Below are 71,577 nucleotides of genomic sequence, written 5' to 3' on the forward strand. Positions count from 1 at the left end.
TGATGGTCGTAATAGTGAGATAACGATAAAAAAAAATTGATTATAACTGACTTTTTAACTGTGCCAAACAAGCTCTTAGTTTCATCATAGCCATACAATTTGTTTTGGTTTCATTGTGGCCGATGAACTTTATATTTATTGTCTCAATTTGATTTTATTTCATCAAAACGTTATATGAAATTAGGTAGACATAGTGACACTAAGTATAAAATTAGTAGTCATCGTGAAATAAAATCAAATTAGGTGATCATGATAACGTTAAGTATATTGCTGAGTGGCCCGTGTGAATTTAACCCCATATATAAAATCTCAGCATTGCAAACTTCACAACAATTAGTTAGTCCAGCTTACCAAACCTTGAAGCCATTGTTTGGTTTTCATTAGTTTCTTTCTCTTTTATTTTTAACTATTCATTCTTCATTAAATGCAAGCTCAAATTTTTTTTTTTTTAAATCCTTTAAATACACATTATCATTGAAACACTATTTCAAAATGAATTCCGGGGAAAAAATGTGGTTTAAATAGGTCCTTGTGGGAGATTTTTTTAGCAGAGAATCCTCAGTAAATATCTGAAATTCCTCCTCTTTGCTTTCTGAGATCAAGAATGTACTCATAGAGTTCATGTTTCTTCTTGTCTATGCCTTCCAACTGTTTTCGGAAGAAAGAAATATCCTTTTTGGCTTCCTCGGACTCTTTCCTAAGATTTTCCTCGTAGAAAACAACTGGCTTTTGTTTCTTCTTCAACTCTTGGAATACACTGAGTACGAGCTGCATTAAATTAGGCAGCTAAAAGAAAAGAATATTACATCAATTGACCGAAGTTTAAAAATTCTACAAGGATGATGTTAGGCAAATACTTGCATTAATTTGATCTTTAACTTCTTCTTCTTCTTCTGAGTCGGGAATGTTTAAGCACCGGCAATAGTCCTTTCTTGGTTTTATATCTACATCGGAAAAAGCCTTTTCTTGTTCTTTAGCATGCTTAATTTTTTTCAGTATTCTCCTCTCCTCTGCTAAATTGTTATTGCCACGTTGCACACGATGACACAATTGTTGAATCTGTTTCCAGCTTTATGATTCAGAAACCAACGAGGGGAAAGGAACAAAATATAATACTGAAAAGGTATATGATTTGATCATACCCTTCTATTATTCTCTTTTGCAAGTAATGGAGTCGGTGTTTTTCCCCGTGCACTAGATGGGTGACTCTATCCCAGTTATATTTGCTACCTGGTAACATCATTGATGATTCAGGAACAAGAAATTTCATAAAAAAATCATTCTAGCAGAATAAAAACGAGAAAAGACAATGAAATTGATTCTTGATTCTCACCTTTCTCTTCCTTAACTCTAAATTAATTTGATATTTCATTTGGTTAAGTTTCTGAATCAGTTCTTCAGCATCTTCGAATTTGTTTGTACTCAAGACTAGCTCACATTTCTACAAAATAACACAACCAGCTAGAAATTTCACAAATTCTTCATGAATTTTGAAACATATTATCGGTTTTAAAGTATTACATTTTCTTATGTAAAATGAATAATAATAAAAATGATCCCAACTAACCGTTCAAGGAGAATCCACTGGCCAAAAGAAGGAAGAGAGCCAGAGAGGCAAGCCTGATTGATGGAGAGGACCTAATTTGCATTTAGTTATATATTCTTGTTCGTGTTATTACAAAATCCAACCAGGTTTGTTGACCTTAGAATATCACTTGCACCCCACACCAAGTTAATCTTGTATATCTTATTCTATTCCCTTACCAAGTTTCAACTAATTATTGTCTATTTAACGTAGTTTCTGTTTGGTAGATATTAAAATTAAATTTTTAGTAGATTTTGATAAAAGTTGATGAAACGTAGATTGAGCAGTTGTGATCCCATAAAATGTATGGTAAAATTTAACTATTAACTTTAACTTAAATTATTAAAATTTTAATTTTAATTTCTGCCAAATTGACCCTTTTTTAATTACTCATTCAAAGTGATAACTGGAAATTTTTGAGCAAGTCTTGGAATTTTTTTATTTTCGAATCCATTTTCGAATCTGCGAAGTGGCCAAGTTTTACAGAGTCTTAAGGTATGTATGTGAGATTTGAATTTTTTTATTTTTTGGCCATCTATGTATGAGGTTTCAATTTTGTTGGAGGTGGTATTGTGACTCAAAACTTTAAGGGAAGTGCTATATGTACATAATTGTCTACATAATGGTGTTCATAATTATACGTGGTATCAGATCCAATCTTTAATTCAAATTTCACACTTGTACATCAACAATTAAATGATTGCTACATCACATTATGGACATCATTATGTGCAATAATTATGTACGAGTAGAATTTTCTGAACTTCAATTAGTTTTCGGGGTTGATTACTTGGCGGGTAAAATATTTGTCTTAGATAGGGGTATAAAAATGGACAAATCGTGCCATAAAAATCTGCCAAAGATCGAGCCAGTGGAGAAATTATGTTGATGCAATCAATTTTTTAAGGACCTGTTTGGTAGTGAGTATGAGAATTGATTTTTTAACCGTTAGAGAGAAAAGTGGGTTCCATCTATAAGTGAAGGAGTAAAAATGAATGTTAGAAATAGTGAAATAGAGATTAAAAAAAAAAATCAATTTTTTTGGGGTGAAAAATTGTTATCAAATGAGGGCTAAAATTCAAATGCAAATTTAATTATTATTATTATTTGTGGAAATTACATCCTCACCTACTTTTCAAGATCAATATTCTAAAATCATAGCGAAGGTTTTTCATTGTTCAAAAATAAGATATTTTAATTATTAAATAATATAATACAAATTTTATCCAACCCTAATTTATTTTCATTTTCCTCTCCCTCTCTATATGCCTGCTCATCCTTTTTTCTTCCTCTCTCCTTTCATCAATTCAAACTTCGACAGCTGGCCATGGACTTGCGTCGACCGTCCCTACAAGCGCTCGTCGTTGTCGAACAAGCGGTCAGTGGCTCAATTAGTGTGCAGCGACGAGCACTGCTAGAGAGACGACGATAAGCGTTGCAAGAGATCTACCGGTTTAGTTGAGGCCCACTGCCACTGCGCACAGAGGTGAGGCAACAACGTTACTATTGGACTGCTTTCTGTCGTGAATTTGAGGAGGTCGTGGTGATTATTGTTTATAACGCAGTGGTAGTGATGAAGTGGCGGCGGCGACAGCATCAGATTTAGACATTTTTTATTAAATGTGGTGATTGTAGTGTGATTGAGATAGGAGTTGTGATTTTTAGTACAGGAGGTAGTGTTGCTGCCCGTGACGTTGATGGTGGTGGTGTTGGCTTCAGTGGTGATGGTGGTCACTGTAGTGGCAAACCGACGATAGTTTTGTATTGTTTTGCAGTGGTGGTGGCAATAATGGTGATAGTGATGGTGGTTGTAGCGTTGGTTGTCGGTGGGAAGAAATTGCGTTGGATGCTCGTGACTAATTATTTGGTTAATTGTGATTAATAATTGATCAATTTGTAATATATGGCCTAAAAATTGTGACCGTGACTCACAATTGATTAAGTTGTGATCGAAAAATTAACCATGATCGATTGATATAATAATTTACAATGAATAAATGAGTTGTGATCAATAAAAGTTTTGATTCTGTGACCAATGAATAATCTATGATCTATAAAAAAAGTTATTCGTGACCCAAAAATAATATGTAACCTATAAGTTTTTTTATTTGTGACCGAAACATAAGTTGTGACTAAAAATTAATCCGTGACTAATTAATTTTTTGATATGTGACCGATAAACAAATTGTGACTTACAAAATTTTTGATTTGTGATAAAAAATAATAAATGACTAATTAAATCGTTAATTTATGACCAAATTGTACAAATCTGTGACCTAAATATAATTAATTAATTAAATCATAAATAAATTTTAGTAAAAATTTGATTTTTGATGTTTGAAACTTGTTTTCTTAATTTTGAAAGGCCCGATGACATTTAAATTCTGTTGATGACCAACCTCCGATTTCACATCTATTGCTCGTAGGGCCCATCTCATATATGTTAGAACTCGGTCACAAAGCTCAGCTCGACATATTATAGTCGTAACACCGAAGGACATAATGGTTGTAGATTCCTTATATTCTATCACATCATTCCTCCAATCACATATTCTTGCAGAAGATGACGTTAGCACCGCCTATACCACTTTGCTCCCCTATCATTTGTAGTCCATCATTACCTGAAGGAAAATAGTGATGTGATGGCTACTGGCCTCATTAACTTTTTAAGGGAGAGGTTGGCGGCATGTGGTTTGAGTTCGGCACAAGTGGCTGATTTGATTAAAATGACACAATTTCGGTCAAGCCCCTCAAAAAAGGTAGAAATGATCCCCTTCAAGGGAGTACCAAAAAAAAAAAAAAAAAGCATAGGGTGTACAAATTGATCTTTTTGGAATGGATATGAATGGTCATTCTTCTTGAAGTTGGCTTAAAAATTAGTCTTCACAATTTTTGACGGCAATAGTTTGGTGCGAGAAGAAGGGCCCCTATTGTGAAAAATAGCCCCATTTTTTTCCACAAAATAACAATCTAGACAAGGGCATGAGTCATAGCTCTACTTCTGAAAATCAGTCTCATACTCGCCCTATGAGGCTGATACCCAGCACAGTTTCCCTAGACGTTACGATCAAAACAGGATTAGCGATCCGCAAATGACCGTTATGAAGGATGCCCTAGAAAAGTTGACAAATGCAATTGGTCAATTGAAACGAAATCAAGCTCATTTGTCCCCACCAGACACTAAGGGAGAATCCCAAGCAAGAACAAGAGCTAGACGGCCTCCCATCAAGAGGACCTTCCACTTTTTCGGAGGAGAATCCTCCAGAAGCTAAACTGAGAAAGTCAGAAGCCAGGCTCTCTATAACAAAGCTAGCTGCCAGCAGAGCTGGGCAGTGTATTTGACAGGCTGGGTCCTCAGTACTTGCTAGCTTGATGAATGCAATTTGTGCACCTCTTTAGACCACATTATTAAACTTTTAAGTCGTTGAATTATTAATTTCTATTTAACTTATGTTAATTTTCTTTGTGTTTTTAGTGACGAACCCGTTTGAAGTGATTGGAAAGGAAGAAGGGCAAAATCGAGTAAAATCCATGATTTGGGATTAAATTCCACAAGTTTGAATTTGAGGAGGGCATTGGTTGCACAAATAAATTTGTATCAAGGACTAACTTGCATTCTTTGAAAGTTAGGACTTGGAGAAAAGTAATTTATTGATGGGCCTCAAATTAGGAGTTTGGAATTGGAATGAAACCCAATTAATTATTTGCCCATTATATACGCTACAGTCGGCTGAAAAGAAGAGGTGGGAGCAATTGAAATATCACAAAAATTAGAGTAAAAAACGGCAGCTGTGGGAGAGAAGAAAAAAGGCCTATTTACTACATAGATACAATTCACGTCAACAGGAATTGGAGGGTTGTTGCTGCCGAATTATATCCTATATAAAAACATAAATTGAAGCAGCTTTGGGAAGAGTTTATTGGGCTGAATTGGTAGGAGGAAAAAGAGATTTGGGGGCCGCAATATTATTTTCTTACACGTACATTGGAGCAGCCAAAAAGGAGGAGAGTTGCTGGGAATTAATATACAAAAAAGTGCTGTTGTGGTGGGATTAATATATATATATAAAACCAGAAACTGAAGTAGCAGGGAGTGGTCAAGCATTACAGCTGAAGGAATATACATACATATAAGCAGAAAAGCTGACTAAATAGAAGGAGAAAGAGCAGTAACGGCGAGACATTGCAAGGAAAAAAAGGGCAGATTCGTGTTAAAAAATTTAATCATGTTCCGTCAATTTTAGGTGATGTTTTTCCACTTTTATTTGTTTAATTCCCACTTTATGCTCAGCTAATTTTTCATATTTTAGGATGTGATGAATCCTTGTTATGAAGTTGTTAGTTCGAATAATTAAATTGACGTTAATTTGTTTAATTGTTTAGATGTTTATTATGGTTTAATTTGCTTTTCAATTAATTGGCCATTAATTGAATTGTTTGTGAATTTTCTTATCATTAAGATAGGTAATAAGATTGTTAGCACATATTAATAAATATTGACCTTCCACTTTTTCGGAGGAGAATCCTCCAGAAGCTAAACTGAGAAAGTCAGAAGCCAGGCTCTCTATAACAAAGCTAGCTGCTAGCAGAGCTGGGCAGTGTATTTGACAGGCTGGGTCCTCAGTACTTGCTAGCTTGATGAATGCAATTTGTGCACCTCTTTAGACCACATTATTAAACTTTTAAGTCGTTGAATTATTAATTTCTATTTAACTTAGTTTGAAGTGATTGGAAAGGAAGAAGGGCAAAATCGAGTAAAATCCATGATTTGGGATTAAATTCCACAAGTTTGAATTTGAGAAGGGCATTGGTTGCACAAATAAATTTGTATCAAGGACTAACTTGCATTCTTTGAAAGTTAGGACTTGGAGAAAAGTAATTTATTGATGGGCCTCAAATTAGGAGTTTGGAATTGGAATGAAACCCAATTAATTATTTGCCCATTATATACGCTACAGTCGGCTGAAAAGAAGAGGTGGGAGCAATTGAAATATCACAAAAATTAGAGTAAAAAACGGCAGCTGTGGGAGAGAAGAAAAAAGGCCTATTTACTACATAGATACAATTCACGTCAACAGGAATTGGAGGGTTGTTGCTGCCGAATTATATCCTATATAAAAACATAAATTGAAGCAGCTTTGGGAAGAGTTTATTGGGCTGAATTGGTAGGAGGAAAAAGAGATTTGGGGGCCGCAATATTATTTTCTTACACGTACATTGGAGCAGCCAAAAAGGAGGAGAGTTGCTGGGAATTAATATACAAAAAAGTGCTGTTGTGGTGGGATTAATATATATATAAAACCAGAAACTGAAGTAGCAGGGAGTGGTCAAGCATTACAGCTGAAGGAATATACATACATATAAGCAGAAAAGCTGACTAAATAGAAGGAGAAAGAGCAGTAACGGAGGCGAGACATTGCAAGGAAAAAAAGGGCAGATTCGTGTTAAAAAATTTAATCATGTTCCGTCAATTTTCGGTGATGTTTTTCCACTTTTATTTGTTTAATTCCCACTTTATGCTCCGCTAATTTTTCATATTTTAGGATGTGATGAATCCTTGTAATGAAGTTGTTAGTTCGAATAATTAAATTGACGTTAATTTGTTTAATTGTTTAGATGTTTATTATGGTTTAATTTGCTTTTCAATTAATTGGCCATTAATTGAATTGTTTGTGATTTTTCTTATCATCAAGATAGGTAATAAGATTGTTAGCACATATTAATAAATATTATGAGGCTCGATAGAGGATAGAAATATACATTTATACTTCACATGGTTGTTAAAGATGTTCTAGCTCGTTTAATACATTTATCACGTTCCCATCTTCCATCAAGAGATAGGAAGGTCACATGATGGGAATAGATTTGATAACTATTTAGAGAGGTTTTCAATTAAAATAGGAACATTAACCAACAAGCATGATTTCAAGTTTTCAATTTAAATTTTGAACTAAAAATTGAAGAGCAATTGAAATATCACAAAAATTAGAGTAAAAAACGGCAGCTGTGGGAGAGAAGAAAAAAGGCCTATTTACTACATAGATACAATTCACGTCAACAGGAATTGGAGGGTTGTTGCTGCCGAATTATATCCTATATAAAAACATAAATTGAAGCAGCTTTGGGAAGAGTTTATTGGGCTGAATTGGTAGGAGGAAAAAGAGATTTGGGGGCCGCAATATTATTTTCTTACACGTACATTGGAGCAGCCAAAAAGGAGGAGAGTTGCTGGGAATTAATATACAAAAAAGTGCTGTTGTGGTGGGATTAATATATATATAAAACCAGAAACTGAAGTAGCAGGGAGTGGTCAAGCATTACAGCTGAAGGAATATACATACATATAAGCAGAAAAGCTGACTAAATAGAAGGAGAAAGAGCAGTAACGGAGGCGAGACATTGCAAGGAAAAAAAGGGCAGATTCGTGTTAAAAAATTTAATCATGTTCCGTCAATTTTCGGTGATGTTTTTCCACTTTTATTTGTTTAATTCCCACTTTATGCTCCGCTAATTTTTCATATTTTAGGATGTGATGAATCCTTGTAATGAAGTTGTTAGTTCGAATAATTAAATTGACGTTAATTTGTTTAATTGTTTAGATGTTTATTATGGTTTAATTTGCTTTTCAATTAATTGGCCATTAATTGAATTGTTTGTGATTTTTCTTATCATCAAGATAGGTAATAAGATTGTTAGCACATATTAATAAATATTATGAGGCTCGATAGAGGATAGAAATATACATTTATACTTCACATGGTTGTTAAAGATGTTCTAGCTCGTTTAATACATTTATCACGTTCCCATCTTCCATCAAGAGATAGGAAGGTCACATGATGGGAATAGATTTGATAACTATTTAGAGAGGTTTTCAATTAAAATAGGAACATTAACCAACAAGCATGATTTCAAGTTTTCAATTTAAATTTTGAACTAAAAATTTAGTAAGGGGGATTCCACATCTTAGCAATACTTCTCATGAATTTGATAAATTTTTACTTAGCTTTCAATTTAGTTGCTAGATTTAATATTGTTTAGTCACAACTTGATTTTGCTATTCGATTAAGGATATTGTTAATTTTAACTGGATCAAACACATAGTTCTTGTGAGTTCGACACTCTACACATTATTATATTACTTGTTCACGATCCCGTCCACTTGCGGGTAATCAATCGATCATAACCCCTACGCGAGGGCACACTGAGCCCGACTTAAAGTGTCCCTTGGAGCAGGCAGAACCTGAGATAAGCGCTCTGAAAAGGCGTATCACCGACCTAGAGGGCAAAAACAAAGGTGGAACTGAAGACTACTCCACCAAGCGACATTTTCCCTTTACTGAAGAAGTTCTTCCTGAACCACTGAAGAAGATTCCCCAGATGACTACATATGAAGGAGAAGGAGATCTCCTTAGCTGCCTAGGCAAGTACACTTTGTGGATGGAGCTACAAGGGGCAAGTGATGCCATCATATGCCGTGCTTACCCCCTGACCTTGGGAGATAAAGCTCAAAGATGGTTCAGAAGACTACATCAAAGGTCGGTAAGGAACTGGAATGACCTAACCACCACGTTCCTGACCCAGTTCATGGGCTCCAAAGCTAGGACCATGCCCAAAGAGCGATTGGTGAGCATTAAACATAGGAAAAGTGAATTCCTCAAGAGCTATCTAAGTAGATTCAAAAAACAGTCTATGGAACTTGAAAAAATATTTGACGATGTCGCACTTTTGGCTGTACTCGCCGAACTTAGGCCCAAAACGAGATTTTGGTGGTCGGTACACAAGGATGGACTAAGAACTTACCATGAGTTCTTGAACCGAGCTAAAAAATACATAAGTGTAGAGGAGGCAACTTCTGATCAAGAGGAAGCCAGGCGTGATCCCAATCCTAACAGTACAGCGAAAGAGAAAAAGTCAGACAAAAATCCTCAACCCGAAAGAAGGAAGGATGGGAGAGATAGAGATCGCCCTAAGACTCATCCATATAGATTCCAGGAGTATCACCTATTGAAAGCCATCCTAAAAGAAGTATTCATGCATGCTAGTGATAAAGAAGCATTCCGTAGGCCGACAGCCCAGAGGAGCGAACAAGTGGGAAACCACCAAGGACGATACTGTCGGTATCACAAAACGACAGGACATGACATCGACCATTGTCGAGAGCTAAGGGAAAAAGTTGAGTCCCTGATCCGTAGGGGACGTTTGCAAGAGTTTGTTGCCAAACCAAAGGAGGCGGACCGACCTCGATGGCAATAGCCTCCACAACAAGGATCCGTTCCACAAGCTCAATAGACCATTCTTGATCGTAATCTTCCCCCATGAGCGGAGATCAAGATGATGGTTGGAGAAAATCAATATATTGAAGGGTCCAGGAGGGCAAGGCGTAGACAGGTTCGAGATACTCTAATCATGCCAAACTATGGAGGACAAACTCCGCAAATTGGTGCGGACTCTGAATGGTTCTGGTTCACGGAAGGGGATTCTCAAGGGATCCTTCAGGACCCGAGTGATACCCTGGTGATCACCATGCTAGTAGCCGGGGTGAGGGTGCATAGGACATTGGTGAACAACGGGAGCTTGATCAATAGACTGTACTATCGGAGCTTGAGGCAATTAGAGATATTTGAACGTTATCTCCAATCATACTCTAGAGGACTGCAAGGATCCTCTGGAGACCCTATCGAGGCCCGAGGTCAGATTGTCCTCGTTATAGAGCTGGGCGAAGCCCCTCGCCAAAGAATGATTTTGGCTGACTTCGTGATAGTCGACCTGCCTTCCAATTACAATGTCATATTGGGATGACCCATATTACACGAGCTTGAGGCCGCCATGTCAATCTATCACTACTGCATGAAGTTCTCCACCCTTATGGAATTGGAATCGTGAGAGGAGATCAGGTTGAAGTTAGGGCATGCAATATTGACTTACCCAAGCCCCAAGTCAACATGCTGAACAATAGACAAGATGTATGAGCCAGGGAAGCTAGGCTGAAGAGGCCTATTGTCGCCGATCTCTCTAAGATCGACATCACAAAGAAACACCTTAAGAAACCCACAGATGATCAGTTGTTCTTTGACGAAAAGGAGGTCGACCCATACCCTTATCTCGGGGTCCTAATAATCTCGGTGCCTGTGGCTAGGGTGATCACCCCAAAAGTCTTAGTTGACATCGGAAGTGCCATCAACATCCTCTTCACCAACACCCTCAAGTGGATAGGTATACTTGCTAACTTTTAATGACCATATTCTAACATGGTCCTCGGACTAAGTGGAGGCCTAAGGGTCAATCAAGCTCACCGTTGAGGTCGGCACAACACTTCTTGACAACCAAATTGAACACCGAATTCATGATATTCGACACTCCATCGCGGTACGACACCGTTATGGGACAATTGTTGATATTCAGTTTGAGAGCCGTAGTATCCCTATACCACTATTCAATCAAATTTCCCACACCTCACTGTGTAGGCGAAATAAAGGAAAATAGGGAACTTGCTGAATGATGTCAACTGAAAGCCTATCCCAGTCGTCAACGTACTCTCCTAAGAGTATATGTGGCCTGCAAATTAGAACCCAAACTCGACTTGCTAGATCAACGCACAAAGATCGAATGAGGAGAATTTGTGGAAAAGTTGGAAAAGATACAAGTTTGTAATGGCAACTTATTAAAGGAGTTCAAGATAGGGAGTGAGCTGCAGCCCTCAATCCGAGGTGAAATAATAAGATTCTTCCTGTAGAATCTCGACATTTTCACTTGGAACCACAAAGACATAAAGGGATTGATCCTAAAATTGCTTGTTATAAGCTGAATGTCGATCCTGTAGTTCGGCCAAGACAACAAAAATGTCACCCTCTGAACCAGATAGATATGAAACAGTTGACATGAAGGTACAAAAGCTACTACGTAATGGATTCATACGAGAGGCAAAATATCCTCGGTGAATTGCAAATCCAGTCCTAGTAAAGAAGAACAATGGAGACTGGAGGGTGTACATAGATTTCACCGACCTCAACAAAGCATGCCCAAAAGATAGCTTCTCACTCCCAAGGATGGACCAAATGGTAGATGCTACCATTGGACACGAGTTACTGAGCTTTATGGACATATACTTCGGGTACAGTCAGATACCGATGTATGGACCAAACCAGGAACACACTTCGTTTTTCACTGACCGAGGTCTTTACTGCTACAATTAATGCCATTTGGTTTAATAAATGCTGGAGTCACTTATCAATGCCTAGTAAACTCTATGTTATCCCAACAGATCGGGAAAACCATGAAGGTTTATGTCGACGATATGTTAGTCAAAAGCACGCTCCAAGGACCATTTCCAGCATCTATCAGAAATGTTTGACATTTTAAAGAAGTATGGGATGAAGCTAAATTTGAAAAAATGTGCCTTTAGTATTAGCTCAGGGAAATTCCTAAGCTATATGGTGAATAATCGGGGAATCGAGGCGAATCTAGAAAATATACGAGCCATTATCGGCATGAAAGCCCCATCTAGACCAAGGGAAGTGCAAAGTTTGATGGGGAGGATTGCTGCCCTCAGTTGATTCGTATTGAAGTCTACAGATTGGTGCAAACCTTTCTTCGATACATTACGGGGAGAAAAGAAGTTTAAGTGGACTTCGGAATGCCAAGATGCCTTCGATGAGTTAAAGAAACAACTAGCTCAACCCCCCATTTTGAAGCTATACTTAGTCGTTACCAAACACGCCATTAGTGCCGTCCTAATTCGAGAGGAGGACGAAATACAGTACCCTGTCTACTACACAAGCAAGGTACTCCATGATGCCGATCTCCGTTATTCCCCACTAGAAAAGCTAGCTTATGCGTTAATTATGGCAACCTGGAAACTAAGGCCATACTACTTGGAACACTCCGTCGAATTCCTTACCAATTCGCCATTGAGGCAGACCTTGTAGAAGTGAGATATATTTGGAAGAATGTTCAGATGGACAATAGAACTTCGGATAATTCGACATAAGATATATGCCCCATCCTTCCATTAAAGGTCAAGTTCTCGCTGACTTCATTGTGGAATTCAGCAATGAACCCAGAGAGGAACTACCACAAAAGGCCCCTTGGGAACTTTTTGTAGACAGTTGGTCAACCGAAGACGGATCAGGGGCAGGAATTGTCATAGATAGCCCGGACGGACGCCTATTTTGTGAAGTCTTACCTTTTGACTTCAAGGCTTTGAATAATGTAGCCGAATACGAAGCCCTTATTGCCAGAGTAAGAATAGAAATAGGGTTGGGGATCCCCAGCCTGATCCTACATAGTAATTCCCAACTGGTGGTCAGCTAGATCAACGAAACGAATCAGGCCAATGAAGAAAAGATGAGCGGTTACATCCAAGTTGCCAGGAGAGAACTCAAAATTTTCAAAACTGTTCAAATCAAACAGATACCCCGATCCCAAAACAGCCACGCTGATGCTTTAACTCGTCTGGCCACCAGCGACAGAATCGAAGAGTTTGATAGCATCCCGATGAGAGGAATATCACGACCTGCCACTGAACTAGCCGAGGTGACCCTCATGATTGTAGATTCCAAACTGACTTAGCTAGTTGAAATCATCTCACACCTTAAAACAAGATAATGCCCTGAAGATCCGATCGAAACAAGAAGGCTTCGGACTAGGTCGGCTAGGTACACCTTGATTGATGAAGTCTTCTACAAAGGGGCGTATTCTACCCCTCTACTGAGATGCTTGAATGAAGAAGAAGCACAGTATACCTTGCTAGATATACATGAGGGTATGTACGAAAACCACTTCGGTGGAAATCTTTGGCCCACAAAATCGTACGCCAAGGATACTTTTGGCCACAATAAAGTGAAATGCCCTCGAATTTATAAGAAAATGTGATAGATGCCAGCGTCTTGCTCCTATCATTACAATACTTCCGTGAGAGCTAAACCCAATAGTCACCCCCTGGCTCTTTGCAAAATGGAGAGTCAATCTGATTGGACCTATGCCCCTCGGCAAAGGAGGGATGAAGTTCGCAATTGTAGCAGTGGATTACTTCACTAAAGTGGGCTGAGGCAAAACCACTTGTCAAAATCACAGAACAAAGGACAACCGATTTCATATAGAAGTCCATCATATGTCGATTCGACATCCCTCACTTGATCATCACTGACAATGGGAAACAGTTTGACAATGCCATACTTTTAAATTTTTGTGAGGAGTTTGGTATCAAGAAACACTTTTCCACACCAAACCATCCACAAGCTAACGACCAAGTTGAGGCCATTAACTAGACCATCAAACATACATTGAAAGCAAAACTTGACGTGCTCAAAGGAGGATGGGCTGAAGAACTCCCCAGTGTGCTATGATCATACAGCACCACCACAAGTGCCAGCACTGGTGAAACCCCATTCTCGCTGGCTTTCAGTAGAGATGCTGTAATTTCCCAAGAGATCGACATCCCCTCATTCCGCATAACTGCCTACGGTGAGGAGGAGAATCAAATAGCCCTTTGGGAAGAACAAGACCTATTAGAAGAAAAAATAAATGATGCTGAACTCAGGAACGCAGTCTACAAACAACGAAATGCTAGGTATACAATAAATAGTACGAAAACGGGAGTTCGAAGTAGGATCCCCAGTCCTACAAAGAATATTCCTCACCACGAGGAAGGTTGAATATGGATCATTAGGTCCCAACCGGAAAGGACCTTACATGGTAACGAGAATACTACCGAAGGGAGCATATAAGTTGGAAGACTTGGGTGGAAGGCTCTTCCCCACCCCTAGAATACCTAACACCTAAGGCAATACTACCATTGAGTAGGAGAAGTCCTTTGTAACGTGTAAACCCTTCCATGGTATCGACTAATAAAAAGAGGCTAATTATTTTAAATATCCAGCACAAAACTAAATTGACGATATTTGTCTCGCGCTCAGGTCGCATGTGCTGCGACACTTGGACAAAATTCCTCTTAAGGAATCTATCGAAGCCTTGCTCTGTAGGTAGACCGAGCTAAGGTCATATGTGCTGCAATACTTGGACAAAATTCCTTTTAAGGAATCTATCGAAGCCCTGCTTCATATGCAGGCCGAGCTAAGGTCACATGTGCTGCGACACTTAGACAAAATTCCTCTTAAGGAATCTATTGAAGCCCTGCTCCATATGCAGGTCGAGTGAAAGTCTCATGTGCTGCGACTCTTGGACAAAATTCCTCTTAAGGAATCTATCGAAGCCTACTCCATACGCAGGACGAATTAAGGTCGCATGTGCTACGACGCTTAGAACAAAATCCCTCCTAGGGAACTTTTCAAAACAAGCAGAAACAAGGTCGTATAAGATGATATATATAAAAAATAATAATAATAATTATGCAGAGGTCAGAACAAACAGCTATCACAAGATTATCAAATGTAGGTCATACATATCAAAAGTTTCCAAGTTCACTACATGAGGCTCGTTAATGATCACCTAGAAAAGAAAACCTAGAGGACGGGAGGTCCTATGAGGTAGGAGCGCCGCCCTCTATATCTTGGACAGCAGGGGAGATCTGAACTCCCACCTCCTTAGACAGCCTCCACAACTCCTCTCTCTGTTCTTCTTGCGACATATCAAGAAAGGCTACGACAAACTAGGGTCTTTCCTTTCGAATGTGCTTAATGATCTCTTCAAGGACCACAACATATGCATCTTGGGCCAAGGCATCAAACTCAAGAGATTCTCTCCAAATCTCCACCGCTTTTATAGCCTTGGCCTCTACCTCTTTAGCACTCCTAATGGCCTCCTTCGCCCTTCCATTGGCTTCCTCAACCCTCTTAAGGGCTTCCTCTACATGAGATCGCTTCTCGTCTGCCCTAGCTCGCTTTGCATCTGCCTGAGCTCTCTCTTCTTTAGCTTTCCTTTTCTCGACCTCAGCCTTCTAGCTGGCCTTTTTTCCCCAATCTTCAAGGTTGTAGTTTATCAAGGAGCTTGAGTTCGGAGGTCAGCTTCGCATCCAGTTCCTCGACCATTTTATTGAGCCTATCTTCGTAGTTCCTCTCCTTGGCTACGAACTGAGCACACTCTATCTCCATCCTCTCATATAAGCCCAAAACTTGATCCTTGGCTTCCAAAAGCTTATCCAGTTCAGCCTTCATCTGGCATAGTGTCAAGATAAGCAAGTTATGACAAAGTACGATAACCGACAAATTTCTTGAGTATGTTGGTTCAATGGGATTACCTTGTCTGCTACTGCCATCATGTACAGGATGAATTTATGGCTATGCAGCCAAATGGTAATTACAGCCTCTCCAATAGGCATTTCAGCAAGAAAGCTCTGTTCTTTGTCCCCCCAGCTCCTTGTCAAAAGGTTGGCCGATTCACGCAACGGGGGAGGTAACGCAGCCATGGTCCCCCTTGACGGCGATGGAGCACGGAAAAAGTCCAAGAAGATATCAGGTCAATTGCCCAATAGGCCCCCTAGGCTCGATCTCTATAGATCCGGGCATCTGTCTAGCGACCTCGCCAAACTCGTAGAAGCCACAATCGACGTTGTAGGAGGTAAAGATTCTACCACAGTAGCAAGGATTGATGAGCTTGGCATAATGGGTGTGGCAATGGGGGATGAAAATCATTAGCACATCCATGGAAGGTGAGATCGGAGGCACAGACGTAGGAGTCATACTTATTAGGGCTGCACAAAAAAGCGCGAAACCGCAAATCGAAACAAAACCATTGATTTGAAATCGTTGGTTCAGGTACACATGGACCCATGGTTTCTTTTTCCTCAAATCGAACCAAATCGTTTCAAAATGATTTGGTTTAGATTTAGATTTTCAAAAATCGCATAAAATCGAACCGAACCGTTTTTAGATTTTTTAATTAAAAATAATTTTATTAACTTAAAAATTTTACAGTTTTCACCTTTCAAAAAATACCAATTTAACAATACAAATTATAACAGGACATTGAAATAATCATAGAAAGTAAATTAGGTTCATCATTATTGGCCTATGATTTAATAAGTTCACAACACATGTCAACATCCGATATCTAAACTAAACTAAAATTATTCCAAAATCATATGAAATGCAAAAAATATATATATATATATTTTCAACAATCCAAATCATAATTCAATAAAACTACGTCAACAAATCATGTCCAAAGTTTCAGAAAACCTAACATAAACTCTCATTTCCTTAACATTTGACACTTGTCTGCCACTGATGAACGAATCGCTAGTCGCTTTTGCCTGTTAGTCTACTAATCTCTACTTGAACCCCATCTTTCTTTCGATAAGTCTTAGATTTTTATTTAAGTGATTTTTTCATTATTCTTTCTTTTATCTTTATTTATTTAGAATTTATTATACACTTGTGAGTTGTGGTTTTGATATAAAATGATTGTTTGTGTCCCTAGATAATTAATGAAACTGTTTGTGATTTGGAAAGAACGATAGATACAACGTGTTGATTATGTGAAAAATGTTAAAGTTCCCTAACTATTACTACTATCTTCTACTTTCATAAAGTAGTTAGAGGATGAAATTCGTCAATTTCCAATAAGATGAAACTTTATCAATTTTTGTATATCTAAACATATTCTGTTTAATCCTTATTTAATATCTCACTAGCAAAACAAAAGGAGTTTTAACCAAACTATAGTAACAAAATATAACTTTACCTTTATCAACCGTTATATGACAATATGAATGTCAAACAAGAAAAGGTAAATAAAAATGAAAAAAGATGTATTTATTCTATTAACATCTTTTAGCAACAAACTTTGAAAATAATTTATTTATGAATTTCATGGTAAATATGAATGTAATTTAACATTTAACATTATTAGTTTTCGTTTAAATTTATATTTAACTTATGTTAAATATATTACTATAATGTCGAAAGATAAACCGTGGATTAAAATTGAACCAAACACCAAATTATGGTTTGGTTTTGTTTGGTTCGAAAAATAAAATGGTTTGGTTTGGTTTGAAAAAATTTCAAACCACGTAAAATAGTTTGAGTTGAAAATATTGTCCAAACCGAACCGCGTTCACCCCTAATAGTTATCAGCGGCAGAGTTGTAGCTAGCGTCACGGAATGATTCGTCTTAAGGAGCGAAACCTCTTCCTCAATTTCTTCAGAACGATTCTGCGATCGAACTGGTGCTTCCTTTTTCTTAGCTGTAGCTGCTGCTTTAGTTGCTTTGTACTCCAGCATTTCTGGATGTTGAGCTAAAGAAACGCAAACACAACCCTCAGTATTTCTTTAATAGCAAACCAAGTTCACTCATTAAATTAACTTAACCTCTACCTGAGCTTGCAAGGGTCGAAGTGTATGTTGCAACCATGGACAATCCTGAAACCCTCGCTTGGATGAGACCGGCCTAAAAGACGTTAGAATTTGAGATCAAGTACTTGCAGGATCTCTATTTTTTTGGCAAAGCCCTGATCTCCTTAGCTCGCCTCTGAGTTTTTTTTTTAAGGCCGTCTTCTTGTAATCTGTAAAACAAGACATAAGCAATCAAGACCACTCCAACATTTGCCACAACTAAACAACCAAGCGATAGCCACTTACACAGAGAGTGGTAGAGTGTGGGGACGACATCATCCCTATCCACTTTGGTAGGATGGAACTGCCACTCCCACGGCACGTAAAAGAACTCATCTTCCATTTTTTAATTGAGGAAGGGGTATCCAACACTAAGGAACCACCTGTCCTCAGCCTAATATTAATATACCACCAACCGGAATTTTTCCCGTCCTCTTTAAATGTAAATAGGAAATTAAATTGCTCTATAGTAAATTCAGAATTCCCTAATTTATCCCAGAAAATGAGCGTAGCAATTAGGGTTCACCATCCATTGGGGCATGACTGGTGAGAGCTATGCCCCCGAAAGAGAGGAATTTATAGATCACTCTAGAAATTGGCAATCTAAGCCCAGCATGCAAAATAGCTGAATTCAAGGCGATACATCCCATTGGAGGAGCATCAGCCCGATTAGAAGGTTCGGGGATTATTATTATTACTTAGTTTGGAATATCGTACTTAGCCCTCCAGCTTGCCAATAAATCCCTGTTACTACTGACCTATAGGAACTCACCGCCACTCACCTGAGTCATTCCCCTCATTTCCCTCACGAGACCCGACTTTTTTTCCTCCAGAACCCTCTGGATCCGACCCATATTCACAGGTAGCACTAAATCTACAGGGTTAATGGCTAAAATAGGGATGGGAGTGAAGATTTCTCAATAACTAGATGACAAGCTAGAGGTGAGAGAGACCAATTATTTCTACTAGTTACCCCAGGAATGTACCATTGACTCGTTGAAGCTCATGAAAACAACGAATAGAAAGAATGAATAGAATAGAGAGAAGAGGAAAGGAAGAGGAATACCTGGGAACTGAGAAATAGATGACCTCACTGGGATTATGGAAAGCGCACACGAAAGAAAAAAGGGGTGAGAATTGTCACTGCCTTGTACAGAGTAAATTGCACAAAGAAAGTGGCAAAATGAAGGGTCAAATGGAATTTAAAAAGAAGGAAAACCAAGGGACTTAAGCTGGGCCGTTCACTCAATAAAATGGAGGGAAAACCTGTGGCCCAAATTTTGCAGGCCCAAAACAACGTAGCTTCCCCATAAAGCTGCTATTAATAATGCTATACAGCTCACACCAATGGAAAAGTGACACATGGCACTACAATAATTACATTTTTAGAGGAAAGGAATTAGCAAGTTTAGAGGTCAGTCCCCCTTTTAAAGCAGTACTGCCCTCTGGTCTCACATCTATTGCTCGCAGGGCCCACCTCATATATGTTTGAGCTCGGTCACAAAGCTCAGCTCGGCATATTATTGTCGTAGCCCCAAAAGACATAATGATTGCAGATTCCTTATATCCCGTCACATCACCCCTTCAATATGCCCTTGCAGAAGATGACGTTAGCTTCACCTATACCTGCCAATCAACCACTTTGGGTCCCCCATCCTTTGCAGTCCATCATTATGTGATGAATATCGGCCTCATTAACCAATCAAGGGAAAGGTCGACGACATGTGGTTTGAGCTCGGTACAAGTGACTAATTTGATTGAAATGACACAATTTCAATTGAGCCCCTTATAAAAAGGGAGAAATGACCCCCTTCAAGGGATTACAAAAAAAGCATAGGGTGTACAAACTGATCTTTCGGAATGGATATGAGTGGTCATTTTTCTTAAAGTTGGCTTAAAAATTAATTTTCACAATTTCTGACGTCAACAAATTGGATTGGTCCCTTTTTTCCAGCTATGGGCCTAAGGATGGCCCAGTTGAGTTATGGGCTAAATCACGGGCCAATCATGGATGCGTCACGTTAGGCCTCCCCTGACACCACTCAATTCAAGTCCCCATTTGGTATGGATTTTAAAATTCAAATTTTAATCAAAATTAAAATCAACAATTAATTTTAATTATATATTTCATAAGTTTTACAACCTTTTAATCACACATTTTGTCAATTTTTATCAAAACTTACTAAAAAATTGATATTAAGACCCATCAAACAGAGGCTAAAACTCCAAAACTATCACCACTGCCCTCATGAAACGCCATGAACCTACGGTCATTGCACTAGATATAACTAGAGTTTCAAAATCTTTTGTCATCAGAATTCGTTAACAAGGTCAACATTTCGAAACAAGGTAGCAACAAGGTCATAATTTGTCATCTATGCTGCCTTGCTTTGAGCTCACCCTATTGCCATCTCTACTTCTTATAAATCATTAATGAGATGGATGAATTATTTAAAAATTCTTATAAAAAAATACAAGAGATTCCCTGTCTCACTATTAAGAGCATTTCAAAAGACTCTCTATTTATAAAGAGTATATTATGTATAATAGAGAACGTCTTTAAATTTAAAAAGTAATTTTTTTATACATTCCAACAAGCTCTCTATTTTGATTCTTTACTTTATTTTTTCCAATGAATATTTAATAATTTTGCCACATATTTTATTTAAATATAATTTTTTTTATATATTAATGACCAATCACTTCAAATGTAATTTGAAAAATTTAAATTGTAGAGTATTGAAATTTGTAATGTATTAAATGCAATCATTGTACATAAGAATAGAAAGTGAGTTTGACTCTTTAAATTTGGAAGTCAAATACACTCTTTACTTTAAAAAGTTAAAATAGAGTCTCTTGGAATTCATATTTAAACATTGACTTACTAAAATATAGAGTATTTTGTATTTAAATAGTTTATTGGAGTTGCTCTAACTGATTCTCTAAACAAAATGAGAGCAAACTAGTAAAACATGTGCTAACCTCCACATAACACACATATTTAATGATGTGAAATAAAATGAATAATTAATCATCACACTTGCAACAACATCTATATGTTACATATGCAAAATTAATAATGCAAATTGCAATAGCATAAAATTAATAAAATGAAAAGCATCAAATAAATATATAATGAAAATTTTATGGAAAATAAAACTCTTTTCACAAAGTCGTGCAATCTAAATCGATTCAATCTTCAAGCGTGGTCACAAATCCGAATGTTTGTCCTATATTAAATACGGGTCAACCAACCATTAAAATTTAATTAACAAGTAACACGTACGATGGAATCATTAAATTTAGCCCTTGTTTAACTGACAATTACTATTTTAAAACTCTTTACTCTACATATTCATTTTCAATCCCACAATTCAAAACTATTTATTTATTTTTTTTTTCTTTCCAAATAATGGCTATTAAGTAGAGGCTAACAAATGGACGAAGTGACTAACGTGCAATAGAAAACAAAGTTGACTGACTAGTTTGGGATAGAAAAAAAGTTTGGTGACCAAAACAAGATTTCTGTAGAAGTTTAATGACCACGAGTAATTTTCACGAGCACCAAATTGGGGGAGAGTTCCCCTGTATCCCAGTGTCGCTCGGATAAAATCTCTCAACTATTTTTGTTGGTTGCAGTTTTGTAACTTTATTTAAACCTTTCGCTATTTGGATTTCGACGTTTTAATTCCTCGGTTTCCTATGGAGATATAAAAATATGGTCGATGAAAATCTTACTTATTTTCCTTGCACACTGCAGCTGCAAAGCAACAAAAAGGGAAGGAGGCGTTTAGTTGAATTGGTGGGGGCAACAAAGATTACAGTATTCAGTGGGTATGATTTGTTTAAATTTTGGATTCTGTATGCTAAATTAGTTAATAAGTGCAAAAGTTGGCTCTTTTGTTATTCATACCTATAAACTGTTTCGCATTATACTTCTGGAAAAGAGTACTCTCGGGAATCTTTTCATTTTGAAAGTTCTAATTATTGGCATGAGAGGTGGAAAAAATTGAATCTTGTTTTGCAGTCTACATGAAATGTTTGAAAATTTTTGAACTGAGTCCCATGAGGCCTGAACTTGGATATTTGCAATTGCCTTTTCTGGGCATTGAGTAAATTCATTGTGGAAAGAAATGTGCAGACTGGTTTGGAGATATAATGTAGTTTCTGGGTATTTTCTATGGCAGGGATTTCCCCTGGATGTATTTTTTCTCTGTTAAGGTCTATTCCGAAAGGCAAATTATTATTCTATCAATGAGGAAGCCTTGTGTCTTGAGTGCCTTTCGATTTAATTGGTGAACCAAAACCACAATAGCTAGTATTTCTATCTTGTTCCCCAGTCAGCATTTTTATAAACTCCCACTCCTGGATAGAATTGTGGAAAGGCTGTGATTATACCTCTCCTAGTCGTCTTCAGGATTCCAATCAGTAGGGATTCAAATGGCTAGTCTCATGAAATTACGGACATCAAAATTTAAATCAATGGCCAGTTCATTTGCTAGATCCTGGTCTTTTATGTTGACAGGGAAAATGGATAACTACAACTTCCTGTGTCTTTCTGATTTAAATAGAACCATTTATCAAGTTCCAGATATACTAATATCATAAAACATGAGAGGAAATCATTTATAAATTTTGAAATTTCTACCATGAATTTGTTTTTAAACTCATTGCCCCGGTTATTCTGTTTCTAATAAACTGGAGAAAAGCTTTGCGTTGGTGTTTCCCTTTATTTATTTTGCTGGAATCTATGCTCTACGCAAGAACGCCCTTAGGGAAGTGAGAAATTGTATAATCCCATTTTGTTTTATCCTGTCTTGATGAAAATAATTTCAAGAAATTCTATGTATATCTCAGATTTAAATAGTTTAGACCATATGTAAGGCTTATTTATTAGACCCTTTTCTTAAAACAGAGAGATGGGAATACACAATTTTTTTTGGCGTAGTTCGCAGTCAGTATATTGTAATTAGGTAATAGTTCTGAGTAAGTGTCGCTGTTTTTTGAAGCCCGAGCCCCCAAATTCATTTACCTTGATTTGTATATCTTTTTGCAGCCTCATGGACAAAGGGTATTGCCACCTCCATGACACTCAGTTTTAATGTTATGTTTTATTTTCCTTTTAACTTCCAAGTTTAATGACCATGATACTTTATGTACTCTCCATAAATATAATCATGCACAATTGGTTATGTCTGGGAAGTTAATAAGTAGTTCTTTATCTTTCAAGTTTGAATAACTTGTCTGGAATGAAGTTAACGATAAAAAAAGAAGCTCTATATTTTGGAATGTGGATGACAACAAATGAATTGATGTATCATAATTAAGAAGTGTCATTTTTATATGTCATTTTCTGGTGTTGGAAATAACTTCAAATTATGTATTTGTTATTTAGCAGGGTGATAGTTCAGTTTTAATAATTTGAAGGCTAGACAACAAATATTTGATTACACTTTTGTTTATATATAATAGAAAGTAGCACCATGCCTCGGAAAGTGAATTATGGGATTGATTATGATGATGACTATGATGTCTATGAGGATGATGATTATCTCAATGGAGATGAGTACGAATATAAAAATGAAGAAAGAGGTGACTCTCTCTCTCTCTCTCTCTCTCTCTCTCTGTGTACATGTATGAGTTGATGAAACATTTGTTGTGATTCTTGTTTCGAGGGGTTTTCAATGGAAATTCTTTCATGACTTATAGTTTCATGCATAACTTTGGTGGATTCTAGTGTCAATATTGGATTGTTTTTAATATAATTTTGGACTTGAAAGAGGCTTTTTCATTAAGATGTATATTTAAGATTGAATTCCTGTTTTTATTTAAGGAATTAAACCTGTCTTACAAAAAATAAAACTTCACCAATGCAATAGTTGCACAGGAGAACTTCTCGCTTTTACTCAATTTTTACTATAGTTGCTGGGAGTTGGTTTCCTATCTTGAGAATAATGATCTTCTATATAAGTAATATGACTATCTTTGAATATCCAATTCTTATAGTGGCAATATTATGAACTAACTCTGAATATCTAATTCTGATAGTGGGAAGGACCATGGGTCCCTTCATGGGGCTATTATTCTGTGCCTGTTTGGGAGGTGTTTAAATTATTATCACTTTTGATCGAACATACTTTTATCCAAACATTTTGTAGGGCTCACAACTACTATCTACTTTTTATCCACGCATAATGTGGGACCTGCTCCCTAAATTATGATTTAAACACTCCCAACCAATCACTTTAACTGTTTAACAAATATTTGAAACTAAACTATGAATCACGTGAGGTAGGTCGTAAGTAATGGTATACTTAAGCTGCAATTGCTGGTTATCAATGCATTCTTTTTTTAGTTTCAAAGAAAGTTTTCTGCTGAAGATGATGGTGTGCGATGTAATTTTGTAATTATCCCTTTAGTGGTCGTTGGCAATAAAACTGAAGTTCTAACCTGTTCAGAATGAAGGTGATACAGATATGAGGATGGTTTAACTCTCTCTGACATTTTTCTTGAGATGCAGCTGGGTTGGTGAGGGATTTGATTATACAGAAGGCCATTTGAGAAGTAATTAGTGTATTCTTCTGAAAACTGTGTTTTTGTGCTGTGATGTCTAAAGGGCGAATAATGAAAGGAATTGGTTCTAAAAGCAAGCGATATTCCTTCTGCAGTTTTACTTAATGTAATATTTGCAGCAAGCGTTTACTGAACGGAAAATTTGATTTCCGTTTTGATGTAAGAGACCGACCTAATATTAGCAGCTTTGTGGTTGTTCATTTCATTGCCTCAGGTTTAATGTGTATTTTTAGCAAGTAAAGTTAGTAGAGTAGGATGATAGGAGATTTCATTTTAACTTATCAAACTAAACATATAATGGACAACCAGTAGTGTGATTAACAAATTTTCTGAACCCAAGTGTTACGAGTTTTCTAAACATGTTGTTCAATGTTGAGTACCATGTTGCTTGATCAAGACTTTGTTGCAACAGTTATTGCACCAAAACAAGAAGTCATCAAGGCTGGGGTATGGCGTTGCCCTATTTGTACATATGATAATGAAGATAGTATGTCTGAATGTGACATATGTGGGGTTTTACGCAATCCTTTGGTCAAATTTAGTGGCAACAGTAACAGGACTGCAGGTAACGAAGTCTTTCCATATCTGTTGCTTCATGTTTTTGGATGATTTTCTCACCGTTTTAAGTTACATGTCATAGATAGAAATGCTTTTCTTTATGGAGTTTTCCCCTCTTTTTTTATGAATATTTACATTTTCCATGCCTATTTTCTTCATTTAATTAGTCTTCTTTTTTGAATCTTACGAAATATCACCTTCGTGGTAGGTCAAATACCATTCTCTTCAATAGCATCCATGTCTGTTTCCATTTCTTATATCATAGAGTAGGTACCATGTAGTAGGTTGCAGCTGCAAAAACTTTGGAGCATCAGTGATGGCCAAGTCTCTTTTTGCATCATTTCCACATGGGACCCGCAAAGTCTGTACCCTTTGAAGCACAAAATGATGTTATCCTGAAAGAAGATGGTTTTAACTTCCATAAACTAGGAAATATCCATGGGAATTTTCAAGAATTCTATAGGACCTTTAGCTTTCAAAATCATCAGAACATAAAAGTTGGTTGGCATATGATCTAATACGGGTTGTCAATCTGTAGAAGAACGTATAAAAGTTCTAAACCAGTCAATAGATTAATATATTTTTCTCATACTTCAAAAAAATTCTTAGTCCAATTTTATTTGAGGAAGTCTTTACAACTTTTACTGGGGATGTAACATCTTCTTTTTTCTGACATTATACATATGGTTGATGGTAACCCGTTTCGAGTTTGATTCCCCATCTCTTGATGATTTTGTATCCAGTAGACTGCATTCCTCAAAGTTGGATTCCAAAAGTATCTTTTTATGTTTCGAGTTTGTTTTCAGGATTTTTTGCACTTAATTTAGGTATAAGAAGAGCATGAACTCTATGATTATTGTCTGAAGGATGATTTTGGGCACTCAAAAACCTAATATATTGTCCTTTGTTGCAACATGATTCCCTACAATATTTCACTCTGCTTAGTAAAAAGATGATTATAGGCACTAGTTGATGGATATGTTGTTGACATTTTTTTAGTTATTGAAACTAGGATGGGATAAATCGTAAGTTAGAATTTTGCAAGAGCACCTTGGAATCTGAAAGTATTAGATTGAGTAGAAGTAAAATGGAATACATGGATTGTCCTTTTAGTCATAATAGAAATAAAGATGATAGTAAAATTACTATAGAGAATTGTCGTCCTAAAGAGTGATTGTTTTAGGTACTTTGGGTTCAATTATTGGATCGTGAATTGGATGCAGTGCATAGGATTATCTTATGTTCAATGAAATGGAATGGTAGTATAGGGATTATATATAACCATAAGATTCCTAAAGTTAAATGCAGAAGTTCTAATGGTAAGGGACCCAGTGTATGCTATGTTACTGACTTTTGGTTGTTAAAAGACAATATCCGTAAAATTAAACACAGTATAAATTATGATTACAAGATGTATGTGACTAAACTAGAGTATATAAATAATAAGTGAAAATAATCACCAATAAGTTAAGTAGCGGGCTATTGCGTTTGAAGATAAATTAAGGGAATTGCAAATTTATTGTTAGGTGTCCCTAACGAATCTCCCATCTGTAAGAGCAATGCAATATTCAGACTGTGTTAGAAAACGTAAAGTTAGAGGTAGACTAAAATGATTGCACATAACTGGTTTCATTGAATTTTTTAGTAGTCCTGGCAATGGGCCAAATGAAGTGGAAAAAAATTCAAGAAGCCAACCCTAAATTCAAGTTTGTAATTGTTGTTGTTAGTTCTTCAAGTCCACATTGAGCAAAATTCTCTTTTGCACAGCGCTTAATAAACTACTATGGTCAGCTTGTGATTTAAATTTTTGATACAGATGTATGATATCTTTTTCTTTTTTAGACAGTATTTGACACCTTTCTGATGGCCACTACTTTCTGCTTGTAGCCAATTTCAAAAGATTATCGTCATTAGATATGCCTTCAAGTGAAAGAGAGAAGAATATTCTTATTGAATCGGAATTGGGTGCCGAAGGGCCCAATTCTTCATCAGCATCCTTGGGGAGAGATGGGCGTAGTGTTGTGAAGGGGAGAGAGACTGCTTCTGACAGTGGGAGCAAACCAGAAATACTTAACAGTAGCATGAGTAGTGTTTCTTTGTCTTCAAAATCTAGAACTGAAAATGCTAATGAGGATAAGGACAAGTCAAATTTACAATATAAACCCGAGTCGTGGATGATGCCAGATCAAGCAGAAGGCAGATTGAGTCAACTAAATCTTGCGATTGTAAGTTACCTTTTCTGTCAGAATGTCCTTGATAATCTGTCCAAATATGACTGGTTTTTTCTAATGATTATGTTCTTTTAAATACTTAGGTTGGTCATGTTGATTCTGGAAAATCAACACTTTCAGGAAGGTTGCTTCATCTTTTGGGACGGATATCCCAAAAAGAGATGCACAAGTATGAAAAGGAAGCTAAACAACAGGTAATGTAGCATCCTTATTTTGTGTTTTTCATGCATCTAGGTTTAATGTCCTTAATGTGTGCTTTATTCTTTGACCAGGGGAAGGGATCCTTCGCTTATGCCTGGGCATTGGATGAAAGTGCTGAAGAAAGGGAAAGGGGTATAACCATGACTGTGGCTGTTGCTTTTTTCAATTCTAAGAAATATCATGTTGTTCTGCTGGACTCCCCTGGCCATAGAGATTTTGTTCCAAACATGATATCTGGAGCAACACAAGCAGATGCTGCCATTCTGGTGGTAGATGCTTCAGTTGGTTCATTTGAAGCAGGGCTGGATGCAATCGGAGGGCAAACAAGAGAACATGCACAGCTCATAAGAAGCTTTGGAGTGGATCAAATTATAGTTGTAGTTAACAAAATGGATGTAGTAGAATACTCCCAAGAACGGTTTGATATGATTAAGCAGAAACTTGGAACATTTCTTCGCTCTTGTGGTTTTAAAGACTCTTCTGTATTATGGATTCCAGTGAGTGCGATGGAAAACCAAAATTTGGTGGCAACTCCTTCTGATACACGATTGTTCACCTGGTTAGATTCCTCTATCTGCCTTTTATTTTTATTTATTTTTTTGCATTACAATCTTTTTGGTTTTGCTCATTTGATGTTTTCTTTTATGTCATAATGTATATGCATTTTAGATATGTACCAATTCTACCAGATTTTTGCTGTGTTTTTTTATCATGGGTTGCTCTTGATGGCCATGTGTATTGTTAAGGGAAGTAAGTCGGCTGTTTGTATCTCTGATAGCATTTTGGGCATAGCTCGTGTTGCCATGCAAATGGTACAACAAATTTTAATTTCTACATATGCTTTATGGTAACCATATGCAAGGAAAAAAAAGAATATGATTTTCTTTTCTGCATCCTTACAAATTGGTGATATTATTGATCTACCAATCTAATGCATGAATTGAAAACCAATATTTGTCAATCCTTGATGACTAAAGATTTCCATCATCTCTGCCTGCTGGTGAAAGAAAAAGGATGCTTGTATCTCTCGGCAATTGTTTTTAAATGCTTGATTCTACATTATATTGTCCTGAAAATGTACACCAAATACACAAACGCACAACTTCCTCAAAATGTTTCTTGAATCTTGATTTCTATACCTACATGTGATGCTATCTTGAGAACTTCTGAAATTATTGAATTGCAGGTTTCATGGACCTTGTTTATTGGATGCAATAGATTCTCTTCAACTTCCTGCAAGAGATTATTCAAAGCCTTTACTAATGCCAATATGTGACATTATCAAATCACAATCACAAGGTCAGGTGTCTGCATGTGGGAAATTGGAGACTGGAGCTATTCGAACTGGTTCTAAGGTACAGATTATGTTGCCCTTTAGTTTTTAAGAATCTTCCTGTCTAGTTTCAAAGTCATCACTCCCTCCATTCCAAAATAAATGCTGCCTTTTTATTTGGGGTTGTTTGGAATTGATATCCATTTTCTTCCAATATAAGCTTTTGAATTATAAAATAGTTTAACACTCAATTCCCACCGCCAACTCCCCCGATATGCTTCAGTACACTTAATCAAAAAATTATTTATGTGGGCACTTTACAGTCCATTTCTTAAAAAAACATTCTTTTTTGATTTGTGCCTTGATAATTCTGAAGTTCCTTACAGAGGTATTCATTATGAGCTAGATGGAGTACAATTAGATGAGTCAGCTGTGAAGATCTTGAACTGTGTGTACCAATATGATAATCCTTGAAGAAAATTTTGCTGTTTTGGTGGATTGTTTAGGGAAGGGATTTGTAGCACTAGTCCTATATAGAATTTCCGTTCGTGCATCACTTTTGTTCTCTTGTTAGGTTATACGTTGGTTCTTTTTGTTTCCAATTTCTGCATTCTACACAATTGGAAAGATGGAGACAGTTGCAAACTTTAAACCTTTTTTTCAGTCTTCTTGACTTCAAGCGCTAAATGAGAGTATTCCTGTAAAAGATCCAATCTTACATACAAGTTCAGTCCGTCTCAAATTCATAAGTTCTCAAGCCTGCCCTTTACAGGCTAATTTCGTTCAAAATTCTCCTTTTGGTTGTATAGACACAGTGTTGGAGAGCTACTAAATAACATGGCTGAGATGAGACTTTTGAAGTCGCCATCTGTAGAGGTTGAGGTCATTATAAATTCTATATTGATGCTGTAAAATGCAACTTGCGAGATTGTAATTGTTTATCAACTGATATTTTTCGTGGCAAAAGCATTTTATGTATGTAATATTTGCTGTTTTCTCTTCAAGGAGATGGCTAAACTGAATTTCGCTTACTTGTGCATGTGCATTTCATGTATAGATTTTACTAAACTTTCAGGCTTGAAAATAATTTTCTTACCTATTGGAGAATTTTTTTCCTAGTCACTTCGAATGTGTTCTTTGTTGTGGAAATGTTGAAAGTTTCCTAGGGTTTAACCTACATAGGTATTATGGAATCTTCAGAGCTGGTTTGACTTCATGGAGAGTGTAATAACTGCCACTTGTAACACTTGTTTGTAAATGTTGGTTACAGGTTCTGGTTATGCCTTCGAGAGTAGTAGCAACAGTGCGTTCTATGGAACGGGATTCTCAAGTTTGTAGCATTGCAAGAGCTGGTGACAATGTCACAGTCAATTTACAGGGTATAGAGGGCAATCGCGTGACAGCTGGTGGTGTCTTATGTCACCCTGATTTCCTGGTTCACGTGGCAAACCAGTTGGAACTGAAGATCCTGGTGCTGGATGTTACAGTTCCAATTCTAATTGGTTCTCAGGTTTCGCTCTTCATAAAAAAAATTTTCATTTATTCTGTGGTTATTGTGTTATGTAAGAGCTTGCTTGCAATAATCTCCATGAACATTTGCAGTTGGAATTACACGTACACCATGCAAAGGAGGCTGCAAGAGTTGTGAAGATATTGTCGCTGCTTGATCCAAAGACTGGGAAGGTTACGAAAAAGTCCCCAAGGTGTATATTAGCAAAGCAGAACGCAGTAGTTGAGGTTCGTGGTACATGACTTTTGTGGTTTTTCTCTGTTTTCTGTGTTTTCCTTCCTGATAGATCTGCACTATTGTTCTCTAGTAGCCGACTTAACTGTGCATTTTTCTAACCTTAGGTGGTTCTGCAAGGATCGGTTTGTGTCGAGGAGTATGCTAAATCTAGAGCCCTGGGACGGGTGTCACTTAGATCATCAGGAAGAACTGTTGCTGTTGGTCTTGTATCCCAAATAATGAAGACGCAAGATTGATTTTGATAGGAGATAATTGGCATTGTTGCGACCAACAATCCGTGAAAGATCTGTAATCTGATATCATCTACCATTTTGATATAGCAGCAGGCAGTATTATAGTTTTTTTCTTAATTGTATAATGTACAAGTGATTCACTCTGGTTTATATGATGAATTAAATTCCATGAATTAGTTTATTCAAAGATTTTCCGTTTATTTATAATTGATTTCTTGGTTTCTACCCTCACTTCTTTAATTCCTATGTTTGCATTGATCCAATCTTTTGTTCCCTCCAGCTGACTGCATTTTCCTCTGCGAAACCTTTTGTTGCAGAATAAATTTCTTGAAAATCGATGCGATGAGGACAGTATTCCAATCCCCATTCTCCATTTCTTTTCCCTTCCCATTTTTGCTTCTCCTTACCAAGAACGCAAAAATTGCGACTGCACATAGAATGACGAAAATACTGCCCACAGTTTCCAATCCGGTCATCATACTCATTGTCTATCATTTGAAATCCAGTATCAAGCCTCGTGCATTTCTCCAGAAGTGAGAGAATTCACATCGATGCCAACATGACTCATTAAGATTATTGAACTCTTGGTTCTTGAACACATCAAACCTGACTACAAAGACATGGTTTTTTGAGTAACCATCCTTCGTGAAAGTGAGCAGGCCAAGGTGCGGAGCAGAATTCGTGCCATTGATGCCAGTTGAGGGCACGAAAAGGAAGACAAAATCATGCCCATGGAGACACACAAACAGAGAGAGAGAGAGAGAGAGAGAGAGAGAGAGAGAGAGAGAGAGAGAGAACGGAAGGGGGAGGGAGGATGAGTCGGGGTCTAGTGGGGATTGATTAAGGATAAAGTGATGGAGAAGTTTGTATCTGTTGAAAGAGTACGAATGTTTCAGTGGTGGCATTGCCATAGAAATTAACAGGAGGAATTGAAAGACTTGAAGATAAATTCAAGGGATGAAAAGATGAGAGAAATAGATGAAGATCAAAGAACCCTTTGGAATTCATTGTAGATTATCAGACATTTTCTTGGTTGGATAATGGTGTTGAGGACAATATCTGCAAATGGAAAGAGATTTATAATTTGTGGGAATATTTGTCAAAGCCCACAAATTTGATTGTCTGGAATAATGACATTCTGTTTTTTGACATTCCACTCTCGCAACAATTATATTTCAACAACGATAATCGACGTTTATTTCCCCAACAGGTTCGAAGTTACTTTACGGAAACCTGATAAATTCCCAAGTTACTTTTTATGGAAAATTACTTTTACCTTTCAATTTTTAAGAAAAGATCCATTTAGATGCATTTAAAAACAGCTTCTAAATAATTGTGCAGCAAAAAAAAAATAATAATAATAAATAAAATCAGCAGATGCCGTAAATATGATGACACTATAAACCTATATAAATATAAGTGGGACAAGTTCAATGAACTGACCAAAACAATCAGAACCAACAAAAAAATGCAACCAGATTTCTCTTACTGATATAATTAATTGGATCTGAAAATTTTATATCTTTACCACCTTTGGCTGCACAATTTCTTTAAATGTTCTTTTTGTGAAGGAAGAACTCCTTGAATTCTTGCCAGCCGACAAGACTGTTCTGTAAACAGTTTATATGTTGATGGTCTCTTCCATGGAACAATACCAAAATCATCATTGAACTCTTCCATCCCTTCAACCCAGAACTGCCAGACTAGAGTTCCAGCACCAGATTTCTTTCGTTTTGCTGACTTGTATATTATTTCGAGAATAACTTCATAGAATTTGTCTCGTTGAGAGGGGTCAAATCCTTTGTTCTTGGTTGACAATCCAAATTCAGTGAACATTACAGGCTTTTTCAGTTCTTTGTCGCCATCTTCAATGTGCGAAAGCATCCACTTGGAGACAAATTTTAGTTGGTATCCAAAATCTTGATTATGAGACCTACACTTAGCTGGATTATTCCCCCAAAAGTAGAAGAATGCAACAGAGCATGTTTGCACATGTTGCTATGTTTTTGCAACAGCAAGGTTGGGAAAACTTCCAAAGTAATTAACTTGTGTTCAGCTTTGACCATAAAAAAAAAAAAAATTTGTTTATTCACTAAAGAATAAACTTATAAGTAATTTTGTAAGCTTAGCCGACATGCAGAGTTCACAAGCTATTTTACAATTCATCAGGGTAAGAGAAGAATCAGAGCCACTTGGCATTGAAATCAATGAGACAAATAACTTGCTTCTCCTTCTTGCAGAAATTTCCAGAAGTAAAATGGTAGTAAAAGAAATTAATTTCCGACAAGTAATAAATCATAACTTTACTTTTGCATCATCACATTGCACCATTCTTTAATGTGTTCCTTCTTTCATGTTCTATTTTGTTTGTTTGTCTTCAAAAATTAAATCTCTGGTCTTGGGGAATATTATGATAAATTTATAAGCTTGATAGATAACAAAGTTGAACAGACAGAACAGATTATGCAGTAACAGAAAATATGATTAGATAATTAAATAAGCTCACCATTGATCAGGGTATATATGAACTGATGCAAAATCAACAGTTGAGATCTTTGAGTTGTGAAGGAAATCCGATCCAAGATCAGCTGCCCAGAACTCTGGATTCACAGTTGATCTTTTGGGATTTTTAGGACCATAGAATCCTTCAAGGCCCACAGTCAGCAGATGTTTATTGTCAATTAATTTAATGAAAGTAGACATCTCTTCTATCCAGTCCTGCAATTGTACCAAATACATATCACATCACTTGAAGAGTCTCCTTCTACATTCAAGCAAAGCCGTGCTAATAGAACAGGTGTCAAAACCAAAATGATCTGGATTTTTATTCGAAAATTAAGAGTGCCTGAACATTATGCATAAAAGGATTTTTTTAAAGAGTGTTCCTCCATTGAAAGGATACCGGAAGAAGACCTCTATAATTTGTGGAGACAGCCATCTGGAAAATGTAACCTTGGAAAAGAGTTAAATGTTGAAAAATTGGGTTCGGATTGATAAAACACCACTGGCTGTAATTTTACCGACCAAAGAAGCGACACCACAAAATATGTATTCACCATTCTCATACTTGTAGCCATGGCATCGACTGTCTTAATAATGATGGTTTTTAGAGCAAAACCCAAAAGTCAAAGTTCATCAGTTTATTATTGTCTTAAACACAGTTTTGAGTCCAAAATGTCGTGTATTTGGTGTCCAAGAGGTTAAGAAAAATATAAAATTAAAAGAAGCTCAAAATACAATCCTTGAAATCTTATATGTTCCTTCATACATATACTTGAGCTGTAAAGGGATAGTAAGCTTGTGACTTACTTGGAGTGTGTCACCAGAAGCATCAGTTATACAGCGGGGTTCATTAATCAATTCCCACGCAAAAATTGTTGGGTCATCTCTGTACTGAATCCCAGTGTATGTATTCCTCCTTGTTAGCACTGTCTGCCAAACAAGATGTTTGAAATTATTTCAGGAAAGAGACACTGCTCTTCCTGCTCCTTTAAATCACATTTAGCTATGAGTGAAAAGAAGAAAAGGAAGCCAAGAATATTATCTTTCCATTTGCAAGTTCATTCCCATATGAAACAAGAAAAAATGGAGGAAAAGCCAGAGTAGTTTATTGTCTCTTTTCTTCCAGAACTTCTGTCATTGTATTCTTTCTTCACAAAATCAAATAATGCTGTTATCATGCTGGTCATGCAAATGGTACGAGGTAAACCAATACATTCACATTGTTGACTGGAAGTTCAAGATTCAAGCAAAAGCAATGGAAAAAATTCTAATGAATTTTAATTAACTTATTTCCATGCCATTAATATTTTGCAAGAGTGTATCAAGTTACAATATAATGAATGAACCATTCTTGCCAAATTGGAAAACATAGTTTTGTTCACATGGTACTTCTCTGAATGATGAAGCATATGCATGTTGAATATTTTTCAACGTTGATGCTTCAATGCATATTCTATATGACAATGAATGCATAAAAAGTAGAAATTAATGATAGTTTTGTAGAGAACAGTTGGAGTTATCCCCACGAAGATGGAAATTGAAATTCAATTCGGGAAACAGAGTACTAAGCGAACATTGTCCCTTCAAATCTTCTACAACTTGTGTCGTTTGATAGAAAATTAGCAATTGTAAATTCCATGTTTCTTCATCGGAAACTCTTCACAGTGCTTCTTTTCAACATAATTTATTTACATTTTTAATATGTAAATAATTTACCAAGTACATGAATATATATGGAATATGCTAATTGTACATAATACGGTGTCAATATCGGTGTTCACCCTCCTCACATGGAGAAGACCCACTTCTGATAAAATTATATTTTATTTGAAGTGGATCCCCTTCTATGTGAGAGGGGTGGACACCTTGATATACGAATAGCATCACCCAGTATATGTGTGTGTGTGTGTGTGGTTTGCTGTATCATCTAAAAACTAGATAAACATTTTATTCCATCTTGCTTATCTAAAAGCCTGTCTGATTTTAATAGTATCTAAAAAGGACTATATTAGGAACTCAGCAAATTTAAACATGTTTGGGAGTCATTTATAATCGGTTTAAATTGTAAATAGATAGATTTGGTAGTGGATAAGTGGATAGTACTTATAGGTCCTATAAAATATGTGGATAAAAATTGGTTTGACCGACTATAAATAGGTGCTAAACAAGGGTTAAACTCATTTCCTTATGTGGCAAAGATTATGACATGTCCTTCGTATTATTGATGCACAGAGGAATAAACGGACTACTTAAGTTTGAGATTTAAAAAAGTAAAAAGAAACAAATAAGAGAAAATAAGTTTCCAAGCATTCAATGGATTTATATGCCCAAACAGCTATTTTCTAGAAATGTACGTTGGATTAGTTTGGTCAAAGTGTTAGCGAAACAGCCATAGGAATTTGTCAGTGCCACAAGAAGATACAGCCACAAGAAGACACATGATCCATCTCTGGTCTTCTCTTGTTCGAATGGGATGCACATAAATGTTTCAAGATAAGAAACATTGCATTAGAAAGAGAGCATATGATCTAACACTGCTGCTGTCTTATATGATGCAAGAGTTGTCTTGACAGCTATAAGAACTCCAATGTTAAGTAAAAAGCTGACAGAAATAGGCAAACATAAATATCCAAAAAGTTGAAGCCTTACGATAAAACACATATAGTCGTCAAGTTCCCATATTTGGAAAGAAAATTAGAAGACTTCAGAATATGAAGCATACTTTTTTGCAGATAGCCCAACAAGACAAAAATAAAATCTTGATCGGCATTTTAGATATAATATTTGATGCTTGATGTCACACCCAAGAGAACCATCGATTAAAGATTGCTCAAAAAGTGGGGATATGATCATAAGATTACCTTAACATAAGTTTTGAAATAATGCCGAATTGACGGATCATAGAAGAATGAATCATTGGAAGAACTTAAACCAACACCCTCTTCCCATGCCCACTTAACGTACTGAGCCTTTCCACCATATGCTTGCAAGTTGTTAACTAAACTCAGTATTAGCCTTATTCCATTTTGCCTGGCTTCTGCAATCACATAATCCAAAGCCTGCCATGGTACATATGAGCATCAAATTATAAGTGCCTAATTAGGAAAACTAGAGTATACGTTCACAGAATGGACCATCTAACTCAATTGATGCAATTGACAGTTAATCGAAACAGAAATAGACCAACAGATTTAACAATTGCTGGCCATTATTAATAATCAGCCAAAAACTACACACTTGATCAAGAGAAAACACATACAAACGCTCAATCATGACATCAGCCCGTTCTTGGGAGATCAATATATTCTCGAACTTTCTATGTAGGAGTTAAAATCAAGAACGGTTGAATACATTAAAACAAAGATAAACCCACCAAAACAAATCCATGTAGATTAGCATAACAGTTAATAATACAACCAACAGCTATTAAATGATTGTCAAGTCACTGATCCATCATAAAATTCCTTAATATATTTAAGTTTTTATTGAGAAAAAATGAAACCCTTAATTATGCCAAAGAAAGGTCAAAATCTTGAATCACTTTAAAAGGAAAAGATTATAGTACAAAAAGAAACACTTGACCAATGCAATGATTATGCTAAAAACTGAAATAGATTGGATTATAAAGTTAATAATCCATCATAAACATCCTAAAATTCCATTATATATTGAAGTTTGTCAGAAACAAAATGAAACCCTTAACTTATGCCAAAGAAAGTACGGTGAAAATCTTGAACACACTTGACCGCAAAAAAGAGAATTCCCTTACTCTGAATACTTTTTCATCAAATCTACCAGGGGAAATTTGGAGCGCATTGTATCCACCATCACTGAAAGCCCAGGTTCTACACACGGTGAGACCCATTTTTGCACCAGCTTGCAGCATTGCTCCGATTCTGGGTCTGGTGGATTCATCCACAGCATGGTCCATCATCCAGTAAGAATTCCATCCATTAAAATAAAAAGGTCTACCATCCACCATGAAATGAGTTCCATTCCTCTCCACAAAACTCAGCGTTGTTTCTCCATCATAACTGATCCATAGGTCCCCAAAAGACATGTATACAAAAGCAAAACAGGATGCAAAACCAATGATTGGATAGAACAACCCATTTCCTCCTTGCATTCTGCTTGAAGGTGATTTAACCATGAAAAATGATACTGCTAAAAAAATATTTATTCCGAGATGGGTTTTGATTGATTTGGATCTATTAAGTTTCTAAAATTCTTTGGGTACACGCACCTTTAGATCCCCTTCTCCGAAGGGCATGACAGCAAAATCACTTCAAAGACAGCCAAAGTCCAAGAATCATCAACGAGGCTTCAAATTTTAGTTACTATATGAAACAGCATCATGTGGCTTCGTGGATTGCGCTGAAGAAGATGGGGCCGTGGGTGGGGGTGAGGTGGTGACCCTCTATGTGTTTGTGTATTGGGTCCCTATTATAATGGAAATCATATACAATAATGGGGGAACAGAAGGAAAAATTTTGGTGGTAATGAAAGAGAGACCACCAAATCCAATGAGAATCAGAAAAAGTATACCTAATAGCTACCAATACAAGAAGTTTTCAAAGAAACTATTTTTAATGACGATGTAGGTGGAATGTTGGTTACAAATATTGTCAGATTGGATCTCAACTCATTTTCATCCTTTCTGATATTGGATATAAATACTTTATCATGCCATTTCCATCCTTATTTTTCCTTGTAAAAAGTGTAATATTAATCTGATAAGCATCATCATCAAGTCGAAGTTCGATAAAATATACTTACATCTTGAACTCAAATATGTCGAAAGATGTGCAAAATAATAGTAGATCTTTACCACCAAATAAAGAAGTATTTATTCAATCGTTACGTTCAAAATATCATATCTTGTATCTCTAACCTTTCATTTTTTCAAGTTACAATTCTATGCACTCGTCATCAATCTAGTTGCAATTGCACCATTTGTTCCCATTACTTGACCTTCATGGAAACATTCCTCATTTTCAATTTCTTGTGATCAATGCAAGTTGAGAAACAACAAATCTAATATCGTAAAATTGGATATGAGCGGAATACATAACGGTTAGACAAATATTAAGTTATATTCGTTCATTTACGAATGATTATACAACTATAATAAAATGTTGAGGACCAATTTGTTCTTTTTCAAAAATAGAGAACCAACTTACTCCTCGAGCAATAGGTTGAGAATCAAAGGTGATTTTTTTTCGAGAAATTATATTCTCAATGTAAGATGTAATATTTTTATTTATTTATTTTTTTGAACGATAAGATGTAATTATCTTAAATTGAATTTCAATTACAGCTATTCATTTTAGAATTTTAAATAGTTATAAGTTCTAATTATTTGACTTACCAAGTTTAGTGTATGTTTGGCTAAATTTAAAAATGTTTACCATTTCGAATGCAAAATCCCAACTGAAATAATCTATTTTTCTTGTTACCAACTGAAATGAGTAAGTCGCTTATAAAAAAATAATATTTGACTTATTTTGATTGTATTCAAATATGATCGTAGTGATTCACTTGATACTTTCTTTTAAATTGGGTAGCAAAGAGTAGCATTACTCGTAAATTGTTCCAACAAATCAGTGCTGCTCTGCTTCAATATTTCAAAAATAAGGAAGGTTCCCAGCTTAAAAGCATACAACCTAAATGAGCACTTAAATACATGTTTTTAAGCGAGGCCAAACATGGTTTAACATGGAGACTCCAACAAAAGAAAATTAAGAACATAGTGTAAACACCAAAGAAACAGCACCAGATGCAAAATCAGTCCAATTGAAGCAACAATTAATGATCCAATTATACTGCTGCAGAAGTGAGGGACTATTTTGCAGATAGGATACCATCCCACATGAAGGGCTCCATTCTTTATGAGACTAAATGTTTGCCATGCTGCTGATAAGCTTCCACCAATTATCATTATCATTATCTGTTTTCAAAGATTCAGTATAAAAACGTAAATCCCAAGAAACATTTACAATATGTTTGATATTTAGCCCCCGTTTGTTTCTCATTTTTTAAAGAATGAGAATGAAAAATATAGTCGTTACCGATCCCACACAAAAGATAAAAATTCAAATTTGGTGGTTTGATGTGATGGATAACGATCATATTTTTTATTTTAATGAGGAAAGAATGGGAACCAAACAGGGGCTTAGCACTAAACATAAGAGAGAATTATACCATGTCTACGACTATGATGGGGCGCCATAGCATACTCCCCACACAAAGAAAAAGGACGGAAAAGTTGTAAATGCTTCCGATGAAGTAAACAATCATAGACATCCTGTATCAAGCCCCCGAGAAAAAAAATGGAATTAGGAAGTTCGAAACACGATAATTTTGAGAAGATTAATGATGTATGAAAATCACTTACGTGAAAATCTCCCAATCACTGTATCTTGCAATAAACTTGGTGCCTGTGGGCATTATGTGAACCTTCTGATAGCTTACCAACATGACAATGGCTGCTATCAAAAGTGAAAGAGAGGTCAAACTTCTCAATATAATAGTGTGTTTTGTCTTCGCCATCAATCAAAGCTGCCATCAATTCAATGTCAATGAAATTCAAATTAAACAACTTCAAATTGATACACAAAAGCAACAAGAAGTGCTTGTCCGATAAAACTGAGCTAAATATTTATAAACTTTTCAACTAGTCAAACTTCTATTTTAAATCATACAATTAATGGGATCCACAGACTTTTTTCAACTCGTTTAATCAACTTTTACTAAAATCTGTTAAAACTTTTATAAATTTTTTTGTCACATTAGCCTTGGAAAAGGCTAATGTGACAAAAAAATTGATACGATTTGATAATAATTAACATATTAAAGTAGTCATACTAGAAACGCATACTCAAAGGAACCAGAAAACAGAACTTATACAAATCGTGACTCAAAAAATAACCCATAAATTTCTCTATTTTCAAAATACACATTGATTCGAGTTGTCATGAACAAGAAATATATACTCACCTGCAATAATTATATTTTCTACTCCCTTTTTTTCTTGTTTTGCTTTTGTGTAATGGTCAGTGTATGAATTGTTCCGAAAATAACCTGCAGATTTACATGCATAAACAGGATTAATACAGAAGTAACAATTAAAAATAAAAATAAAAATACAGAGCGTATGGGAAAAAGCTGAAAAAACCTTGTAGAGAGAGAGAGAGAGAGAGAGAAAGAGAGAGAGACTAAAATTAAATACAGGTAATCAGTTTCATGAATATATATAGGGTTTCTGCTACTTCAAAGAAGGAAAACTATGATGTTAAAGAGAGAAATTTAATCGTGGAAACTTTCCATGCAAATATATGATATTAATTTTCTATATTAAATAAGTAGATTCAAAAAGGTAAGTTTATGGATGTGTCTCTGTAAATTTTGACGGGGACAACGTTTTTGGTTCGGAATCGGCCCAGAGTAGGCCCATTTTAGTTCGAATGATCCAAGTAAAGCCCAGAAAGTAAAAATTAAGGAAAATGTGGAGAGTGGGATTTGAACCCACGCCCTTTCGGACCAGAACCTTAATCTGGCGCCTTAGACCAACTCGGCCATCTCCACTTTTTGGCACTCTTTTTTTTTGTATAATTATTATTATATAATAGTCGTAATTCGTCCTTCCCGTTCTCAAAACAGGTGACATGCCACTTATCATATAGTAGGTTGATTTCTAGGCTTATGGATCGACCCATCCAAGAATTTACGTGCTTTATGTTGTAACCTGTAGTGGCAGAGATCTTCATACTCACTGGTGGGTTTATGCTATGACCCATCCCCCAGTCCAACTTATAATTCAAAAAATAATAATCATAATAATAATAAATAAAATAAAATTATATGAGGTTTTATTTATTATTATTATTATTATCTTTTGTGTATTATTTCGTCTTAAAATTTTTCCTAGATCGCCCTGTTCAAAATATTGTGAAATTCAATGCGCTTGAATTTCAATGAAATAGATTAATAAAAAGATTGTACTTTTTTTCCTGAAAAATTACTCCATACTTTGTCTTTGTAGTTCATGGAAGGGACAAAATTATTATTTTTGCAACCCAGCTCCGTTTTTTTTCCGTTGCAGAAAAGAGATCCCCAATAATTGGTCCGTTACCCAAGACCAATCTAATTGCCAGGATTCAGAAATATTCTTTTAAGGTTGTGCACAATTGTCGCATGTTTGACTAAACATCGCGATACTTCTCAGAAAAATATTCTTTCAAGTACTTTGTAAGCTTAGTAAAACAACGTTTTAGGGTCGAAGTAAACATCAACTTTACTTTGTTTTAAGCTGTCTTGTTTGTTTCTATATAAAATAATGTTATTTAACGTCACTGTTATTTAGCCCCATTTGACCCTCATTACCTAAAAATGAAAACGAGAAAAATAGTATTTTTTAGAAAAATGAGTGGTTGAAAAAGAAAGAAAAATTTTCGATTTACATGTAATATTATTTTATGGAAGACTGTGTGGTTGAAAATAGGAGAGAGAAAAATGAAATATAATGTAAATTGAATTTAATGGGGATCAAACAGGGGCTTAATATAAATTTTATTAAGTAAAGAATATAATTATAGGTCACACAATCTACGTTTAGTTGGGTTTATTAGTTTGTGTCACCTAAAATTGTTATTGTAGTATTAATGATACTAAATAACATTATTCTTTTATATAGCCTTTGTTTGAGTTTCATTCTTTTAAAAATTTATTTTTTTCAAAACTCATTTTTAACCACATATTTTTTAATAAAATAATATTACACGTAAATCTAAAATTTTTCTTTAATTTTTAACTACACATTATCCATTAATTTACTATTCAAAATACATTATTCCCCCAAAATAGGGCTCAAACAATGGCATAATTTGTTTAGATGAACGCTAGTAAACAACATTTTTCGAATATGAATCAGTATTTTTTAACATGAAATCTCATCTTAGAACTACAAAAACAAAATCGTTCATTTTTTTCTAGATCTATATCAAGAAGTTGAAATTTTTTTGATAGTTCTACATAATGTTAGAATCAAATGCTTAGGATATACTAGTAGACTATGGTGTTCTCCTTCTTTCTTTTTTTTTTCTTTTTTTCTTTTTGTCAATTCTATAATCAACTTTGCTACATTGATAGAGAGGGGTTGACAGCTTCCCCGATCGAACACTCACAATAGGGGGTAGAGGTCACTATTTTTGGAATTTTTTATTCATGTGGATCCCACACACATGGAAGAGGATGTCAAGACTTCTATTAACAATTTTCGGTCAACTCGACTTAATTCTCCTATAATAGAAACTATGAGGGATGGCTACCAGAGGAGGGTGGTGAACCTTTCCACTATGATTTTTAGGTTTTTGTACTTGTATTTTACTATGAATTTGTCATCTCTCTCTTTCATCTTTTGCAACACATGTTCAAGCTTCACCTATGACATGATCGAATTCATCCTATGTTTTCTTCATCTCTAGAAATGCCAAGCCTTCACACAACAAATTTTCACTCGATTTTCTCAAGTGAAAATTTGTTTTTTGGAATAGTTGTAAATTTTCTAGAAATGTCAAGCCTTCTAAACAATGCCTTAATAAGTAAGAGTAATTAAAAATGAAGCCGAGAAGCTCTATTTAGATCAACTTTGAATTTTCCTAAGTTAATCTAAATTAGAATTGCGCAATAGTGACAAAGTAAAATTTAAATATAATTTTAAACTATTCTTTTAGCTCAATTATTTTTCTTAAACATAGATGATAAATGGCACAAATTATTTGAGTTAAAAAATGAAAAAGAAAAGAGAAAGAAAGACAAGATAAGACAGACAGATTGTGATGTGGTATAGCAGTCGACAAATTAGAAAAATAAACAATTGGCGTGACATTTTCTAGAAGGCTTCATCTCTGTGGTTTCATCTTCTTCTTTTTCTTCATGTATTATAACAATAGAAAACAAGGCTACGGCTCTTTGTATAAGAACCTTCTGGTGTTATTCAAAAATTTATCTTATTTAATTCGCGTCTAGAATATCAAAATGCTTTATGAAATATTATTATTATTATTATTATTTTTTCTATATGGTAAGAACAAATTACTTATTTTTCATGATTTACAATTATTTGTGGCTTTTCTTCCTTTTTATTAGTTTATAGTCGATAGATGCATTTAGATTCTTATAATCCAATTTATATTTGCCATATTTGAATAATGATTTTATGAGAAGCATAGACGACGACGAGATTCTTTTGTGATGATAGTTCATGTATGAATTGACCGTCTCCTAAAAGAATTCTTCAAGAAACCCATTTTCACAAATTGAGGCTAATTAATTTAAAGTATAGAAATGAAAATTATATTTCCCGAAGATTATAAAGATGTTTGTACTACTTGATAAGATTGCACAAAATTAAGAGTTATACTCTATTGTGATTTTTGTAATTTAAAACGGTAACAGGTGTAAATATACTCATATAACCCCAGGTTCGCCCTTTATTTTTAAAATAGATTTTTCTTAAACTCTTTTTAAAACACATATTTAAATAGGCTCACAATTTTCCAGAGCTATATGGGACTTGAGGCCAATTTCAAAATTTGGGCTTCCAACATAGCAAGCAATTCATTTTTTCATTTTTTCATTTATAAGAGTTTTATGAAACTAAATTTGTTAACTTAAAATGAATAGTAAAGCAATGAGTAAAAATGAAATATTCAAAATATTTATTTTACAATAAAAAAAAAAAATTTTGGACCTTTAAAGAGTAGGGTCTGAGGCGGAGGCCTCTTGGGCCTCTTCTCAGGTCCGACCCTGCAACCTTTATTCACTACACAAATAATCAATATCTATCAAAATTTATTAAAAATTTGATTTTTATCAAAATTAAAGTTTAATACACACTATTCGCAAAAATAAGTTTAAGCCCCCGTTTGCCCCCCTAGTTTGTAGAAATGAAAATGAGTGAAATAGTATTTTTTGAAAATATAGTGGTTGAAAAAGAAGAAAAAGTTTTTGATTTACGTATAATATTATTTTATTGAAAATTGTGTAGTTGAAAATATGAGAAAGAAAAATGAAATGGAATGGAATGAAAATTAATGGATGACAAATGGGGGCATGGATGACTCAATTGTGCCCGTGCGGGATGTTCAAATTCGTATTTAGTATTTTTTTTTCTTTTTATTAATTTGATAAGAATTGTTCAAAATAAAAATATTTGAACAAAATTCGTGAAAAATCGAGGTAAAAAACTCAAATAATGACTCAACTTTGGATTTTGTTTTTATTTCGTTGTCCAACCCCTCCTTTTTTTTAAGTTACCAAACTTATTATTTTCTTTTCTCAACTTTGGATCTTGTTTTTATTTGGTTATCCAACTTTTTTTTTCCTTAAAAGTTGCCAAACTTATTATTTTGTTTCAAATTGTTGCTAATTTGGACGTTAAATAATCACATGATAGTCACGTGATGTTGTGATGACTTGAAGTAAATGGGCATGTTCATCAATATTAATGAATTTTATCCTATTTGGATTTTTAAATGAAATTGAAGTTGCCATTTGGATTGTTATATAATAAAGAATTTTTTTTGGGGACAATTTTACCCTTTAGTTCGATAACAAATGAGTGTCACGTGTCCATACTGGTAAAACAAATGGTGGGTTTTACATTTATGTCACACTTATAAAATATTTTGAATGAATAATGTTTATGAAAATTTTAACGGAAAATAATTTAATTTTAAGCAAAATAAGTAGACTAAGTCTAAGAAAAGTCCCAAAAAGAAAACACTACCAATTTGGGTCAAAAAAAGAGTGGCTAAATTGTTCTTCCCCGTGCCGTTTGGACTACGTCATGTATTTATCCAGAAGCATCAACGAAGATTATGCAGACCTTGTAATTGTATGCATTGCCCTTGCCGTTACTTACACTTTCTGTTGCTTATATAAGAGCAAAAGCAGAGACGGACCCCTTCATCCCTTTTTAGTCCATACCCACGCATTTTCAGCTTCATCCCGACGCTGTGCTCTTTATTGGCATTAAAAACGCTGAATTTCTCACTTTTCACATTGAAACAAAGACATTACATTACATTTCTCACATTTGTATCGTTTCAAGAAGGCCCTCTTCGTAGTTTGGTATGAATTACTCTCCATCTTTCTGATATATGATATTATTTCACTGACTTAATCATAATGGGTTTTGATGTGTGTGAAGTGTTCTTATTATGTTTTCCTTTTTGAAGGAAGGGATCAGTTAACATAGGGTAATTTTCATTGTTCAGGTTTCTTGATTTTATGTTGGGAAAGTTTGAAGTTTTCTTAATACTGTGTCTGTGTGAAAAGAAAGAATCGACGAATTGTAGAACATCAAAAGTTACTAACAATCTAAATATTTGTTTTGTATCCATTCCACGTATATTTTGGGGGGTATTATGAATTAATAATAACTGCAATTGATATTTGAGTTTTGATTGGTTGCGTGATAATGTGTACAAAATTATTTGGTATGGTAGATGGGATGCAGGTTGGAAATACTGGGTAAAATTATGCTGGAATTGATGGATCTTTTTTTGCAAAACCTAATCAACAGATTTCTCACCTACCCTTCTAATTTCTTCGTTGTACATACAAGTAGAATGTGTAGGGAAGGAGGAAGAAAAACTATGGGCAGACGTTTTTATTATTACTGTAAAATGGTCCACTTGAGACTTTGATAGCAGCTCGTACCCTTATATTCTCGCTCGTACCCTTATATTCTCGCTCGTACGAAAGTTTGGAAATGACCTGATATATCCTTTCGATGGTTTTTGTTTTCATCCTGAGTTTTTCAAGGAGTCAATTGATTGGGAACTTGTATTTAACAAGAACTTTTTATCTTCTTTCATGACAGATTGTTTGGACTGGATTCTCACCATATGGCGACAGAACAGTATTTCCAAGGGGCAGCAATAGAAAGTGATAAATCCTCCTTGGCGAAATGGGTCGACGAGTCTCCTTCTGGTGATTTTGAATGTAACATCTGTCTGGACCTTGTGAAAGACCCTGTGGTCACATTCTGCGGCCACCTCTATTGCTGGCCGTGTATATATCGATGGATTACTTTTCCTTTAGAAAACCCGGATCAGCAGCATCCACAATGTCCTGTCTGCAAAAAAGAGGTGTCACAGAAAACCTTAATCCCACTCTACGGCCGTGGCCAAACTACAAATCCATCCAACGACGAGGTTTCAGATGTCGGTAAACTCGTACCAAAAAGGCCTCGCAGTCCAAGATTTGGGGGTGACGTACTAATACCGACAGCAACTTCGGGTCATTCACCCCAACTTCATCAACGAAGTTATTTACAATCGTCTCAACCGTATTACCCTTACTCTGGCAACTATATGGGTTCGTCCATGCTCGGCAATGGCGGGACAGCAACAAATTTGATTGATCCAATGATTAAGATGTTTGGTGAAATGGTTTGTGCAAGGATTTTTGGGAATTCAGAGACAACCCTTTATACATATCCAAACTCGTATAGTATAGTGGGTAGTAGCAGTCCTAGGTTAAGAAGACATATGATGCAGATTGATAGATCACTCAGTAGAGTTTGTTTCTTCCTTTGTTGTTGTGTGGTCTTGTGTCTTCTCTTGTTCTGATAACATTTTTGTTTTACCTTTCCTCTTTGGTCCATTTTGTACTTGTAAAATGCCATGTTAATAGTGGCACATTCCTAATGAAATTTGAGCTTGCTTATAGACAGATAGATATTTTACATCCTTATTTTATCTTTGTCAATATATGCCCCATTTGACCCTCATTATTTCAAATTATAATTTTCTCTTTCGTATTTTCAACCACACAATTTTTCATAAAATAATATTTACACATATATCAAATTTTTTTTATTCTTTTTCAATTGTACATTCTCCAAAAAAATAATAATAATAATAAAATAAAATAAAATTATAAAATTGAAATAATGGGGCCAAACGGGGGCTATATTTTCATTATTCAAATATCGACTCCATTTACGGAAGCAAAGGCATAAAATGTACTAGAATCCACTGATAAGCGGCGAAAGAAGCACCTTACTCTAGCTGTAGACTATGAAATGACACCACAACATTGAAAGCCTTGTTAATTTACTCTATCGAGATTTAGTCTTGTTCGATTGTTGATTAGTTCATTCGATATAAATCTAGTAAATAGTTCCGAAGACAGCAATTGGAGGAGATTTCACTCTTCCTTTAGTTTTTGGAGTAAAGCTGAGTTCTTGCAATAAGGGTTTAAAACTGAGGAGATATTCTTTGATTCATGGCAGACTTTCGTAAACTACAAATCATATAATGATATAAATATAATTATTTATATTCAGTTCCTTGACTTTTTTTTTCCTTTTTTTTTTTTTTCTGTGGAGGGGAAGAGTTTATCACGTTAATCATCTCGCGGAGTAGAACGTGAATATGCTAGGTCCCGTATTATTTAAAAGGTGGGTCCCACTGAAATTTGAGCTCAAAGTTGACCCATTAAACCATTTTTTTTCCAACAACATCTTCTCGTGAAATTTCTAGGTATACTTAAAAGGATGTGATGGCAAAAGGTTGATGGAGCCGAAGTTTCCAAAGGATGTTATCATCTTGTTTGGCCTTCTTCTAATCTTCCAATTAAGGAGTCAAGATAAGTGGCCCAGCTTAAAATTGGTGGCTCCTCAGATTAGAGCCACAGATTAGAATGTTAGTGATGTGCCAATGGCCCAATATGGAATTGCTGTCATGGTGTGAACCACTTGAAATTGGATTAGCCCACATTACAAACTTATATTGTTTTAAGTCAAAGAAATTGTATTATACTTATAACCTTCGATCGACTCAAATTTCAATCTACTGCAGCGAACCGTGTCAACTTGTAGGCGACTTGATTGAAATTTAGAGTCGATTCTACAAAAATAACTAACTCAACCCTAGTCAAGATTGAGTGAAATCGAGTAAAATTATGGTACGACGCTCTGTACTCTAAGAATCTTATTAACCCTTCCTCATTTAAAGGAAAAACTTACTAAAAATAAATGAATAACATTTTATGATATAAATGTTAAAAACAAGGTCTTTCCATTTCTTTGTGGAGGCAAACAATGTCAACAGAAAACCTCTATATACAGCTTGTTTCAATGTCTTTAAAGAACCTAAATCTTATGAAGAGGCTATTAACAGCCAGCAATTTGTAAACTGGAAGGCTGCTATGAAAGATGAAATAGACTCCTTAATGAAAAACAAGACTTGGAACTTAGTTCCTAAACTTACTGGTAAGTCCATTGTTGACTATAAATGGATATTTACTATTAAGGAGGGAAATGATGAGAAAATGTCTATAAGATTTAAGGTTAGATTTGTAACTAAGGGGTTTACGCAAAAAGAAGACATAGATTATAATGAAATTTTCTCCCCGATAGTTAAATACACTACTATTAGAGTTATACTTGCTCTTGTGACACGTTATAATCTTGAACTCAAACAAATGGATGTAAAAACGGTCTTCTTGCATGGTGATCTTGATGAAGTGATATATATGAAACAATCACATGGTTTTGTTGATGAATCTAAGCATGGACGTGTTTGTTTGTTAAAAAGATCCTTGTATGGTTTAAAACAATCTTCAATACAATGGTATTTACGATTTGATAACTTTGTATCTACTGTTGGTTTAAAAAGAAGTAAATTTGATCATTGTCTTTACTTTAAGTATGGTGAAGAAACTGAAATTATTGCTTTTATACTCTTGTATGTTGATTATGTGCTATTGATAGGGCAAAACTTGCATGTGGTCAATAATATTAAAGGATCTTTGAGCAAAGAATTTGAAATGAAAGACCTTGGCCATGCTAAAAGAATTTTAGGGATGGAAATAATCAGAAATAGGAGTAATAGAATATTGAGCCCAAAACAAACAGGTTATACTGAGAAAATGTTAGTTAGATTTTGCTATGAATAATGCAAAATTTGTTACTCTCCCTTAAGCCAGCCATTTTAAACTAACTAAGGACCAATGTCCAGTAAGTGATCTGAGATTAAACAAATGGAAAAGATATCCCCTGCTAATGCAGTAGGATCAATCATGTATACCATGGTTTGCACTACGCCTGGCGATTAGCACACTTAGCAGATTCATGGCTAACCATTGACCTAAACATTGGGTTGCTTTAAAATGGTTATTGAGGTATTTGAAAGGTTCATCACACTTAGGCTTAGCTTTTAGTGCTTGCAAAGAGGGCGTTGTACTTAAGGGTTTTGTTGATTCTGAGTTTGTTGGAAATAGGGATAACAGGAAATCTACAACTGCCTAAGTGTTTACTTTATGTGGAACTTGCATTTGTTGGAAGTCACAACTCCAACCAGTTGTAGCTTCTACCATGAGGCAGAATATGTGGCTGCAACTGAGGTAATCAAAGAAGCCTTATGACTTAAATGTTTACTTTCTGAAATAAATGAACTAAGCAGCCCTGTTGTACTATATTTAGATAGTCAGAGTGTCATACACCTGTGTAAAAACCCAGTATATTATGAAAGAACAAAACACATTGATATAAAATTTCATTGTATAAGAGATATTGTCTCTAAAGAAATTTTGTTCCTTGAGAAAATTGCTACTGAATTTAATCCAGTAGACATGGGGATAAAGGTATTGCCTTTAAACAAGTTTAAAACTTGTTTTCAAATGTTGAATGTTGATACTGGGTAATTTCTATGGTGTTTGCAGGTTGTATTCTTGGTGCTTGTCGGAAATACTGGGAAGCTTTTGTGTTTTTTCTTCAAATAAATTTTGTAGAATGTATTAACTAGCTTCTTGAATTACCACTGACATCAAGGTGGAGAATCGTTGGGCTATGATGCTAGTCTAGGTCCAACAATTTTAGGCAATGATGATATTGGCCTTCGGCCCAGATACTACACAAATAACCTTGCCTAATAACATCATCTAAGATGCCCTACTTACCACGACCCGATTTTTAGCCCAATTGTGTGAGAATTACTCTAGACCGTTGGATTAAGATGCAGATCAACGGTTGATTGGTTTTACTATAAATACAAGTTTTCTAATCCTAATTTGCAAGATTTTCATTCTCTCTTTCTCCTTCAGCTGTTTAGAACCTTTTGGGTTCCTGTTCTTCGTCTGTTCGTCTCCTCTTTGTGAGTTGATTTTCTTTTCTTTGCGAGATCGAAATCTGTGTTGAGAGACCAAAATCTGTCCATGGAAGCAACCCCACGTTGGATACTTGTGAGGGTTATGGTTCGAGTTAGGGCCTCTTTTGATGATATAAAAGGGTATAAGGATCTTAGCCTAAATAAATTACTATTCTTGGTGTCCAGTGGTAGTTTTGTAAAGTTTCGGAAGGTGTAATTTCTGATTTGTAATTTTCTTGAAAGAGTTCAATATAATAGTTTGTTCAACTTTTTAAGAATCCAGTGCAACAGAGTACAATTGAATGACAAAACGAACCTACAAAAAAAACATTATATAAAATGATTATGTGGTTACAAGTTGAAAATCAAATCAGTTTAGTGAGCAAATCAGACAAAGTGAATTTGGGAAAGAAGGCTATGTTGGATATTGGTTAAATAAATCGAGAATTGAAAATCGATTAAAGTGACTTCGTATCGACTTCGACCAAATACTCAAAAGCTCGACTCAATCCGTTTAAGCAAAATTGTTTGCCACTTCGCCGCTTCGGGGCGCACAAACGGGAATTTTGATTTCTCTGCATGTATTGAAGGGTATATTTGGCATTTCGAAAACCAATATCGGATGAATGAGAAATTACGAAAAAGAACGAAAATCAGTGAATAGGCACCTTTTCATAAAGGTGGTGCATTGTTTGGAAAGGGTGCATGGTTTGGCCCCAACCATTTCGTCCACACCCTTTCATGGTCTATAAATAGGACCCTTTGGGTGTCCTATTCCTCACAGTTTGATATGCAAAACGTCTCTCATCCTCTCTTCTATCCAAAATCAAAATCATTCATTTATTTTGATTTTCTTTCATTTCATCATTGGAGTACATAAACCTAAATTTGGTTCGTTGTACTTGTGTTTTGGAGTGCTACAAACACAAGTGTAGCCGTTGTATCTTGGGAGTCGATTGCCGAAATCCGTAGGCACCGTTGCGGGGCAAATTCGACTTAAGGACAAAGAGTCCAACTCTTGCCTCGGCTTTGTCCCTATCTTTATACTTATTTTTGGCGTCTCTATTCACAAAATTCTTCCAACAGGCTAAGCTGCAGTGTGTGACATCCATGGATTCTGTTTTGCCTACACGCCAAGCACGGCATTTGAGGTTGCATAATAAGCAACAGAAAATATGGCATGAACAAAGCACAAGATCCCTCCAATTGATAAGAAATGATGGTGCGTGAAACCGCAGGAAGCTCTTGATTTGTTGTTTGATATTGTTCCAATCACCAGCAGCCCCAAGCCAACTGCCAGTATGATCCTGGGCATCCATATATTATTATTCCATATATAGTAATGTATATATGTTCATTAAACTTTAACTTTGCTCTGGATTTTCCTAGCCTGTAGATGCAAGGAATACAATAGTAATGCACGGCCTGAAGCCAGCAACTTAGACATGTAAAGTGAGCCGTGAATGTTATGAGGTTTAGATGGTCCCAAGTTTTTGCCTGTTGATCTAGGCTCAGCACGACTCGTAAAGGGCCTTGTCGGGCAAGCCGAGTTTTTTTCTTCGTGTCATTTTTTATAAATGCATATTTACTACTAGTCTGATCCACTACTATTACACACGTCAATGTAGCTTATAAGTAGAATTGAACTACTACTGCATGTGTGTGAATAGTCATACATTTTCAATATGTAATACTTGTGTTAACTTATGTCCATACCATGTAAGGAGGAGGCATGCCATTGATAATTGCTTACTAGGAGGTGCTGTTGAAAGCTCCCCTCGAGTACAGAGATTGCACCCTCCAAGCAAATTTGTAAGAACGTGAGCTATACACAGAAGAGTAGCAGCAGCTACGCCTAGGACGAATGCCTGATGGCTTGGCTCTTTACACTCAAATATCAATAGTCTCAAATGCTTTTCCTATTGTGAAAAACGCAGAAAGTATACATAAATCCCATGTTCTATTTCTATATGAAATAAAAGCGACAAGATTTTTAAGTCAACCTGGTTTTGAGCCGCTTCGGCTTTGATCCCAAGAATTCCAGCAGTTACATCCAAAGCTACAATTAACAAACAAGCAAAAATGCCTACTATCTTCATCATTTTTCAAACTCTACTGTTTGGGAGGAATTAGAATGTGAAATGAGTGAAGGAATGTGCAGAGGATAAGAATGTGCTTATGTACATGAAATGCAGAGCATTAAATAAACAATATTTTGCAAGAGATGAGATTAGGGTGAAGCTGGGAAAGTTTTCTTGTCAATGGAGGTAACTTTATTTGCTTTTTGTGTCTTTACTTATTTATTTTTCGCTTTCTTGAGATTCCTTTCAAGGGGTTACAAGGAAAGTAGGGTTTAAAGTATAAACCAGCTAAGTATGGATGAAGGCTTGACATCTTTTTCTATCAAAAGTACAAAGAAGTCGATGAACATGCGAAGGTATTTTTTAACTTTATTAAATGGTAATTTTTGCTCTATAAAACAGGATTTTATTTCATTGTATGAATAAGACCATCCGGTCTTTATAAAGGTGGAATTTAATGAAATGAAACATTGCGTATTTTCAATTATGTGTTCAAATATTCGGTATTCTTTTTGAATTAACGAATGAAAACTTGACTATTTTCAATTATATGTTCAAATACTTTATATTCTTTATGAATTAACGAGTATTTGATGTCTAATTTTCTAACATCTATGGATTAATCAACAGTTGTTTGTGAATTTCATGTTCTTATGCTACATAACATATGACGATATTGTGTGCGATAATAATAATAATAATATTTTAATTTTTTTCTCAATCCAATTATTTTCTAAGATTGACATATTTTAACTTGGATTTCTGAGACCAGTAAATTTATTTAGTTTTTTTTCTTGAAAAATGAATAATTTTCATTGTTAAATAAGACAACTTAAACAAGGACAGAAATTTTATTTGAATGATTCATTTTCATAGACATGAGAAACTAAATCAAAATTAAATAAATATTTTATATTAGCCGAAAAGTATTGGGGAGAAGAATTCCATTAAAAGTAGATCCTGTCATTGAAATCCTCATTGTGCCTAAACCCTGGGAGGAGTCAAGAATGAAGAATAATTTTGTGAATCTCTCGATGTGATTACAGCATCAGTCATGTGATATAAAGCACTAAAGTCATTATTGGAACACAATATTTTTGAGTTATTTGGGAATCAGAAATACTTGAATTAGTGTTAAAAATATGTTCATGGTGTATAACTAGGCATGTCATTTCTTTTTAGAGTTATTATATGTTCCTAACATTTAGTGTTGTTAAAATCTTGATTCAGGCCGTATAATCATATGATTTTATGATATATAAGTGATAAGACGATCTAGGTCTAGTGGAATATTGTAAATTTGTAGGATTGTATAGGGTTCATGAAATTTATCAAGTGTAATATATTAGATAATTTTAATTATTCATATTTAGTTAAATTGTATGATCATTAATCTATTCTCCTAGATACCTTAATCGACCTAAGTCAAATTTATGATGTTGACAACTGTGCTAACACGTGCATGATATTATTTGCTCTCCAAGTATATGTGTTCATCGTACAATTTTATATAAACTTGCTGTGAATTAGGTGTCTGTTTGAGCCTCGTGATTTTTTATTTGGCTAAGAATATATTTTGGAATGATAGATTCATAAAGAATGTGTTGTTAGAAAATAAGAAAAAAATTATTTTATTGAAGAATGTGTCATAGTAAAAACAGAGAAAAAAATGTATTTTGAAAATAATAAGAACCAAACAAGGACAACTCTTGAGAAATGTCTAATGTTCATGGGATGAACTATTAATTCATCTTGATCCTTGAAATTAGATTTTGTTATGGTGGGACATTATAGACATGACAAAGAGAGAAATTATTGGGAATCGATCTTTGTCATCCATCCCTGCCTTGTTGGGAATTTTCAGGAGCCAGGAAGAACTTAAAAAATTCTCATATACTGTCTCATTTAATTTAATTCTTATTTTTTATTATGAAGAAGAATGACCTTATCTTTTTATCCTTTCCAAAAGTCGCAATAAAACGTAATTGGTTGATATTAGAGTTTGTAAATAACACAATTTGGTCAAAGCAGTGAAGAGGAAATAGAATTCTTTCGTCTAGCCCATTCTCAATCTGGAGAAATTGTTAATTTTCGCCATCCAATTTTCCTTGGCAAATTTTTTCTTTGTTATTATTATTATTTTTTCACAGTAACAGTAAATTTGGGCAGTCTTCGTAGGATGATTTATTTTTTTCTATAAAAGCGTTCTCCTGTTTTATTTCAGTTGCTTCATCCCTATCCATTGGCCACATCATCATCGAGTTCGTTAGACTTTGTCGATAAAAAGTAATAGACAGTGACATTATTGGTACAAAACTAGAAGTTCAATATTATTTGATGGGGACCGGAAATAAAACCGGAGGACATTCAATTCATACCACCGTATCTGTATTATTGAAGACCTTAAATCTCTGGTGTGAGCTGTTGTAAAAGCTCAGAACTTCAAATTCTCCTTCCCAAATCATAAATTTGTATCCCGTTAGATAAGCACTGTTGTCTTTATATTTAGTGGGTCCACATAAATTATAATTTTGAAGAATTCCGAGAAGGGCCATGGCTGATAATTCCAAGGAAGAGTTTCTGAATCTGATTAAGCGAGTTGGGGCTTTTATCACTGTCAAGATTTCCAATCTCTTGCGGGACCTGGTTTTATTTTCTCTCTGTTGTTATTATTATTATTATTATTATTTTGGTTGAATTTTTTATTTTGGCAAAGTGTTATGGAAGATCTTTTATATGTTATTTGTTGATCTTTTACACTATTTATTCACAATTTTGAAGACCTATAGTAGGGTTTCGCTTTAATGTTGAGTTAACATTTGGCGTTTTATGTGTAATCAGAAGCATTGGCTTGAAGAATAACAATGAGTGCTCGAGTTTCTATTTTCTAGGGTTGAAAGTTGTCGTTTTGGTTATAAATTTGTTGTATTTCCTTCAAAAATTGATGACCAAATTGCACTTTGGTTATATTTTGTGTTTGATGTGCTTTTTCGAAAATGGTATGTGTGTTAGTGGTCTATAGATAAATGACGTATTGTCTCCGTGTTTGTCTCAGTTTATCTTTCTTTTATGGTCGAGTACAAGTAAACCTTGTTAGATATGTTTGATAGTTGTAAATTTTGTGTGCTGGGCATCATAAATATAACGGTTACTTTCCCAGGGAGAGATCTTTTAATATTTTGAGCTATTTTCAGGATTCGAGATCTATTGGAGCTATTGCTGGGTTAGCATTAGCAGTTTTTTTTACTTGGAGACTATTGACACTACCTAGTGGGACTCAAAGAAGGCAACATAAAAGTTCGGCTGGGGCCACTAGCTCTGGTTCTAGTACTTGCACAACTGCAGATGTAACATGTTCCAAGGTTAGCACTTCTTCAGAATATTCAAGCACTCAGAATGCAGTTAAGGAGCTCTTTCAGCCTGCGAAGGTATTTTTCCTCCTCTCTGCAGTATTTCCGGTGCTTCAAATGGTTCATGTTTTGATTAAGTTCATTCTTTGTGTTTGCAGCCAACTCTAGGTAAAATAGTTAGAAAAAGGTTGAATCGAGGGAGGAAGGTAATTTTCTTATGTACTTATCCATTTTTCATGAGTACCATACTGAATTTTGGTAATTGGTAATCCTGGGTTTCTTCTCAGAACAAGACATGGATGAACAAATGATCATACCCTAGAAAGATAAACCCATATACATGTGCCCTCTTAATGCATGGTGCATGTAAGATAGATGTCATCCTGTGAAGCATGATAGGAATCTATTGTGTAAGCTGGTAAACTTTTTAGCAACTTTATCAGCTATCCCAAACATGCACTTTGTAAAACAAATGCTTCCCATAAATGATCTGTATGATATGATATTTATAGATTCTCTGTCCTTTTCTCCGGGTAGATAATGAACCTTTCTTCGGTAACAGAGCATGTTTTGGGTGCTTAAATGATATAGGACGAATTAAAAAATAGAAAGAAGAATCAAGAAAGAGGGGAGAACCGAAGAGAATGGGGAGGAGAAACCGGAGAAGAAGTAGAAATTCATGGGGGAGAGGGGGAGGGAGAGGAAGGAGAAGTCATAGGCAACAAACCACCAAAATATTAAATGATGCAGGACAAATTAAAAAATAGAAAGAAGAAGCAAGAAAGAGGGGAGAACCGGAGAGAGTGGGGGGAAGACACCGAAGAAGAAGCAGAAATTCATGTTGGTATTAGAGCCTAAACTTGGATAATCTCTCATCTCCAATCTAAAATCTCTTTCTATTTCTTTACCAAGAACTTGTGGAACAGCACAAAAAAATAAACTTTTAGCGTGAGCAGCCAAGTTATTATTTTTCCAGCTTCTTCATAGTTGTTCCAAAAAAAAAAAAGGGAGTTACTGTTCATCGCGGGTACTGTTCACCCAGAATTTCAGTTTAGTATTTTGGTCAATTTCTTAAAATAAAAAAAATTACTGTTCATGCAAAAAAAAAATCTCGTTTTTTTTTTTGCTCATAAATAAAAATAAAATAAAATTGTCGTAGAGTTCCACAAATCCCAAACCCTAGCATTCAAGACCATTTAGCCCAACCCAAGATCATACACTTCCACCACAATTACCACACTCATATATTTCCTCGTCCATCTCAACAATCTAAAAGTCATAGTCACTACACACAGTTTTACGTCAACACGTCAACAGGGGCTAAAACCATTGGACACGAAAGGAAGAACAAAAGCATAGTTGGGGCTCATAAGTCGGCAATTCAGATCAATCGGCATACAAATAATCAAAACTAAACAACAGGGAGTCCTTGATCTCTGTTTAGTATTGGTTTATACTACTGCTTCATTTGTAAAATTGCATCAATTAAAATCTTGTGTTGCTGTTATCGTGATAATTTTAGCCTTAAACCCCACTTGATCAAAATCATTAATCGAATTGACACCAGTGACCGAATTGACTTCTATTGTTCCTCACTTAAATTGATTGGAGAATTTGACTAGTGTGTTGACCCTTGCTTTGTCATTTTACATGTAACAGCAGTATTAGCTTGTTTTGGATTTAATTAATCCCAATATTTAAAATTAAATAAAAAAATGGTACAAGTTATTCTCCATTGCTTGCACGTATTGTTCACTGATCTCATCATAACACGTCATTTAGTTGGTATTACATTGCATGTAGTTGCGTAGTGGTCGTCTTGTCATCTCTATTTCCAATACATTGACCATGGATCTATCCCAATTTGATGCACTCACTAGACAATTAGCGTAATTTGCCACTAGCCTATCGACTGTCCAATCAGATATAACTGCTACTCGTGAAGAAAGAAAGAACCTAGCTGCTAAGTTGAGCAATTTTAAGCGAGCCCCTCGTTTGACTGACATTAATTCTGAAGCGTATCATAATAGACAATATCATCGTGGACAAAGTGATCAAGAATATTTTCGATGCGATCCTAGGAAGAGGGATCAGGTTCGTGAGCGAGAACAAGGCCATGGTCATCATGGTACTCATTCTCTTCCTCGTTGTAAGGAGCGTTTCTTTAGAGACATTGACTTAGATACTCCTACTCTCGATGGTTGCTTAGATCATGAAATTTTTACCCAATGGAACCCCCTTACACAAGAGAATTGGCTAGTAACTGAGTACATTGCTCAATTTGAGGAATTTCGAGTGAAATGTCATGTCATTGAAGATGAGGCCCTGACTTTAAGTAGGTTTATACAAGGTCTACGAGATGAACTTACGCGTGAGCTTTTCTTTCGAGGCTTCACTACTCTTAATCAAGCTTACTCTTCAGCTCGGGACTACGAGTTACTTATTAGTACAGCATATGAAAAGCGAGATCACCATCGTTCACCCATCTCATTAGCGTCGTCTCATAATAAGTCTATCATAGAACCTTCCCAATCTAGTGTTCGTTCCCTTTGGAAAAACAAGTGTAAAGGTCGTGATAGCCCAAGGTCGTCTTCTTCATGTAGAAAGCGTAATGACAATCATCCTTCGATTTCATTGGCTCCACTTCCTCCTGTTAAGTCCCTTCTAGGACCTCTCCCCTCTAATATTCCTCCAATTTTGGAAAATAAGGGTCTAATTTTTGAAACTCTAAGGACTTCTCACTTGTTATGCATCAGCTGTAAGGACTTTGGCCACAACTCTTCTAAATGTCCTAACCGAGCCTTAGTCATAGAAAAACGAAAGAATGTAATAGAAGAGTCGTTAGAAGATCTAGCATATGACCCTAAATTTGAAGATTTTGATGATGATAGTGAGGACACCTCCTTAGGTTGCATACAAGCTCTTCTTGGGACTCCAGATTCTGTATCCCATGATTTCCCTAGTCACTTTTATAGAACCTAGTTGCCTATGGTTAGCACTAAATCGAAATTCTCCACTGTAGACCAACCCCAGGTTGATGGTCAAAATGAAGTCGTTAACCAAAGTCCTGGTAATTTATTCAAGTCTGTAGTCGAGAAAAATATTGGGAATTGGGGCTTGATTCCCTGAATTGTTCAAATTACATATAACAATCCTGTGAACTGGTCTTTAGGTCTAAATCCCTTTGAAGCTATTCTTGGTTGTGAACCTAGGGAACCTTTAGACCTTATTCCCATGTACTCACATGCTAATGTGTTTATGTCAGTTGAGGTAGCTGTATCACATTTTCATAACTTGCATATTGAGGTCAATAAATAATTTGAAGCAAGTAATGCATTATATAAACTTCAAGCTGATTCGCATAAACGATATTTTGAATTTAATATTGGGGATTATGTTATATTGCAAGCTTGTAGTGATGGTCCTTTAAAAATTCTAAAGCATGTTGGTCCAAATGCACGTCATTGCCCTTTCATCACATTTTGGCTACCACTCTGCTTTAAATATTGAGGACTTCATTACTCACAAACACCGTGTTACTTCGTTTGATGATCTATTTCTACTTAACTTTATGGACCCCCAACTTGACTATGTTGATATTTCTACTTCAATATGATTTATCACAGTACACAAAGATAAAATTGATGTTATTTTAGATGAACGTGTTGTATTGACTAATGATGGCAAGATTCAGTACTTCCTTGTTTGTTGGATAGATCAATGTGCTTCTTATGCTCCTCATTATATACGATCATGAGAAAATCTTGAAGATGAGGTGCATGAGTATTGGTTATTTGGAGTCCAGTATCAGTACTTGGTTAGAAGGAAAGATCGCCCCCTTGGTCAGATCATATTCTTGGGAATAAGCTACAGTTTTTAGTATTATCAATCATGGAATTTCGTTATTTGGTTTGTCAGAAAGATCGTCCCCGTGACTTGACTTGACGCATTTGGAGTATCAGATTGACTACAGCCTATACTATCTATCAACTCGACAGGGTCGAGTTTTTCTCCCACCCCAGGAGAGTTGATGAGGACATCTACTTTTTATTTATTTTTAGTTGGACTTTATTTATGTTTTAGATTTTATTTATGTAATTGGGTTTGTGTTGGCCCAAGTCCATTCTATTTAGGGTTTTAGTCTTTACTATTTAAACCTAATTGCGATGTAATTTCATTAGTTTTGATAAATTTAAAAATATTTTGGTGATTTGTTGCCTATGGCTTCTCCTTCCTCTCCCTCTCCCCCATGAATTTCTGCTTCTTCTCCGGTTTCTCGCTCCCATTCTCTCCAGTTCTCCCCTCTTTCTTGCTTCTTCTTTCTATTTTTTAATTCGTCTTGCATCACTAAATTCTGTCCAAGATCCTGTGGCGAGGGTTAAAAAACTTTACTAGAAGGCAGGGATGTATTTTTGTAAGATTTAAACGTAGTGGCTATCCTTGTCCTAGAGGTGCAAGGCTTGCAGAGGAGGAAATCTGGCATTGGCATTGAGTCAGATATAAATCAATCAGTCATTAGGGAAATCCTTAAATACACTTTAAAAATGTATTTGGCGGAGACACAGAAATTGGAAATTATGGTCGAAAGGAATGCACACTAGTTTTAGAGATTTACGTTTGAAGGAAATCAAACTGAATCAGGCTTTGGACTGCAAGTTATGGCCAGTATTTTAAAAATACACTGATGATATTCATGAATCATGTAATGAGATTGCAGTTGTACCTGGGTTTTGCTATGAGGCATTTTCGAATGATGTAGACTTTACTTTTTAAAGTCTCTTAGGCATATCTAGTAAAACTGTTTATTGCCTCGTCAAAAAGCTTAAACTATTAGATATAGGAGAAATAACACGTCCCATCACGTATAGACTGGATTCATTTTCCAATCAAAGGCTGAGATGTGGGTTTTTGTAAATGGTAGCAATAAGACTTTCACTAAGGACCTTTTGCCTATTTCGTTATACATTGAGCTACATCATCAAAAAGATTCAGTGGTTAGAAAGAATGAAAATTTTTATCTATATTTTCAAATGAAAGAAGTGCTTTGATGTTATGGGAAGCGGAACATGGGCACCTCATTATTTAACTACAACAGTGCTGAATCCAATTTATGGTTTATCTGTCATGCATGAGCTGAATAGAGTGGAGGCCGTATTTTGTTGATTACGTTGCAGTTATGATATCCTGGTAACCAACTTTATTACGTTATATTGGAAGCCAAAGAACATTCTGCCAGTTATCTGGATATGTGGTCCATTTACGGTCCAAAATCGGATGAAGTTGGATATTTTAATGGATTTCTGTATTTTATTTGTGTGTGAGTTGACACGTCTTTTGGACTATTGGATGGCTCCCTGTTTTAGTTTAGGTGGGATATATTTGAGCATGCAGAATTAGTAATTATTGAAGTGGGAGACTCCTGGAGTTACATTGCTTACCATATTGTATAGCGATCACTGGGCACTATTAGGTGTGGGCACCTGTCTTCTGCATATACTGCAAAGGGAAGAGGAAAGTCAGCTATTATTTGGTTTTATAAGGTTTTTTCTTTTGCTGTGATATAATTTTCAATGGGTGGGTCGAATACAAGTGTTTATTCACAAAGCTTGATTTTCCTTCTGTCCATTAATTCAACGTATGGGATTGTAACTACCCCATTTTGGAGAGTTCAATCCTTGCCCAGTTGAAATAATGGCAGCGTCCTTAATACATGCAAGTTGGACGTGAAGTGTTATTCCAGTTCCTGATGGCTGCGTAAAGCAGATGAGCTTGTAGAAAAGACTTCACACTACAATAGCTTTAGTGCCTGTGACACATATTTTATCATGTAAATAATCTATTGTCTATGATCATATTAATTCTTGAGTGGTGACCATTATTGTTAATGGAAAACACGAGGTGACTTGCACTTTCTATATGCTGAGACAAACTCTAAAAGAGCCAAGTTTATGATTTAATTTTGTATTATTTTTCAAGTATTAATTTTTTAAGTAATTCAAAATTAATCTAAAAAGTGCTGGGAATATTAGATCATTATTTGGCCTCATCTTTCTCAAACTACTTTTTTTCGTCTTCTGAAAAATCTGAGTAAAATGTGCACTGTAACTTGAACTCTTACTTTTCTCCGCAGATAGAGCCTTTTTCTCAATACAGATACATGGGAGTCTAAAAAAACTCCATCATCGTACATAGCATTAGTGTAGACACAATATATGTCTATTGCTTATACTTTTTCCTATAAATTCAGGATGACAGTTATATTCTTCCAATCTTAGTTCATACTCCTGTTTCCATTTGAATGATCTGCTGCTGTGGAACTTCTATCATTTTCTTTAGTCATAATATGGTGTTCAACTTTAATAGAGATAGCTTTGACGAAATTTCTATTCTATTGGTAGATACTGAAGTAATTTTGGGGAATTTTCTGAGTTAAGCTCATTGAGACGTATATGTTGATCTTAGATATCTAAGTATCTAACCATAAATGCAATTTTGTTTTTGTAGTTCATTAATGTTTTGAGCATCATCCATATCAGAATTAAGTTTTGTAAAATTTTCAACTTCCATGGCACAGGTTACATGCCAGTTGCTTGGTGTAATCCTTGAGGAAAGCAGCCCAGAGGAGCTGCAGGTTTTACCGGTTTTGCTTGGGCTTATAAAATCATCATTTTTGAAATCATTTGGTTTGATGTCAGTTTTAATTTTTGTGGCAGAAGCAAGCAACTGTAAGACCATCAGTGCTAGAGGTGCTGCTTGAGATCACAAAATGTTGTGATCTTTATCTCATGGAAAGGGTGCTGGATGATGAAAGCGAAGTAAAGCACTAACTAGTTTATATTCAATTATTCTGTTAAGCATTTTTTCCTTCTTATTTTACTTTTATGCCATTTAGAAATAAATTTGCCAGCAAATATGTCAGTTCTCTTTTTTGTTGCATGAACTGCGTCTGTTGTTTTTTATATGATATTATTTCTGGCTTCAGCCTAATTTTCTACTTCTCCTGTTATGATTATTTGCCAATAAATCTCTCTCTCTCTCTGCTCTTGTGTGCCCATTGGACGTTTAAGGAAGCCTGTAAGCCTGTTTCAGCATATATTTCAGTTTCCTTGTATTTATGGAGTCATGAAGTGCTCTAGACAACATAAAGTACATGAAAAAGAAAATATACATGGGGGATTTAGAAATTTTGCGATCTTTTTGGCAAGCCCGTTCGGAATTCTTATTGCTAATTGCTATCTTCAGTTGAACTTCTAGATTAGGACAGAGAACATTTATTTCTTTCATAATTTGTCATATGTTTAAGGAATAGGGTAGTTCACCTATTGTGCTGCATTGAAGATTTTTGATGCCTGAAGCTTGCTTTTGTCATTAAACATAAACTTGGGATGGATCAGGATGAAGCTCACTTTGCATGCAAAAAAGGCTTCTTCCTTTTCAAAGATTTCTACATACATCTATTAAACAATCATTTGCGTGTTTCTATTTTTTCAACCCAGAAACTCTACTATGTGGTTGATGTAATTAATATCATGCTGTACTTTGGCAGTTGTTTCAGTATCGCTAATGAGTTGTATATATTTGTGCAGAAGAAAGTTCTCGTAGCATTGGAAGATGCTGGAGTTTTTACATCTGGTGGCTTAGTTAAAGACAAGGTGATTACTGTACAAAATTCTTGACTGACTGTGTAGTACATATACTCGATAATCTATGAATATTTACTTTTTACGTGACTTTTTTTGATATGCCTGCTTGAATTTTTTTAAATCAGTGTCACTCCTGTAAATGAGAATTACTTCATTTACCAATTTCCTGATAAGAATGGAATAATAAGATGTCATCATTTTGATTATAAAACATATCTACTTTACTCCATTGGTATGCTTGTTGCCAATTTTGTCATCAGGTATGCTCGACTCTAGCAGAGCATGCCACGCTGGCACAAGTAACATTGCTTTGGTCATATATTAGGTTCAACTATTCATTTTGGCTAGTCAAAATTGAATTCAAAATCGAATGTTCTTTCATATAAAGTACATAATATTTTTCTTCACTTCCCACGACCTTCTTTATCAGAAATCTTGCTCCTGTTTGATTGTGATTAAAATCAGATTTTTAGTATATTTTGATAGAAGTTGATGAAATGTGTGGTTTAAAAGTTGTGGGACCCATAAATATGTGGTTAAAAATTAATTGTTGACTTTGATTTAAGTTAAAATTTAGATTTTAATCCGTATCAAACATGCTAGATTTTCACAATTTAAGTTCAAATTAAGCTCAATTTTCAGGAAATTATGATAAATTCACTCAAAGATGATCCTCAGAATTGCTGATTAATTGACCTGCAGGTTCTCTTCTGTGGGACAGAGAATGGGCGGACATCTTTCGTAAGACAACTAGAACCAGATTGGCATATAGACACGAATCCTGAAATTGTCACTCAGTTAGCGGTAAATATCAACTTTCTTTGCAATATCCTTTTATATATAATAAAATGCATCTTTATTCCGGTTAGTTCTTGAATATTTGAAAGAGATACCCAAGGAGTGTGTGTTTGCATGATAAACATATTTTTTTATGTAGTCTCCAGTAAATAATACGAGTATCCAACTACTGAACAAATGCCGTGATTTGTTAGTACAAACTTGTGTTTAAAACTTGTTTGCAATAGCATCTGTATTGCACTAATGAATATTTACTGTTACACTGAGATACTGAAATTTGTTAGGGATTACTTAGTATACCTTTTAGCCTTTGTGATTTTTTTTCTTTCCTTTGATATCTTCATTTTGCAAGCTTTTTTTACATCAATAATCTTCTGAAAGCATCATAATTTTCACAGAGATTCATCAAATATCAGCTTCACATCTCTGCTATCAATCCCGAAGGTTCGGCATCCAACATTTTCACTACTACATCCTTGGAAAATTTCTTTGGACTCGTTTAATCTGCATCTAGTAAGGGAATACAGTTTTTCGCATCCACTTTGTCTTCTTCACCTACATTAATACTAGTGATTATTGAAGTTCATCAGATAGCTTAACATTGTACTTTAAGATAATGTACAATAATCTAGGTAACAATAACAAAAGAACTCTTCGTAATTAGGTCGTACCCCGGGTTGACAAAACCTGTCTGCCATCTACGAAACCATGGATAATTTTTCTCTTGTTCCATTGGAGTTTATATTGTACATTAGCATTTATGATACGTTTGTCTCGGTTGTTGTCCTATAATTTTTCCTTTCATGGGATATCTTTCTCTGTAAGCATTATGGAAGTATCTCGATTGCCATGTTGCTTAGCCCATGTTTGGCTAATGTTTATAAATTGTTTATAATTGTTTAAACTACTTTTATTCACACATTTCGTGACAAAGATCTGATCAGGTTAATTGGTATTTCACAGAACTTGACCAAGACTATTTGACAATAATAATGTTGATGCTGATTATTTCTCTACCTAATATAGGATACTAAAGTATTCTAGAGAAATAGATTGTTTGACTATAAAGTTAGTATTGATTATTCTACCTAGAAACAGATATTAAGTATTCTACGGAATTTAGAGAAGATCTATTGACGCTGTTATTGTTAAATTTTGTCTCTTGTATCTGTTGTCCATTGGTAAGAATAGGCAGCCAGTGATTTCCATGCATTAATATCGACCGTGAATATCATACATATTGATTTTGAAAGTAGAGTATTAAAAATTGATTACGAACACAATACAGTTGTTTGAGTAACGTGTACACCGTACTCAATGCTTTTATACACAAGGATATCACTACTATATAAAAAGGCCAATGTTTCACTACTATAAAGAGAACAGTAGATTTTTTCATAGTGTCTCACTGTAGCTTTTTTGTTTTTTTGGGTATTGAGAGAAAGAAATGATGTCGTTTATCTTACGTGTTTGATACAGTGACTTTGTTGCTTTTCCTTACGCGGCGTGGAGGATTATGTCATAGAGCCCTCTTTACTCTTTCTCCATTTTTACACGCTACAGCGATGCCTTTCTATTTCTCCACACTATCTCTTTCACCATTTTTTCACGCTATCAACCATGTATCTTTATAAAGTTTGTTTTTGAACACATAAGTAAGTTTAAATAAAAATATTATTTTTATATATGTACGTAAAAGGCATATAGTAGCCATTTGGTTGACCAAAAAATAATATCAATCAAAATATTTACGAACCATTTAAATAATAATTTATTGAGAGGTTAATTCAAGAGTAAAAGTGTGAATTCTATAAATATATGATTGAAAATATGTTTGAAGAAAGATAAATTTTAAAAAATGAAAATCAAACATGTTAACAAATGAATATATTTATTTTTCAAGAAATGAGTTTTTATTACCATTTCATTTTTATCATGAAATGATTCTAATCTTAATATGTTAGATTGTGCTTCAAAATTATATAATTTATCAAATATAATTTTTAACTAGATTATGTGTGTATTCTATGTGTACTTTAACTCGCATATGTTTTGGAAGATGCAAAGGGATGATTGTAAGCGGTTGATGCATAGTTTTCTCCTTCGAATTTGTTTTTCTATATCTTGTTTCCAATTTATTTAATGGTTATGATACTAGATAGTTGACTTGGGATGCAACTGTTTGATTGCTGAGTTTATTTTATTTTATTTGTACAGGTTGAGGCAAAAGATAAAAACATGGGGAATTTTTCACATTAGTAATAAGATTATCTCTTGAGTTCTTTCTATTTTTTCATAAATTTTTAGGATAGACATTCATGGTGACCAAGAAATTCAAGCAATCATTACTTTGTTACTATTCTACCTTTAATTTCTATAAGGAATTCTACTTTCTAACTTCATTAATTTTGATAATTGTTTGAAATTCATGTGTATGAAGTTTTTTCTTCTTCCAATGCATTTATGGTAATTAATATTTTAACTTGATATTCCAGATAATGCATTATGTTGTTGTTACTTCTGAAGTAGCATAACATTATAATTAATATTTCGGAAGAATATTAATTGTAGATTTGTCTATTATAAATGATTTGTTGTTACTCTTTAAGTAGTTGATGCACAGTTTATCGAAATTTCTTTGGTGTCAGAAGCAATAAATTGGATATTGTATTGAAGCATGAAATTACTTAGTCGTCATGAAGATTTTAGAAATTCAATTGTGTCATAGAAATTTCATTGGTTTTTTTGGATCTGGGATTCAAAAAAATTCCAGAAAACCTTCATTCAATGACGTAACGTTAATTTTGATCTCTGTATATATATAAAAAAAAATTGATCTATATTTTATGTATTTATTTTAGGAATCACGTCTATTAAAAAAATTAAGTTAATTAAATAAAATTAAATTATTGTACTGAGAGCCAGTGGAAAAAAAATTGTACTTCCGTAATTACGGAGGCATTTGGCTCAAAAGTGTTGAGCCTCTGTAATTACGGAGGCACGTTGCTGCCTCCGTAAAGCTCATGCTTGAGCCTCCATAATAACGGAGGCATTATGGAATGAGCCTCCATAACATATTACTTTATAAAATTAATAAGAATTTAATTATTTTCTATTTTTTAGTACTATTACATTTCACCTTCTCAAAAAAATAAATAAATAAATAAATATTAAAAAAATCATAAAAACATATTATTTTATAAGAATTATATTTGATAGATTATATAATTTTGAAGTACAATCTAACATATTAAGATTAGAATCATTTCATGATAAAAATGAAATAGTAATAAAATTCCATTTCTCGAAAAATAAATATATTCATTTGTTAACATGTTTGGTCTTCATTTATTAAAATTTATTTTTCTTCAAATATATTTTCAATCATATATTTATGGAATTCACACTTTTGCTCTTGAATTAACCCCCTCAATAAATTATTATTTAAACGGTTCGTAAACATTTTGATTGATATTATTTTTTGGTCATCCAAATGGTTACTATATACCTTTTACGTACATATATAAAAATAATGTTTTTATTTAAATTCACTTATGTGCTTAAAAATAAATTTTCTAAAGATACATGGTTGATAGCGTGAGAAAATAGTGAAATAGATAGTGTGGAAAAATAGAGAAGTATGGTTGTAGCGTGTAAAAATGGAGAAAAAGTAAGCCTCCATTATTATGGAGGCATTTGCTTGAGCCTCTGTTATGCTTGAGCCTCCGTTATTATGGAGGCATCACGGAGGTTCAACACTTCTGAGCCAAATGCCTCTGTAAGCTAAATATTGCAATTAACAAAATTTTAGAACAAATTAGCTATTTTTGAACTGCAAGTCTCAATAGAAGGGCTTCCTTTCTTTTTCTCTTTCTTCTCTATTTATTTTCTTCCTTCCCCATTAGTTATAAGTAAATTATGTAGTTACACAAATCATTAAAATTGATGACTTTCTTACAAACTTCATTGACCATCCATCACGAAAAAATGTACTTCTATTTTAACAAGGAAAAAAAGGTTATTTGTATTGCCATTGTTTTCAAGAAGTGCCCTTTAAATTTCAGTCGAATTCAAAATGCTGTTTGGATTTATTAGTCACCAAATTCAGTTTTGGATTTTCAATTTCATTTCATTTGAGGATTTAATTCCGAATATTCTCTTTCACTTTGTTTAGTATTAAACTAATGGAAATTAGTGCATTGTTCATTTTTCCTTAAATTTTTACATAACTGTAACTTAACTTTATTTCCCCTTCTTTTTCCTTTATGCACAGCCTTGAGTTTTACTAATCTCATGAGTCATGATATACATAAAAAATCTTACATGGACAGATTAATTTTATGCTTTTGTAAACATTATGTCTCAAAGTGTAAATGATAAAAGAAAATCATGTCAAATTACCATTGATGTTTTTCACTAAGTTACTCTTTAGTTATAACTGTTTTCACCAGCATAAGAATTAAGACTTTGATATTCTCTCCTATAGTTAAGTTGCTGAGTGTACTATGGTAAATGCTTTGAAGTTTTTGTTCACATCTCTAGGCATATGTATTGAATCTTGTTCAGGACAGTTCCAAACATCCTTTTTTTAGCAGTGGAAGTGCAGCTAGAATTGGAATAATTCTTTATTTTTCCCAATCCACTGTTCAACTTTTTCATTTGGCAGTTTTGAACATTAATGATTTAGTAGCTGGAGATATAATTATTAGTTTAAATGAACGAGATAAGGACATAAAAATCATTGGGGCTGCCTCAGGAAAGGCAATGGAGGAGGGTGGTATCTTGTAAGTATCTTGCATTATAGTTTATCCCAAGGAAGCAATTTGTTTCAAATTTGTTAAATGCTAGAGTCTTTTTTTACCCCTTGATAATTGCATTCCCACAACTATTTTAGTAGTTGTTATTCATAGGGCTAAATGCTTTAGATATGTACACAATCTAGATAACATTTTTACCTTCTATTAATTTCTAATAGTCCACTTCTCTCAAAGTACTGATAACACATTTTTTTCCAGTCTAAGAATAAAGATATCACTTGTTAGTTTGTATGTGAATTTGTAACTTCTTCCAGGATATGCCTACTTGTGGCCTTAGTTTATCTAATCTTCTTGAGATTCAACAATTAGTTTATTTAATTGACAACATCAACTTAGAATATTTTATGTAATAAAAGACTGATTTTCTAAAAGAAGCTAATTCCTTTGAAGGAGAGCTTCATTTTTATAATATTCACTCTCTCCTTCTGAAGTGGACAAGAAAAATCCGAGTATTGTTAGAAGCATACATATGGAGGATAAGCTTCTAGACTTCGAAAATATTGAATCTGAATATTGGACGGAACTAGATGTAGTATTGAGTAATGTTAAGGAGTTTTTGAATTCTACAGAGTTTGAGTTAATGAAATATTTATCAGAGCATCGTTTAACAATACAGTGCCTTGAAGTTTGATTGCACTGCTCAAATTCCTCATCACGAATGGACACCTAAGTATTGTAGAACAACTGTGTTTTAAGGAGTACTCAACATTCCATTAAGGAAAATAGCCATTGATGAAGAATTTTAGGATTTTCACGTTCTAACTTCTGCTTTACCTTGAATTATTTCTCTACTGTACAATAATACATTTATATCTACTATAATTTGTTGAAGGATGTACTGCTATGCTGCTAGCTTTTTGTTGCTTTGAATGCTTTTACTGTCCAGCGGAGTATTTCTTTGACTAACTATGACTTGAATTCTCATTATTAATGGATTTTATTAATTCTGCAACTTTTGGTAGAAAAATGACATTTTGTGGAAGAAAAACGAGTGATTGACTTTTATAACTAGTTAGTTCCTTGCCAATAATTCCAACTTCCCATATATTTTCAAACATATTTAATACATACGCTAACCAAACCATAATTCATGCACAGCTTGTGCATCGCACGTAGCATAAACTAGTATTGAAAAGAAAAACAAATTAAGATATCCATTTTTCTCCAACTTGATCCCGAATAATATTTAGACCTCGAGCAGATCAATGAACAAAGCAATGATGTGAGGTTTTAGAACTTTTTGTGGGTGTGTATATCTATCTTCATTGCCTTTGTAAATAACATCTATAATGCGTTCAAGATTGAGAATTCGCATTGAAATTTCTCTAGAAGAGGAAGTTGGTTGGAGACACTCTTCATTGATATCCTTCCATGCATTTGTGGCCATTTCCAAAAACTTTTCGACAGCCGCTTCTTTAGTCACACCATTCTCCTTCATGTATGATTCGATACCGGTAGCAATTTGGCCCCTTTCCTTCTCAACCTTTGAAATAAGAAAATTTTTGGAGAAAACACTTAGGTAAGGAACATGAAGTTGTTTATTTATAGAATTGAAGTTTCCTAACAACAAATTTATTGCATTTCATACCTCATAGGTAGCAATGTCATCAACGAGTCGACATATTATGAGACTGGCCATAAGAATTTTAGGTTTATTGCTTAGCCATTCAAATTCTTCCTTGGTGACAGATTTGATCCCCAATAAGAATGTAGTTGTATGATAAACGTAAGTGCTTGTAATTAAAGCATTGCTCATGTACTCAGAAAATGGTGGCAAATATCCTTCAATGAACCACTTTGCTTCCACATAGTAACTTCTCACAAGTTCTTTTAGCTACAAAAATTTAGTAGAAATTCTATAAGTTAACAACGATAGGTAAAGTTTTTAAATAATAATAAGCAAATAAAAAGGAAAAGAATAGATATAGAGTAATTGTAGAACGCATACCGCTTCTTTTGCATAATGAACTGCATAAGATCTTCCATTTTTGATAATTCTTCCTCAAATTGCTCGTAAAGATTTAGAAGAGCACTATAGAATGGTTTTATATATTCTGGTAGCCGATTAATTTCACTAATATCCCACTTGTAAAATCAATAAATTTTCAAGATTACAATAATGAATAAACAACTGATTATTAAAGAAGCAATTTTGTATTACCATCATGTATACAATTAAAAGAAAGAAATATATACCTCATTATGGCCTCTGTAAAAACCTCAAGTTCTTCAACCGTACCATATGCGTCATATGTGTCGTCTATTATTGATGTCATTGCTATGGTTTTGGATAGCATGATTCGGGCAGTTGAATATTGAGGTTCATGGTAAACTCCCATAGCCCAAAAAAAGCATTCTACCACTCGATCTCTAGCATGAGGAAGCTTAGAAACAAGGTCCATCTCCTTCCACCACCTGCATTTTATATTAAGAAACATCTTTTATCAATTAGTGCGCATGCACAAACACATAGCGCTGAATGCAATTTAAGACGTCACCTTGAGACTTCACAGAGCTCCTGTTTACGTAACGTTTGC

The 71,577-nt window shown here is 34.9% G+C and overlaps 5 protein-coding genes, 1 non-coding gene and 1 pseudogene across 10 annotated transcripts; 3 read left to right on the forward strand and 4 right to left on the reverse strand.

The window, feature by feature from the left end:
* Positions 1-21,487: 21,487 nt before the first annotated feature.
* Positions 21,488-30,897, forward strand: LOC111389729 (HBS1-like protein). 3 transcript variants are annotated; one of them, XM_023014676.1, is made up of 11 exons: positions 21,488-21,506; positions 21,635-21,708; positions 23,347-23,466; positions 24,860-25,012; positions 26,893-27,230; positions 27,320-27,430; positions 27,509-27,996; positions 28,624-28,792; positions 29,981-30,220; positions 30,313-30,447; positions 30,562-30,897. In XM_023014676.1, the coding sequence occupies exons 3-11, from the start codon at positions 23,358-23,360 to the stop codon at positions 30,691-30,693; spliced, it is 1,875 nt and encodes a 624-aa protein (XP_022870444.1). In that variant the 5' UTR covers positions 21,488-21,506; positions 21,635-21,708; positions 23,347-23,357; the 3' UTR covers positions 30,694-30,897. The 3 variants fall into 3 exon arrangements, with proteins under 3 accessions (XP_022870444.1, XP_022870442.1, XP_022870441.1); XM_023014674.1 differs by having other exon boundaries at positions 21,494-21,512; XM_023014673.1 differs by having other exon boundaries at positions 21,499-21,517.
* Positions 30,898-32,045: 1,148 nt separating this feature from the next.
* On the reverse strand, positions 32,046-37,815 carry LOC111389730 (mannan endo-1,4-beta-mannosidase 5-like). Of its 3 annotated transcripts, none has more exons than XM_023014678.1 (6): positions 37,436-37,815; positions 36,962-37,319; positions 36,054-36,251; positions 34,000-34,122; positions 33,197-33,408; positions 32,046-32,623 (listed from the first exon to the last, which is right to left on the reverse strand). In XM_023014678.1, the coding sequence occupies exons 2-6, from the start codon at positions 37,316-37,318 to the stop codon at positions 32,215-32,217; spliced, it is 1,299 nt and encodes a 432-aa protein (XP_022870446.1). In that variant the 5' UTR covers position 37,319; positions 37,436-37,815; the 3' UTR covers positions 32,046-32,214. The 3 variants fall into 3 exon arrangements, with proteins under 3 accessions (XP_022870446.1, XP_022870447.1, XP_022870445.1); XM_023014679.1 differs by having other exon boundaries at positions 36,962-37,226; positions 37,436-37,814; XM_023014677.1 differs by having other exon boundaries at positions 36,962-37,815.
* A 2,880-nt stretch (positions 37,816-40,695) lies between these two features.
* TRNAL-AAG lies at positions 40,696-40,776 on the reverse strand. Its single transcript has one exon. It is a non-coding gene; the product is annotated as a tRNA-Leu (tRNA).
* A 4,265-nt stretch (positions 40,777-45,041) lies between these two features.
* On the forward strand, positions 45,042-46,950 carry LOC111389738 (E3 ubiquitin-protein ligase RMA1H1-like). Its single transcript, XM_023014689.1, has 2 exons — positions 45,042-45,324; positions 46,079-46,950. Exon 2 carries the CDS (start codon positions 46,104-46,106, stop codon positions 46,827-46,829), a length of 726 nt encoding a protein of 241 aa, XP_022870457.1. The 5' UTR covers positions 45,042-45,324; positions 46,079-46,103; the 3' UTR covers positions 46,830-46,950.
* A 4,491-nt stretch (positions 46,951-51,441) lies between these two features.
* Positions 51,442-52,787, reverse strand: LOC111389743. The gene is made up of 3 exons (XM_023014695.1): positions 52,355-52,787; positions 52,068-52,270; positions 51,442-51,658 (listed from the first exon to the last, which is right to left on the reverse strand). Exons 1-3 carry the CDS (start codon positions 52,451-52,453, stop codon positions 51,478-51,480), a joined length of 483 nt encoding a protein of 160 aa, XP_022870463.1. The 5' UTR covers positions 52,454-52,787; the 3' UTR covers positions 51,442-51,477.
* Positions 52,788-54,664: 1,877 nt separating this feature from the next.
* Positions 54,665-65,108, forward strand: LOC111389723 (peroxisome biogenesis protein 22-like). The gene is made up of 8 exons (XM_023014668.1): positions 54,665-55,078; positions 55,627-55,860; positions 55,941-55,988; positions 62,357-62,413; positions 62,496-62,597; positions 63,369-63,434; positions 64,128-64,229; positions 64,622-65,108. The coding sequence occupies exons 1-8, from the start codon at positions 54,986-54,988 to the stop codon at positions 64,724-64,726; spliced, it is 807 nt and encodes a 268-aa protein (XP_022870436.1). The 5' UTR covers positions 54,665-54,985; the 3' UTR covers positions 64,727-65,108.
* A 5,118-nt stretch (positions 65,109-70,226) lies between these two features.
* LOC111389735 overlaps positions 70,227-71,577 on the reverse strand; it is a 2,024-nt pseudogene continuing 673 nt past the window's right edge.

Source organism: Olea europaea, unplaced genomic scaffold (genome assembly GCF_002742605.1).
Source record: "Olea europaea var. sylvestris unplaced genomic scaffold, O_europaea_v1 scaffold617, whole genome shotgun sequence".
Taxonomy (NCBI): Eukaryota; Viridiplantae; Streptophyta; class Magnoliopsida; order Lamiales; family Oleaceae; genus Olea; species Olea europaea.

Coding starts and splice junctions, on each gene's coding strand:
- LOC111389729 (XM_023014676.1), top strand. CDS start 23,358: ATGCCTCGGAAAGTGAATTATGGGATTGATTATGATGATGACTATGAT. Junction 27,431..27,508: donor AAAAGGAAGCTAAACAACAG/GTAATGTAGCAT, acceptor TTCTTTGACCAG/GGGAAGGGATCCTTCGCTTA. Junction 27,997..28,623: donor GATACACGATTGTTCACCTG/GTTAGATTCCTC, acceptor ATTGAATTGCAG/GTTTCATGGACCTTGTTTAT.
- LOC111389730 (XM_023014677.1), bottom strand. CDS start 37,342: ATGGTTAAATCACCTTCAAGCAGAATGCAAGGAGGAAATGGGTTGTTC. Junction 34,123..36,053: donor ATTTCAAAACTTATGTTAAG/GTAATCTTATGA, acceptor CTTGTTTGGCAG/ACAGTGCTAACAAGGAGGAA. Junction 33,409..33,999: donor CTTCTGGTGACACACTCCAA/GTAAGTCACAAG, acceptor GTACAATTGCAG/GACTGGATAGAAGAGATGTC.
- LOC111389738 (XM_023014689.1), top strand. CDS start 46,104: ATGGCGACAGAACAGTATTTCCAAGGGGCAGCAATAGAAAGTGATAAA.
- LOC111389743 (XM_023014695.1), bottom strand. CDS start 52,453: ATGATGAAGATAGTAGGCATTTTTGCTTGTTTGTTAATTGTAGCTTTG. Junction 52,271..52,354: donor CCGAAGCGGCTCAAAACCAG/GTTGACTTAAAA, acceptor TTTTCACAATAG/GAAAAGCATTTGAGACTATT. Junction 51,659..52,067: donor GCATGCCTCCTCCTTACATG/GTATGGACATAA, acceptor ATGGATGCCCAG/GATCATACTGGCAGTTGGCT.
- LOC111389723 (XM_023014668.1), top strand. CDS start 54,986: ATGGCTGATAATTCCAAGGAAGAGTTTCTGAATCTGATTAAGCGAGTT. Junction 62,598..63,368: donor TGCTGGATGATGAAAGCGAA/GTAAAGCACTAA, acceptor ATATTTGTGCAG/AAGAAAGTTCTCGTAGCATT. Junction 63,435..64,127: donor GTGGCTTAGTTAAAGACAAG/GTGATTACTGTA, acceptor ATTGACCTGCAG/GTTCTCTTCTGTGGGACAGA.